We start from the raw sequence: 72,089 nt of genomic DNA, 5'->3' as shown, positions 1-72,089 counted from the left end.
TTCCCTGTTAATCTCAGTGTTTCTAAACTCATTCACCTATGATCCTTAATTTGTAATGAGCCTCAGCCAAAGAACGGACAACAGGCAAATGGATCATCCGGTGACGAACCTCACAAGAAACATGTTTTTCATTTTAGGCGTGTGTCTCTGTAACAGCGCTCCCTGATGTCCCGACAACACTTCATTCATTATTCATTCTCAGAGGCGTCACTCGTCTCTTCTCTCCACCGACGCCACCACTACGACAATGCTGGTGGCGCACTCACACAAGAATGTTCAAACTTGAATTACTTTTCACCATTCATTTTTCACTTCGTAGAAAAAACACTATGTTACATTAGCTGTCATGCACTGGCTATGGGTTTTTGTCTTCCTCTTAATAAGGCGTCTCGCTAATGGAGAGCCGCAATGACTAATGATGTACCACTCTAGGGTGTATTAACTAGCATTTCACGCTTCGTTTGCAGAAAATGCAAGTGCAAACATTTATTGTGTCTCTCTTCAATTAAAACACAAACAGCATAGCCATCAATAGATTGCGTATCCATATATGGGAGGGCACACAAACCAATAAAACGTAGTGTAAGCGCAAAAGCATAATGTTCTTGTTGTCTTGACCTGAGTTTCTATATTTGCCTGCGGCATTATAATCACTTCAGATCTTCCAGACTGGTACCCCATATTGACGCTTAATCTAGAAGGCTGAATACAAATGTGATTGCTCTACTGATTTCCACTGCTTCGGGTTGCGACCCTAAACCCCCCCCCCCCCTCCCCCCCGCTCTGTGACATGATAAATTACTTTCAGCTGCAGCCACGGTGACGCAAACCACGATGATGGCATTTGAGGAAGCACAACTTTGTCTTGGGACAGCCGAGGACGGAATAATAACAGCACAGAGTTTTGTCGCAAATCAAGAGATAGCTTGTAATTTGTTGACATCAATAAGAGCATCTCCAGTTACATATGAATCAGTGTCATCAGTGGTGAGGAGCAACAGAAAGGCTGAAAGGAAACGAATACACACACAAGGTCCAGGTCGAGAATCTACTGATCCACCTAATAGCTGCTCTCAATGTTCTAAAACAGACTGATGAGGAGAGACTGCTGATTTAGAGTTGACATGACAACACTCCACGCCATCCTTAATAAGCTGTCTGAGGAGAACAACAGCAGGTAACAGGAGCAAAGGCTTTCAGACACAACTATCAGGGGAAGAGATGAATGTGAATATTACAGTAGGTTAGGTAACTCTAGAAGCGCAATTGGTATCTCTTATCCAAGACAATTCCGTTTGCCAGGAGTATGTAGGAAGGAAACAATAATGAAAAAAATCTACATCAGGAGGATTTTAGAATATGCTATACAGTGCATTCTGAAGGTATTCAGACCCCTTGACTTATTCAACATTTTTTTTATGTTAGTCTTATTCTAAAATTGATATATTTTTTAAATTACCTCATTAATCTATACACAATACCCCATAATGATGAAGCAAAAACAGTTTTTTTGATATGTTTGCAAATGTACCAAAAAAAATGGAAATATGACATTTTACATAAATATTCAGACCCTTTACTCAGTACTTTGTTGAAGCACCTTTGGCAGCGATTACAGCATTGAGTCTAATTGGGTATGACGCTACAAGCTTGGCACACCTGTATTTGGGGAGTTTCTCCCATTCTCTGCAGATCCTCTCAAGCTCTGTCACAGCACAGCTATTTTCAGGTCTCTCCAGGGATGTTCGATTGGGTTCAAGTCCGGGCTCTGGCTGGGCCACTCAAGGACATTCAAAGACTTGTCCCGAAGCCACTCCTGCATTGTCTAGGCTGTGTGCTTACGCTCTTTGTCCTGTTGGAAGGTGAACCTTTGCCCAAGGCTAAGGTCCTGAGCGCTCTGGAGCAGGTTTTCATCAAGGATCTCTCTGTACTTTGCTCCATTCATCTTTCCCTTGATCCTGACTCCCAGCCCCTGCCGCTGAAAAACATCCCCACAGCATGATGCTGCCACTGCCGTGCTTCACCATAGGGATGGTGCCAGGTTTCCTCCAGATGTGACGCTTCACATTCAGGCCAAAGAGTTAAATCTTGGTTTCATCAGTCCTTTAGGTGCCTTTTGGCAAACACCAAGCGGGCTGTCATGTGCCTTTTACTGAGGAGTGGATTCAGTCTGGCTACTCTGCCATAAAGGCCTGATTGGCGGAGTGCTCCAGAGATGGTTGTCCTTCTGGAAGTTTCTCCCATCTCCACAGAGGAACTCTGGAGCTCTGTCAGGGTGACCATCAGATTCTTGGTCACCTCCCTGACCAAGGACCTTCTCCCCCGATTGCTCAGTTCGGCTGGTGGGCCAGCTCTAGTAAGAGTTTTCGTGGTTCCAAACGTCTTTAATTTAAGAATGATGAATGCCACTGTGTTCTTGGAGACCTTTAATGCTGCAGAAATGTTTTGGTTCCCTTCCCAAGATCTGTGCCTCGACACAATCCTGTCTCGGAGCGCCACGGACAATTCCTTCAACCTCATGGCTTGGTTTTTGCCCTGAAATGCACTGTCAACTGTGGGACAGTACATAGACAGGTGTGTGCCATTCCAAATAAATCATGTCCAATCAATTGAATTTACCACAGGTGGACTCCAATGAAGTTGTAGAAAATCTCAAGGATGATCGATGGAAACAGGATGCACCTGAGCTGAATTTCGAGTCTCATAGCAAAGGGTCTGAATAGTTATGTAAGTAAGGTATTTCTGTTTTTTATTTTTAATACATTAGCAAAAATTCTAAAAACCTGTTTTCGCTTTGTCATTATGGGTTATTGTGTGCAGATTGATGAGGATTTGTAAGAAATGTAATACATTTTAGAATAAGGCTGTAACATTACAAAATGTGGAAAAAGGGAAGGGGTCTGAATACTTTCCTGAATGTACTACTGTATGTATAGGTTTGTCCCTGATTTAATAATGAATGGGAAACATGCCTTTTTTTTAACACTATATGAGAACACAATGAATAATGTAAGTCATATAGCTATAGACACACAGGCTCATCATGCAGACAACTGTTCCTGCTGGCTTTCCTGACAACTAAACCTTATGGTAGACCACTTTAATGTTTACCGTGCAGCTGGGAGACACATGAAAATGGGAGAGTGTTTACCATTACCAAAGGTAATTTCAATGTAAAAGGACCCATAAGCACAAACATGTGAAGTTCAAAGGAGCATGTCAAATTGGCTGTAAAATGAAAGCTAAGAGTCTATATTTTTGTGGAAATGAAGGCATAGATACATTGTTTTAAATACTTTTTTTAAATGAGGCATAAGTAAAGGCTTTGATTTCTAGATAAAGGGATGGAAAACAACTACTAGAAAAAGTATTAAAATGAATTAGAAATACATCAAAACTGTCACACCGTGATCTGTTTCACCTGTCTTTGTGATTGTCTCCACCCGCCTCCACCCGCCTCTATACCTGTGTTCTCTGTTTGTCTGTTGCCAGTTCATTTTGTTCGTCAAGCCTACCAGCGTTTCTTCCCCTGCTCCTGTCTTTGCTGTAGTTCCTGTTTTCTTGTTTCCCGGTTTTGACCATTCCTGCCTGCCCTGACCCTGAGCCTGCCTGCCGTCCTGTACCTTTGCCCCACCTATCTGGATTGCTTACCTTTGCCCCCCCTTGACCTGTCCTTTTGCCTGCCCCTGTTTGAATAATAAACCTTTGTTATTTCGACACTGTCTGCACCTGGGTCTTTCCTCAAATGTGATAAAAACACAATAATGTTGACGTAAAGACCCCTGACAACTAATATCAACATTTATATTTAGTCTTGGAAAAATTGTTTACCCACTGTAAATAAAAATATATTGCCTTGTTCCTTATAATTCCATTACCAAAAATGTTATATATCTTAAAGATATTTTCAAATTTCTCTCCCTCATATGGAGAGAAGGATCATGAAAGTTCACAGAACTAATAAATAATGGTAGACTGACCAATATGTTATAGCGATTTTACTGATATAAATGTTATTTATGATGTATTAATTGATTAAGAATTGTAATTCCGGTACCAAATTCGTAACGGAATTTCCAAATAATCTGTAATGGATTTACTGCAACTGAATTGGCTACAATGGGAAATCATAATAGCCACAAACCATAGCTGGGCCACCTGCTACTGTTCCCCTTCCACTGGCATGCATACTATTATGTTGAACTCATAAATGTTTTCTTTGTCTTTCTGTTGTCTGATGGTCAAACCAAGAGTGTTAAAACAGTCTGAATTTGGACAACCCCTGCCTCTCTCCCTCTCTATTTCTCTCTTTGCCTTTCTCTCTCACACTCGTTATTGTCACCTCTCCCAGCACTTACTGACACCTACCCATAAGCCCCCTCTCTTTCCATTTACTGTAACCAGCATCCTCACCCACTGAGCACCGACTGACACCAGATGTCCATGGACGTTGAAAAGCAGTTGTAATTTGGTCAGTCCACCCTGGCCTTGATGTTAACATCCACAGACGGACCGGTCTGAACCAAATGTGAACCGATCATAGATGTAGGTTTCACAAGTTTGGAGTACAGTACAGTACTGTACAGTGTGTAGAGCACAGTAGAGTACAATACAGTACCGTACAGTACTGAGGGCAGTATAGTACAGTACAGTGAGTTTAAGCACATTATAAACTGGGTGGTTCAAGCCGAGGATTATGAGCTGGAATATTTTCAATAAATAAAATCAATAAAACGCACAAGGAGAGCATGTGTTATGCTGTATTTTAAACTGGGTGGTTCGAGCCCTGAATGCCTTTTGGCTGAAAGCCCTGGTATATCAGACGATATACCACGGGTATTCCAAAACATGTATTTTTACTCTTCTAATTACATTGGTAACCAGTTTATAATAGCAATAAGGCACCTTGGGGGTTTGTGGTATGTGGCCAATATTCCGCAGCTAAGGACTGTATCCAGGCACTCCATGTTCAGGCACTCACAGCCCTTAGCCGTGGTATATTGGCCATATACCACAAACCTTATTGCTATTAGGTGCCTTTATTAGGTGCCTATTAGGTGCCTTGAGGTGCCTTATTGCTATTATAAACTGGTTACCAAGGTAATTAGAGGAGTAAAAATACATGTACCACACCCCCTCGCACCTTATTGCTTAGGTATAGTACAGTCCAATACAATAGTACAGTACAGTAAAGAAAAGTAGAGTAGAGTAAAGTACAGTAGAGTACATTATATTGTACTGTACTGTACTGAACTATACTCTACTTTACTGTACTGTATTCTACTGCACTGTACTGAACTCTACTCAACCCTACTCTGCTCTACTCTGTTCTCATCTGTTGTGCTGTATTGTACTGCAGTGTACTCTACTGTGCTCTGCTATGTTGCACTATGGTGTCTGAACTTGTGAAATATGAGAATGACCTTCATATCCATAATTATGCATTTCTGTGTTGTACAGATCAGAGACACATGATGTAATTCTGCTACTATAATTCTGTTGCCGTGTGTAAATCCATTTCTCTTACTGCAGTTCAATAACAACACAAAAATATTTGTATTCAAACTCAAGATGCCATGTCATAGCTGACACCCCATTCTTTCTGCAAACATCTTTGAATGTTGATTCGGAATAGATATTGAGCAGAGTTTTTGGAAAATGTGGTCGCATAAAAACCTGAGGGAGATTTTAACATAATTCCATTATCAAAGTTGGCATCTGCACAGTTCTTCCACTAAATTCGTTTTTGAAAATGATTCAGTGGAAAAAGTAGTCCTTGTGCATAGAGTTGGTTTGTTAAACTTTGAAATCAGTGGTTTTTGTTAAGCATACTGTACATTTTAAAGTGGGTCAAAGCGGTATTCCGTTACCGTGGACTTGCCCCCAAACAACGGGTCTTCATTTAATTCAAGCAACTCTTATAACTTGTGAAATCACAGTGATTCAGTAAAAAAAAAAAAAAAACAGACATCTGTAATGTATATTCAGTTGGAACCCACTTCAATTTGACAGTTCTCTGTCAGCTACACACTGTGAGTGGGCATGTGTTTGTATCCCATACAGCCAAGAATAACACAGTCATTTTACATGAATTAAATCACTTCTTTGTGTTGATGTTACCCATCCAGCTAGAGATAATAGAAAACTTTCAGATACAACACAAGGCATAATAATTGTCTTTGATATGAACAGTTTATTTTTCCCGACGAGAGCTCCATGACCTTCATTATTTGTGTACGCTCAAATTCCTTTGTTTTCCTCCTCCGCTGTTTCTGTGCAGTATTACACTAATGGATTTAATTGTGTTTCAATCCAGCTCTTTGAAAGTAGGATATTGAACAGTGGTTCCTTGAAATGTGAACACTGATTAAAGAATCTCTCAGAATAATCAAACATTCCCAGACAAATCCATAGACACTGGGGGTCTCACTGAGGTGACAATCAAGGAAGTTCTGAGTAGGAATATAAATGTATTTTTGCAGTGAAGCACTGAATAGATATGAAGATTAATACATAGTTGCCATATCCCATTGGGCACAGATGTCAGTTCAACGTCACAGATGTCAGTTCAACGTCTAGTTTTTATTTACATTTGGTTGAGTTGTCAACTGATGTGAATTCAACGTGAAATCAAAAAAACATTTCACCTTGTCATTGGATTTAGGTAAAAAGTTAGGTGAAAAAAAGACTAACTCACTTTTTTCAAATCTGACCAGCTTTCCACGTTAATTCAACATCATCACATTAACTTTTTTGTTGTTGAAATGGCTTGGAAACAACGTTGATTCAACCAGTTTTTGCCAAGTGGGATGTTATTTACTAAATCAGTGTTCTACATGCAGCCATCATGAACTAACCAGTGCATCTAGCCAGTGTAAAGCGCAGACATAATCACCAAAATGGGTGAAATATTGATGTCCCCCCAGGGTCCAGATTGGCACAGCTGTGTAGCTGGGGCCCCAGGGGAGTGGAGGCTGAGCCCACCACACTAGCTAGCCTCACCATTGGTTACTACGGATAAGGAAACCAGGGCCTTTAGTACTTTACTCTACTGTACACTACTGTGTCTGACTGGAAGGGACTACACTCAATCTTTGCACCCACATCAGCAGTGACAAAAATACAAACAATTGCAGATTAACTGTAACACCAAGATGCTTTCGGTGATGATGTATCATCATGGTATACTGTACTATATGAAGCATCTGGACCCCCAATGCCAAAACACTCAGTGACTAGAATCACAGGGACCTCATATATTTATACAGCCTATAGACGTCCTGTCTCTTCAGCTTATCAGCTTTGTAGGAGATTAAAAACAAGGTTGTAGTAAAGACTGAGGGGCATTCCAATACAGAGGGGGTCAGTGGGATGGATTGTACAGCAGATGCTGAGAGAGAGAGAGAGAGAGAGAGAGAGAGAGAGAGAGAGAGAGTTCCCATCACTGTATAAGCTCCATTTTGGGCTTAAAGGACAGATGCTGAACAAAGAACATTGTCAAGACAATTTTTTCCACTGATAATGTATCCTGGGTGGAGTTCATTGGGGTTAAATGGGTTTCAGTCCGGTTTCTTCCGTTTGGGGCCTAATGAACACAACCCTGACTTGCTGGATGGCTGCTGTATGCAAGCATGACTTGCTTGTGTTCAATGGTCTGAAGCAAGTCATGGATTCACTGGCTGTAACTCAGTCTTGTGTTATTGATGTTGAATGAGAGTTATTTTCTGTACCACAGGACAAGCATAACTGTTATACTTTGCAGGGGCGCAACTTCCACTGGGACGGGGGGGGACGTCCTGTACTGTACATACTGCTTTAGAACCATGCAGGCACCTCGGAACAGGCGGGCAGGGCGTTATAATTCTGCATCCAGCGATTTCTAAAGCAAGTGTAGCTTTCATCTTAAGAATTTGGCTCCCCTCTAAGTCGCACATACAGTTGATTTAGAATGATTTTGCGGGAGATTCGTGGGACAGTGTAACCTAAATGAAGAACTTTTGGGGGCAGCAATTGAATTACTGTTTCCTGAGTAAATTAGAGCCGGTGGTGTTAAACTACTGTATATAGCCTTCCTGTATTTTGTGTGGAAGGACCACCAGGCGGCAGGCTGGTCCCACGGATAGTAGCCCAGCCCTGCATGTGAGTCAAGGTGATCAGAGGCAATTAAGCACTGTTGACAGTACTAATGACCTATTCTCTTCCCAATACGAGAGAGAGGAGGGAACCGGCAGCAGGAGAGACTGGAGAAAAAAAAGAGTGATTGCTTCTCCAAAGGAGAGGACTTACCGGACGGAAGGGAGAAGAAGAGTACAAACAACCTCTGAGGAATGGCAACCACGGACCCACACCACCACCACCGAAAGGAGCTCTCCACGAACAGATAGTTAAGGCGGTGACACGACCATGATTTATGTTATAGTTAAAAGTTACTCACTTTGTGTTCCTTATTCCTGTAAAGAAGATGATTTGTGGTTTCCTTGTGAGACCATCCTTGATTGTATGTGATTGTTTGAGAAGAAAGAAATACCTCAATAGAGAACTTTGTTCAATGTAAGAAAACCTGCTTCCGACTCGTTTATTCCACCGTTCCGCTTTAGAGCAACCTACATTGGTGGAGAATGCGGGAATAAGGATACAAGAAAGGAGAATGAAAATCTACCTTTCAACACAGAGGAACAATACAAGGAAGATGGATAACGCTCTGCTACAACAGTTGATCACAGCACAGCAGAAAACCATACAACTCATGCAACAACAGCTGAGCTGGCGAGAAGAACTTAGAGTGATGCCAAGAGTGTCTGCTCACGCCATTTTACCTCACCTCTCAAAGGAAGATGATATTGAGGCTTTCATCACAACGTTCGAAAGGACGGCCACCTTTTAAGAGTGGTCACCAGAAGAATGGGCGAGCGCCTTATCCCCTCTTTTAACCGGGATAGCCCAGGAAGCCTACTATGACATGGACCCCCGCGAAGCTGATGACTATGGGCAACTAAAAGATTCTGTCACGGTACCTGCTGACCCCCGAAGATAGAGCCGTAAAGTTCCGTCAATGGACCTATACGGCAGACCAACCCGTGCAGGCCCAGATCTTCGCGCTCTTTCAACTCATAAAGCAGTGGCTGGAACCCGGAAAGGGAGTAGGACATGTTGTAGAGACTCTCGTCGCGGACAAGACTCTGAGGGAATTACCCATGGACTTAAAAAGGGTCGTGGGGCTAACAAACCCCTCGTCAGCAGACAATATAGCCCAGGCCATGGAAACGTACCAATCGATGTGGGAGTTGTTAAAAGGGGACAAGGAGGACCGGAAGGACACTACCAAGACCGTTCCCCGAACAACACTGGCAAGTCCGCCACTCGAAATGACCAAACCCTCTCCGGACGGGGGAGAATTCATCACCCACACAACAGGGTCAGTGCTATAAATGCCAGTCTCCAGACCAGAAATGATGTCCCAGAAATTACAAGTCCATGCCCACAGAGTCACCATGGCACGTCAACACATGTCCATATATGAGAGAACAGGATCGCCCCTGTTGGTTAGCAGAAATAGCCCCAGCCCCAGAGATTCCGGTTCATATAGAAAGATGAGATGTGGTAGCCATTCTCGACTCAGGAAGTATAGTTACATTATTGGAGGAGCAGATGGTGACCACAGCAACACTTCTACCAGACAAAGTAGCCGTGTCCTGTATCCATGGAGACACCCACTATCATCCAACTGTGAGTCTGTCCAATCTCACCCCGAAAGGAAGGTGTACAGTAAGGGCGGGGAAAGTACCTCAGCTGAAGGTGCCATTATTTGTCGGGAGAGACTGTCCCCTATATAAGGAGCTTCGCCAGACAACTTTACACACCGACTAAAGGGGACCATGTCCCACTATCACACCCTAAGGTCCGACCTACCACAGGGGGGCAGAAAAGCAGACAAAGAAAAAAAACAAGTCCAAGCCCGAGGTACTAGCTCTACAAGGAAACGTAGCCTCGGCCTCGTCCTCTGGAGCAGAGGAAGAAAAACAGACCCAACGCCTCTGACAGCTATTCCAGAAAACCTCTGATGAAGACACCTGCGAAGGGTTATACATGACGGAAGAAGGAATGAACAAACCAGAGGCTACGGGATATATTTGAGGCCCCATCAGAGGAGGGAACATGGAAGGGATTCTCCTTGGACACCCCCGACGGGGATGGGGAACAACCTCCACACCCCTCTACTGAGGTCGACCTGCCCCAAGAATTAAAGGGACAGTTCGGCACCTCCCAGCATTGAGACCCAGACCTACGGGATGCCATGAGGAAGGTAAAGGTGATCGACGGGAGAAATGTCGATGGATGAGGTGAGCCCTCTCTTCCCTACTATGCAATCAGGCGGGCCCTCTTGTATTGGATCATGCAATGAAGGGGGGAAAAACAGGAATTGCTAATGGTGCCTAGACCATACAGGGATACTGTCCTACAGCTACCCATACCCACGTCCTAGGAGGACGCCTGGCACGGGACAAAACAATCGACAGAATCATGCAGAGATTCCATTGGCCCCGTGTCAACCGAGATGTGGCCAGGTATTGTAGGACGTGTGCTCAATGTCAGCATACGGCCCCAAAGCCACACCTGGGTAATCATTTGATTCCTCTTCCCATTATAGAGATCCCCTTTGAACGCATAGCTATGGATCTCATGGGAGCCCTCCTGAAATATGCCAGAGGACACAAGTACATCCTGGTTGTCGTAGATTACGCTATCAAGTTCCCTGAGGCCATACCCCTTCGCAAACATGTTGTCAAAGGGAATCGCCAAGGAATTGTTCATGATGTTTCCCGGGTGGGTCTTCCCAAGACTATCCTAACCGACAGGGAACCCTGTTCTTGTCCCGGTTGATGAAGGACCTGTGTCGGTCATACCAGGTTCAACAGATACGCACAAGCATATTACACCCACAGACAGATGGTTTGTGCGAATGCCTGAACAAAACGATTGAAAGCATGTTGAGAAGTGTGGTGTCCAGAGACGGGGAAAAACTGGGACAAGCTTCTGCCCCGAGCAGTCGAGCTAGACAAGATTATGCAATTCGGCATGGTATTCTCTCCCTTCCCAGGACAAACAAATGTCCTGTTTCACCATATCCACACCGAACCCGGCAAGAAGGTACATATCTGGCCTTACAGGATTCCTGAGGCACACCGAGTCATCGCTAAGAATGAGGTAAGGGAGATGGTGAGGATGAGGGTGATTTAGCCATCTATGAGTGAGTGGTCCAGTCCCATAGTCTTGGTCCCCAAACCCGACGGTAGTATGAGGCTCTGCAACAACTTTAGGGGCGTAAATGCCATCTCTACATTCGACGCATATCCCATGCCCAGCGTGGATGAACTCTTGGAGCGCTTGGGAAAGGCCAAGTTCATCACCACCCTGGATCTGACTAAGGGATATTGGCAAGTGCCGGTGGCTCCGGAGGACCACCCAAAGACTGCCTTCGCCACGCCAGAGGGGCTTTTTCAGTATGTGAGGATGCCCTTCGGACTGCATGGTGCTGCGGAAACTTTCCAACACCTCATGTATGCCATTCTACGGCCCCATCAAGAGTACGCGGCGGCGTACATAGACAATGAGGTCATCCACAGCGAGGACTGCGATAGCCACCTCCTGCGACTTGTGTGCCTGGAGGCTACAGAGCTGACAGCCAATCCAAAAAAATGCTGCCTAGGTCTGTCCGAAGCGGAATACCTGGGATACACCATGGGGAACGGAAAAATACACCCAAGGCAGAAAAGTCCAGGGCAAATCGAGACTGGCCTCGGCCCCATACGAAGCGGAACGTCCGAGCCTTCTTGTGGATGACGGGATATTATCGTCGTTTCATTCCTGGATATGCAACCATTGCCACCCCCCTCACAAACCTTAACAAGAAAAACCTGCCAAATCGTGTAGCGTGGAAGGAAGAGATGGAAGACGCCTTCCAGTTGTTAAAATATAGCCTGTGCTCTGATCCCGTCCTGCAGGCTCTTGACTTCTCCCAAGAGTTCATTGGGCAGATAGATGCCTCAGATACGGGGCTCGGGGCCGTCCTAGCTCAAGGCGAAGCAGAGAGGCCTATTCTCTTCATAAGTAGGAAGCTCAGTGATCGGGAACAGAGATATGCTATCGTAGAGAAAGAGGCCCTAGTCATTAAGTGGGCCCTCGATTATCTCCGGTACTACCTACTCAGGGGTAGGGTCACCTTCATTACTGACCATGCTCCCCTCACATGGATGGCCGGTAAGAGAAACAATAACAGAATAGCCAGATGGTTTCTTGCATTACAACCATTCTCTTTCCATGCCATCCACAGGTCCGGATCGAGGAACGGGAATGCGGACTCGCTGTCCCGACGTGACCAAGACGGTGGGGCTGGCGCCCGGCCCTCCGGTCCGGTCCTGAGGGGGGAGGTATGTGGAAGGACCACCAGTGGGCAGGCTGGTCCCACAGATAGTAGCCCAGCCCAGCATGTGAGTCAAGGTGATCAGAGGCAATTAAACACAGATGACGATACTAATGACCAATTCTCTTCCCCCTACAAGAGAGAGGAGGGAACCGGTAGTGGGGGACACGTTTTTTTATTGCTTCTCCAAAGGAGAGGACTTACCGGTCGGAAGGGAGAAGAAGAGGACTAACTACCTCTTGGGAATGGCAACCACGGACCCGCACCACCACCCGAAAGGAGCTCTCCACGAATGGATAGTTAAGGCGGTGACACACCCGTGATTTATGTTCCAGTTAAAAGTTACTCACTTTGTGTTCCTTATTCCTGTAAAGAAGATGATTTGTGTTTTCCTTGTGAGATCATCCTTGATTGTATGTGATTGTTTGAGAAGAAAGAAATGCCTCAATAGAGAACTTTGTTCAATGTAAGAAAACCTGCTTCCGACTCGTTTATTCCACCGTTCCGCTTTAGAGCAACCTAAAAATACTTGGTCCCCTCACATTTGTTTCAATCAAAGCACATTCATCATGGTAGCCTACATTAGCCTTTTTTGTTGTTGGATTATTCACCTAACCATCCTAAAATCTTGTAAAAAATGTGGTTGTGTTTTTGGTCTAACAGTGAAGCTGTACTATGCTATTATATTTGGTTCTGTTATGTAGAATGCGTGTGAGTTTCCTAAAATTGTTTTTAGATTTTATCTAACTTTACAGAAACAAGAGACCACGTGTGGCTGATTTATGAAAATCTGGGAATATGTGGCCAATGAAACATTTCTGGTTGGTCTCAGGGAATGTAAAACAGTTAGGAAGGGAGACTTAAAACAGAATTGAGTGAAGTTGAAGTAAATATATTGAATGAGCAACTAATGAGCATGGAGACTGGAGAGCCTCAAAAGTTTGGCAAAATTACCTCATATCTTTCAGTCTGAACATGGCCCTGGAATTTAGTGATTGGTTGACCATAGCCCTATGACATTGGCCTAGCTATGGTCTTGCGCTGCAGAATATCAGATCTCAACAACGATTTGAGGTGTTTAATATCACCAGTACCACATTCTTATGATATATATTTTTTCATAAGTGCAACGTGACTGCAAGAGATAGGTTGGAATGTCCAACTGAAATACTGTACAAATCAACCTTTTTTTCTACATTTGTGTTTTTTGTATTTGTTGATAACGTTCGGCACATGATTTTTTGGTTGTGGGACGTGAGATAAAGGGACAAAATGCGTGACTGTCCCACACAATACGGGACATGTGGTCACCCTAGTTGCACAAGACTCGCTAGCAGGGGCTGTGACAAAACATTACAGAATGACTGCGGGAAATTCATTGAATGCAATTGTGATCTTCTTTCTATGAATTTGGCTCTAGTGTTTGAACAGTTTGGGCTATTGGCAATAATGACTCCATCCCTGAAAGCGAAGACTTTTTAATCAGTTTTTTATTTGTAATAAATAAAAAAAAATGTTGAAAAAATGTTTTTTTTTCTTTGTCATGATGGGGTATTGTGTGTAGATTGATGAGAGAAAAAAACCCGATTTAATCAATTTTAGTATAAGGCTCTGTATATATGTCTTATGTTTCCCTCTACAACACTCACCGGTTGCACATGACTCATTAGAAGGGACTATGACAAAAGAGCACAGAATCACTGGGAGAAATAAATGGATCTTCTGTTCAAAGAAATATCATTTTCATCTTTACTAAACTTTCCAATACTTGTCTGATGCATTTCAGTCACTTCAAAGCATACTTAATTTACACTGAAATGTGGCATAACCTGATTTGACATATATTTGTGTTATATATAAGGCTAGATTCAAAAGTTTAGTGAAATAATTTCTACACCTTTTTTTTCGGATACCCCAAGTGTCCTAATATAGAGAATAATATGTTATTGCTGTCTTAAAACAAATATATGTTAGGGCAGTAATATAATGCAGCAAATGCTTAGTTTAGAGGAATGCACTGTACTTCAGCATTGTAAAGGTCTGCCACATCTGTCTTTCACCATCCATAAATAGTGGTTTTCAATCAGAGCCCTAATAAAGGTGCTTGTCAAACCTGATTAAGGTTTTCACATGTACCAACACAAGGATGTGATCATTCTACAGTGGTCCCTGTAGTGTACGATCAAACCGGTGTGATTAGAAAACATATTTAGAACGTCCAGTTTCGGTATGATGCAACAATCAGCATTTGAGCTGGCCACACTGTTTTTTTTTCAGAAACATTTTGCACAAACGCAGTCCTTACAAAGTTATGTCCAAAATGCGAGAAGTTTATTTTTGGATGCAATGTTCAGACATTCACAGAAGTAGCTACAGCATAACACAATCATACAAACTGGAAAAATGTAGGCTACATTTGTCCTAGTGAAAGATTGACATAACACAAGCGTTCATATTTTTAGAACTCTCGGATGACAGAAACTATAATATGAATTAGCTAATAGCAATTACTATTAATTATTAATCACATCACAGGTGAGCTCACCATTGATCAAAATAATTGAGTAAAACACTTTCTAGAAATCGAAAGTAATCCGACGATGGGTAGTTTCTGTGAGCCGCTATGTTTGTTTTTTCACAGGAACCATAGATAGTAACAGGAGACAAGATGAATTTGGTCTGTTTATAGTATGCATGTTGAAGGGGGTGTGTTGTCTACCATCGTTCACATCCCACCATTCACTTCCAGGAGTTCTCAAAAAACTTTGTGAGCCCTTACTCACCTCATTTTGTTATAACAGCTTTGGTACGACGGACGATTACGTGAAACCCAGAATAGATTGTATGTCAACAAACATGGCTCCACACATAGCTGGAATTAGCTTAGCGCATCATAATCAATACAAACTTCAAAAAAGTATCTTACACACATAATATATGTGTCCATTACAATCTATGCAAGAATCAGAATGCATGTTTTGTCACCAGTACTTGAAAACATTGTCACGCCCTGTCCTTGTGCTTGTCTCCACCCCCTCCAGGTGTCGCCCATCTTCCCCATTATCCCCTGTGTATTTATACCTGTGTTTTCTGTTTGTCTGTTGCCAGTTTGTCTTGCTTGTCAAGCTTACCAGCGTTTGTCCTGTCATCTCCTGGTTTTTCCCAGCCCCTCTTTTTTGCGCCCTCCTGGTTTTTGGCCCTTGCCTGTCCTGACCCTGTACTCGCCCGCCTGACCACTCTGCCTACCCGTTTCTGGATTTCCGACCTCACCCGACCTGACCCTGAGCCTGCTTGCCGTCCTGTACCTTTGCCTCTGTTGCAGTAATAAACATTGTTACTTCGACACGGTCTGCATCTCTGGCTTACCTTATCCTGATAAATATGTGAATAAAACAGTAAATATATTGATACAAGTGGTGCATGCCGGCAGTCAATCACGTAACCTCTCACTCCCACTCTGAGCCATTCAGTGTTGTTCTTTATGTATGTAGCTGGTGAGCTAAGCTGTAGCATTAGATATGTCGTTCAAAAGGGGACAACTCACAAATGCAGAAATTCTGGAGATTTTTACATTTTTTGACAATGAGTCTGAGTATGAAAGTCAGGAATCGGATTCTGACAGTGACAGTGAGGAGCTGCCCCCCAACCTTGTAGCCACTGAGAACCCTGAACCTGAGGACCCCTTGTCCACTGACGAAGTACCAGGTCCCTTTGAAGATGCTGGTGGTGATGGAGGCAGACCAACAGTGGATGAAGTACAGGAGTTCTGTGGTAGCTGGAAGGCCGCCAGCCATTTCACCCCTCCTGGCCCTGCTGTTTGCTTTGATGAATCCCAGTCTGGAGTGCAAAGCCCTTTGCCATTTCCATCTGAGGCAGAGTGCTTCAGGTTTTTTCTGACAGAGGAGCTGGTGGGAGACATAGTAGAGGAGACCAATCGCTATGCCTTGGAGCTACAGGAGAAGAGAGAGTCAGGAGTGAGGGGGAAATTTGCTAAATGGGTGACAACCACAATTAGTGAAGCATATACCTTCCTGGTGACAGATCCTATGTTTGCAACTCCCTTCTTCTCCACCCTCTTTTCCCAGGACAGCTTCCTAGTTCTGCTGTGATGCCTGCATTTCGTCAACAATGCTACTGCCAACCTAAATGACCCGTTATACAAAATAAGAAATGTTCTTACCAGCCTGACATCAGCATTTGGTCGGGTCTTTGCACCATACAATGACCTATGCATTGATGAGTCCCTGATGTTATGGAAAGGTAGGCTGGTGTTCCCTCAATATATTCCCTCCAAAAGGCACAGGTTTGGGGTCAAGTTCTTTGTCATGTGCGACGTGAAGACAGAATCTGTCCAGGACATTATAATTTACACAGGGTCCACCACTGACATCCAACATTATGAGGGGCTTGGGGAATTTTGTCCAGGTCCGAAATTCCTAAAAAATAAATTGTCCGCAAAAGTAAAAAGGCCTACTTTTATGTGAATTAAGGAGGAGGTGGAACACACCTCAATTCAAACTGTTCTTAGAAAATAAAAACTCGTTAGAAAATCATTTGAAATTGACACGTTGAAATCGCCTAGAAATAAAAACATGCAGCGTGCCTTGGTTTGAGGGCAGCGCGGTTTAAATATCTTGTTGCGTAACAATCACATTCTGGAATGGTGAAGGCATTCTAACATCACGTGCATACAAACCGTTCGAGATATTTGGAACTCGCGTATGAAAAGGTTAACCAATGTCATTAAAAATGCCGCATAAATCACTTAAATCAGCCAAGAAATCCTCCTTCAGAAAAAGGACTATGTAACTGCTCTCATGAGCACATCATTTGATCATATCCTGAGGGTGTGAAACTATATGTTGTTCATCTTGAGCTAATTTTAGCAAAAAAACAATGGATAGGGGAACGCTCACCATGTTCAGAATTGCATAACCAGTTCAACTCACGGACTTGGTTTGAAGCTACCTAGAGGTGATTTGAAAATCGTGAGCTTGCACTTATCACTCTCATTGTCTTTTTGTTAGTTTGGATTGTTTGCTCAAGTTGGCTGTTGCTTTATGAAACAAATCTGAACCATGGATGACTGTCTCTCCTGGCCCCATTTATTATATATTCATAGACACTTGAAATATTGTCTGACTATGATTGATGATGTTTTATCAGGGGAATTCTTCATTTAAAAAAAAAACATCAAAAGTCTTTGTACTTTTTCTTAAGAGTTCAAGGTGCAACACAATATTGATTATTGAATGACCTTTTCTCTAGTTCAGTCTTATCAATCAATTAAACACATTTAATAATTATCTCTTACCTAGATTGATGACTGTAGCCCCTTTTGCTTAGTTTTGCTGTTCTAAAAATAACTGGTTAGAAGGACCATGGGTCATGTTAAATTGTGTAGAAATGCAGGAACTTAGCTTTAGGTGGATACAAAAAAGTTGAGCCCTTGATAGTATGAGATGAGCGAAAACTGCAAATAGACAGAGGGAGAACGAGCAAGCATCATTGAGCTGACTTAAGAGAGAGAAAGAGATATATGCAGAGATGGAATTAAGCTAGCCTGAGGCAACTGCTTTTCAGACAGGGCTAATAGAAAATGTACTTGCTCGTTTAGTAGAGTGGGGGGAAATGGAGAGAAAGAACAGGAGAGAAGGAGAGAGAGAGATAGAAAGAGAGGGAGAGATAGATAAAGGAATAGGGAGTATAGCTGGAGAGCAGAGGAAAGAGCAGAAGTGGGCCAGCCAGGCGTCCATTTACAGTATGTAGTAGTGTTATTAATTCATGAGTCCATCAGAGACATAATTGTAATAGACATGATGTGTCTCTCATGGTGGAAGGGATGTGCAGCAGCGTGGCTGGCTGGCTGTGTGCATGCTACTCTGCTCCTATGGACTCGAAACACTAATGACTAGAGCTGGGCTAAAGAGGTCCATTCCCCAGGCTCACTGACTGGCCATTGGGCTCATTAAGAAGCCTTTGTCAATCAAGCATTGAGTGATTAGGCTGAAGCAAATACACTGGCAGCGCTCCTGCAGAGTAGGGAGAAGCTATTGACTACTGTACGTCTTAATTCATTACACAATCAGCCACTTAGAGCAGAAGAGCCAAGATGGGTGGCTCAAATTGCCGGCACTTGACCTTGTGGTTATTATTATCAGGCATTTATGGGGGTTTTCTCCCTCATGTAAGGACACATTTGTCTGTTCTGCATAGTTTTTACTAATGTGACTAATAAAGGGAATTTTGCATGCATTAATAGAAGAGTTTACAGAGAATGGAATTGCACTCATATTTTATTCACATTATTACTGATAAAGATTAGTTCAATCTATGTCTTTAGGATTCTGAATGTTAGTGGGAGGGCTTTTCACATAAACTCATTTTCAATTTAGTAACAGTTTAGATGAAACCGTTACTGCTAAGTTTGACACAACGCAATTACACATTCTCACTACAGTTGAACAGTGAATTGGGAGTGGAAAACAATGCTCAGAATCAAATATCTCTCTCTGTGAGAGACTCTCAGTGTACATGCAGTCACTCTGATTTCTAGTCCCCATGCATTGCTCCCAAGAAGTTACTGCAAGGAGGATCTTTGGGAGTGCCTCTTCCATGCTAACACTCATCAGTCTTTCATCCATTCTCTCTCTCCCCTCCCTAAACAACACTACCTCCCCACTGAGGCAGAATCCTTTAGTCAAAATTATTTATCCACATTACAGCTTTTGAGTTTGCACACTGGGCAGAAGGCACCGCTGTTGTGTTACACAGTTACGAAACCGTGCTATTTTGTATCTTTCCAGCAGTATTGAGGCTACATAGAGGGTAGATATCACACTTCATTGACATCCCACTCTGTGTGGCACTCCACATACTATGATGACAGTACGGCTGCTGACAGAGGAGAGTGGTCACTAGAAACCAGCTCACAGCAGTAGACATTTGTCGGATTTAACCCAATTTACATCAGTTATAATCCCCTCACATTTGGATCCATGCACTCAATAAGCTTCACAGGAACAAAAGTATTATCTGTCTGGTCAAGTTGTACTGGTAATGTACACTACCATTCAAAAGATTGGGGTCATTTTTAGTCCATTAAAATAACATCAAATTGATCAGAAATACAGTGTAGACATTTTTAATGTTGTAAATGACTATTGTAGCTGGAAACAGTATGATTTTATATGGAATATCTACATAGGCGTACAGAGGCCTTTATCAGCAACCATCACTTCTGTGTTCCAATGGCACGTTGTGTTAGCAAAATTCTTCTGAAACTCATCAGTCTATTCTTGTTCTCAGAAATGAGAGTGTCTAGTTTGAGAAACAGACACCTCACAAGTCCTCAACTGACAGCCTCATTAAATAGTACACGCAAAACACCAGTCTCAACGTTAACAGTGAAGAGGCGACACCGGGATGCTGGTCTTCTATGTAGAGTTGCAAAGAAAAAGCCATATCTCAGACTGGCGAATAAAAAGAAAAGATTAAGATGGGCAAAAGAACACAGACAACGGACAGAGGAACTCTGCCTAGATGGCCAGCATCCCGGAGTCGCCTCTTCACTGTTGAAAATGAGACTGGTGTTTTGCGGGTACTATTTAATGAAGCTGCCAGTTGAGGACTTGTGAGGCGTCTGTTTATCAAACTAGACACTCTAATGTACTTGTCCTCTTGCTCAGTTGTGCACCGGGGCATCCCGCTCCTCTTTCTATTCTGATTAGAGACAGTTTGCGCTGTTTTTTTTAAGGGAGTGGTACACGGCGTTGTACGAGATCTTCAGTTTCTTGGCAATTTCTCGAATGGAATAGCCTTCATTTCTGAGAACAAGAATAGACTGACGAGTTTCAGAAGAAAGGTCTTTGTTTCTGGCCATTTTGAGCCAGTAATAGAACCCACAAATGCTGATGCTCCAGATACTCAACTAGTCTGAAGAAGGACAGTTTTATTGCTTCTTTAATTAGCACAACAGTTTTCAGCTCTGCTAACATAATTGCAAAAGGGTTTTCTAATGATCAATTAGCCTTTTAAAATGATAAACTTGGATTAGCTAACACAACGCGCCATTGGAACATAGGAGTGATGGTTGCTGATAATGGGCCTCTGTATGCCTACGTAAATATTCCATACAAAATCAGCTGTTTCCAGCTACAATAGTCATTTACAACATTAATAATGTCTACACTGTATTTCTGATCAATTGGATGTTATTTTAATGGACCAAATTTTTTGCTTTTCTTTCAATAACAAGGACATTTATAAGTGACCCCAAACTTTTGAACGGTAGTTTATATATATATATATATATATATATTTTTTTTTTAACCTTTATTTAACTAGGAAGGTCCATTAAGAACAAATTCTTATTAACAATGATGGACTAGCAAAAGGCAGAGGGTCTCTTGTGGGGACGGGGGATAAAAAAAATGTAGAACAAAACTCAAATCATGACAAAAGAGACACCATAGCACTACACAAATGAGAACAAATGAGTGGAAAACTCAACATCAACCCTTAGGGGTTCAAGCAAGGGAGAGTCAAATATCCTCCTTTTGCTTATTAATAAGAATTTGTATATTCCCTGAAAGTTTGTGCAGAGTTCAAACAACATATAGGAAGAAACCACATGGGGACACACTATGGGAAAATTGGCAGCCTCAGAAAGCAATTCTGTTATAAACACATTTAATAATAATTTGTCTTTACTGATATTGCAGTAATACTTGCTATCCTTAATGCCCTTTGCTGAACTGCATTGGGTTGGACAAATACACTCCATTTTGTCAGATATAGGCGCTTTTCACTGAATGAATTCTACATGGTTTCCACCAAAAAAATGGAATTAACTGCAGCGATCCATATTAATCATACAAATACAGGCTAAAGATATCAATGCAACTTTGTCAGGCAGCCAAATATCTAATATAATGAATATATATGATGCTTATTAATGCATTTATGTGCAAGGTTTTATGGGATAATTAAGTCAGCTAGGCAGTCGGGTACTACTGTCATGCAAAGCTCCTACTTCACATTTTACCACCAATGTTGGCCCACGTCCTTTCAGTGAAATCAAGTTGAACACTAATTGGATGTGTAAACAAGCATGTGTGCTAATACACAAATGTTAGAGTGGATGATAATTATAATTAACATTTTATTAGGTACAACGGATACATGAGTCATTTTTTTGTTATTCTATCCTTCCAGTCTTTTCACTCCAAACACTTTACTTTTGCCAAGCTCGCATAAATCCAAAATATAAACGCAACATGTAAAGTGTTGGTCTCATGTTTCATGAGCTGAAATAAAGGATCCTTGAAATGTTCCATATGCACAAAAAGCTTATTTCTCTAAAATGTTGTGCACAAATTTGTTTACATCCGTGTTAGTGAGCATTTCTCCTTTGCCAAGATAATCCATCCACCGGACAGGTGTGGCATATCAAGAAGCTTATTAAACAGTATGATCATTACACAGGTTCACCTTGTGCTGGGGACAATAAAAAAGCCACTCTAAAATGTGCAGTTTTGTCACACAACCCAAAGCGACAGATGTCTCAAGTTTTGAGGGAGCATGTAATGAGCGTGCTGACTGCAGGAATGTCCATCAAAGCTGTTGCCAGATAATCTAGTGTTAATTTCTCTACTATAAGCCACCTCCAACGTCGTTTTAGAGAATTTGCCAGTACGTCCAACCGGCCTGACAACCACATACCACGTGTAACCACGCCAGCCATGTCTGGCTTTTTCACCTGCGGGATCGTCTGAGACCAGCCACCTAGACAGCTGATGAAACTGAGTATTTCTGTCTGTAATAAAACGTTTTTGTGGAGGGAAAACTCCCAAGTGGGTGGGCCTATACCCACCCATGGCTGCACCCCTTCCCAGTCATGTGAAATCCATAGATTAGGGCCTAATTTATTTATTTCATTTGATTTCCATATATGAACTATAACTCCATTTCAAAATCATTTAAATTGTTGCATGTTGTGTTTATATTTTTGTTCAGTACATACTTTGTACTGAAAGAAGTCACTTTGACTGTTACTTTCTGGTAGAGTCAGTGGACCAAAAATACTCAACTCTTAAGAGAAGTGTAATAACATAGTAATAAAACAAATCATCATGTTATATTATTGTAATTACATAAATACTTTGTATCATTGGTTTTTGTTTGAAAGATGTAACAACAAACCAGAAAAAAAGTTCACAAAATGCTGAAGCTATAAGTTCCTAACACCATCTCAATGAGCTCTGAGATTGAGCCATTCTGCAATGACAGACCCAACTTTTGGCAGAAAACACATGAATGGCTAATTTAATGCATGAGGAATTTGAAGGTAACAAGAAGACATCTTAAAAAGCAATTGCCTACCTTTATAGGATTATAAAAACCTTTTCAATTACTAAAAGCTCCACGGCAGCTGTTTCTGTACTCCTATTTCAAAAAACTTAATGGCCAACAAATACTAATCCTCGATCCCTCTTTATCGAACTGTGTTTGACTATTCAAAATAACTGCCCCAAAAAAGAGAATACTCATAATTTGTTAATTTAGTTTTTACTTTACCTCAACTATTTATGTCAAGGGTATGTTTTGTGTATGTGCCAGTGCTTCCTACTTTCTACCTTACCAAAAAGGCTGCAAGTTAAATCATCAAACCCCACCTGACCTTATATATGCCTATGCTTGGAATTCGAGTTGACTTGAGCTCGCCGTCTGATGATGCAAGGACACAACCCATTTACCGGCTGCCGAGTTCTAAACTGCCTTTTCACCTTGTTTCATCGCAGTTCTCTTTCAACAAAATGAACTTTTAACAGGCCAATCCCAGTGTTCTGTCACCCCCTTCCTTGGCTGAAGATAAAGTGAAAATCACAGCAGGGGTGACAGTGGAGGGCTTCATAAAGCCAGAGAAATGAAGGGTGATAAAATGTAACCTTTCATATCCCTGCCTAAAAAGGGAACACCACAATCTTTTCTCTTTTATTGCTGAATCATCCGGAATTATACATTCTTCTCCCCAAGTGAGAGAGTGTTGCTGTGTTTTGTCTGTTCTTCAAAGCACATGAGATAAATGGATGGTGGCGGCAGCAGAGCAAGTGTCAACCTACTGATGATCTAAGAGATAATCTCTTGGGATGACGTTGATGGTGCTTAAAGGTTGGAGCACATTTATATTTACAACGCCACTTTTCTCATAGCTTCGTTGTTATAACTTACTAGCCATCCATCAATAAATGCAATCGTTGAGGGAAAACTAAAGTGTAGACGAGAGAGAAATATACTCTGAGACGTTACTGTTTTGTTGAATAGTTTATGCCTTTGTAACAGTTCTCTTCTTCCATTGTGTTGTGAAAAATCACTGCCACAACTTCAGCATGTAGCACCAGTCACAGATTTTTTATCTGATAGGATAAAAAAGAAACAATAAATACATGAACCCCCCCCCCCAGATACAGTGAATAGCCAGCTAGAATTAGCTAGCTGAAATCATTTTAGACAAAATGCACCACAAATATCCACAAAGGGAACACCACATCTCAAGTATAATATTGCGGCAATGTTTCCAAGCAAATTGTACATTCCGATTTGCACTTAGGAGTATAAAAATCATTTTGGATGTACAGTGCTTTGCAACCATTAACTTATATCTGGTTTCGTGCTTGTCAACTGGGACGATTCTAACTCAAACACCACCCCACATAAGCAAGCCACGCAAACTAACCGGTAAGTGTCCATGTTGAGTATGTGAAGGCAAGACAAAACAAAAACAAAAAAACCCATTGGCATACATTAGTGGCAAGGTGAACCAGCAATAATAACTCAGTTACACATATGCTATTCCAAGTACTATCCCCCTTTGCGATACCATTAAGATGTTTCCAAAACTGTCCCAAGGCATAAGAAACTGAAAATGTCAACAGTACATACATTTTTAGAACATTTATCAAAAACAATGTTTCAATGCTGCCAAAAGGTTTCACACCTACATAAAGGAGAATGTGTCTGACACAAAGATAATCACTAGCCGTATATAACATGGATCTGAACCTGAGCCTGAAAATGTTCTCCATCTATTTACCTATTATTTGTCAGGTCAAGCTGAGCACTGTTCATTGTTGAGACAGATGTTGTTTTCATTCTGGCTCTATTGAAAACAAAAATAAACAGAATGGGAAACAAAGAATGGCTTGTAACATATTCAACAACAGCATCCAATTTGCAGATTGGTTAGACATGGTTCCAACCACTCATATTAAAACCAATTAGCATTTTAATACCTAAACACACCTATTACATTTCTCGTCTCACTGAAATTGTATATACTATCTAAACTTACATAGCAGTGTCTTCCAATACAGAATAATATGCTAGGATTACAATAAATAACGTGTTATAGTCTATAGGTTATCTCTTCTAAGCTAAGCTATAGCAAGCGAACCTGCCCCTCCATTTTCATTACATTCAGTCAAGGGTACATGGGTCTTCTCATCTAGACGGCTAGAGGGATCAATTGAGTGCTGTCGATTCTCTCTTTATGCTCCCACCTCCATTGGAGCGCAGGTGGTGCACCAGCCCCCTCGCTGCCCACCCCGGCATCTCTGTTTATTGATTCAGATCTAGTATGTCAACTCTGAGCGAGCAGATAAGGCTTGGTCCAGCTAATAAACACTACTTGGCAGGTTCACCAGGTGAACAGATAAGGCCAAGGGCAGCAGTAACTAACCCAGGGTTTTTGTTCAGCCCCGCATGACTGCCCAACTTCATATGAACCGATAAGGCTGCTGCAACTACAATACACCGGCACTGAGCCATCTGATTGTTGGAGAAACGTTGTTATGAGGTTTTAACGGATTTCTGATTTCTCATGTCATCTTGAAAATAACCTCTAATAATTTGGGGATGTTATATATGCTGTGTGTGTATGTATATATATACAGTTAAAGTCAAAAGTTTACATACTGTCACGTCCTGGCCAGTCTAAGGGTTAATTGGTATTGTAGTTTGGTCAGGACGTGGCAGAGGGTATTTGTTTTGTGTGGTTAGGGGTGGTGAGTTTGTTGTAGGGCAGTTAATTTAGGTATTCCAGGGTTTTTGGGCACTGTTTGATTTTCATGTATTCTATGTTGAGTCTAGTGTGTCTGTTTCTATGTTTGGGTTCATTGGGGTTGGGACTCTCAATTGAAGGCAGGTGTTGTCTATTTGCCTTTGATTGAGAGTCCCATATATGAGGGTGTGTTTGTGTTTGTCTTTTGTGGGAGATTGATTTTGCACTGCGTTTTATATAGCCTGCAAAATTGTCATTCGTCGTTCTTGTTGTTTTCTTGTTTTCTCGTGTTCAACGTCATTTAATAAATGAACATGAGTGTCCACAATACCGCTGCATTTTGGTCCTCCTTTCCTCAACACAACGAAAACCGTGACAGAATCTCCCACCAACAAAGGACCAAGCAGCAGAGAAAAAGGGATGTCGAGTTGGACTGGCGGGAGAGATGGACCTGGGAGGAAGTTCTGGACGGGGCTGGACCTTGGCATCAGGCTGGGGAATACCGTCGCCCACGGGAAGAGATCGAGGAGGCGAAGGCTGAGAGGCGGCGGTTTGAAGCCATGGCGAGGAAGCCGGAGAGGCACCCCCAAGATTTTTTTTGGGGGGGGCACACGGGTAGTTTGGCTAGGTCTAGGAGGAACCATAAGCCAGCTACCCGTGAGTACATGGTGGAGCGTAGGAGGTGGAGAGCGCCGTGTTTCGCGGAGGTGCGCAATATCTCGCCTATACGCACGCACAGCCCAGTCCGCCCTGCACCAGCACCCCACTCGTGCAGGGCTACTAGTCTCATCCAGCCAGGACGGGCTGTGCAGGCGGTGCGATCATGGCCATCTGGGCGCCTCCATGGCCCAGTCTTTCCGGTTCCTGCCTCTCGTGCGGACCCAGAGGTGCGTCAGTCCAGTAAGACTCGTCCTGTTCCCGCTCCCCGCACTAGCCTGGAGGTGCGTGTTCTCAGGCTGATGACCCCAGTACCAGCACCACGCACCAGGCTGACAGTGCGTCGGCCCGTCAGTCAAGAGGCGCCAGAGCTGCCCGCCAGTCAACAGTCACCAGAGCTGCCCGCCAGTCAACAGTCACCAGAGCTGCCTGCCAGTCAACAGTCACCAGAGCTGCCCGCCAGTCAACAGTCACCAGAGCTGCCCGCCAGTCAACAGTCACCAGAACTGCCAGAGTGGCCAGACTGCCCGGAACTGCCAGAGTGGCCAGACTGCCCGGAACTGCCAGAGTGGCCAGACTGCCCGGAACTGCCAGAGTGGCCAGACTGCCCCCCGGGCCTGCCAGAGTGGCCCGACTGCCCCCCGGGCCTGGCAGAGTGGCCCGACTGCCCCCCGGGCCTGCCAGAGTGGCCCGACTGCCCCCCGGGCCTGCCAGAGTGGCCCGACTGCACCCCGGGCCTGCCAGAGTGGCCCGACTGCCCCCCGGGCCTGCCAGAGTGGCCCGACTGCCCCCCGGGCCTGCCAGAGTGGACCGACTGCCCCCCGGGCCTGCCAGAGTGGACCGTTTACCTGGAACGGCCAGAACCGGAGCCACCTCCAGATATAGGTGGGTTGGGTAGGGGAGGTGTAGCACAGTGCCGTCGTTGACGGCAGCCACCCTCCCTTCCCTCCCTTTAGTAGGGGGATTTTTTGTTGTTGTTGTTTGGGGTTGTTGTTTTTCTTAAGGTGCTTCCGGGGTTAGCACCTTTAGGGAGGGGGTACTGTCACGTCCTGGCCAGTCTAAGGGTTAATTGGTATTGTAGTTTGGTCAGGACGTGGCAGAGGGTATTTGTTTTGTGGTTAGGGGTGGTGTGTTTGTTGTAGGGCAGTTGATTTAGGTATTCCGGGGTTTTTGGGCACTGTTTGATTTTCATGTATTCTATGTTGAGTCTAGTGTGTCTGTTTCTATGTTTGGGTTCATTGGGGTTGGGACTCTCAATTGAAGGCAGGTGTTGTCTATTTGCCTTTGATTGAGAGTCCCATATATGAGGGTGTGTTTGTTTGTCTTTTGTGGGAGATTGATTTTGCACTGCGTTTTATATAGCCTGCAAAACTGTCATTCGTCGTTCTTGTTGTTTTCTTGTTTTCTCGTGTTCAACGTCATTTAATAAAATTAAGATGATGAGCACCAACTCTACTGCGTATTGGTCCACGTTCTCAGACGACGATTTCTCTATATCATCGGAAGATGAAGAAAGCTGTGACACATACACCTTAGCCAAATACATTTAAACTCAGTTTTTCACAATTCCTGACATTTAATCCTAGTAAAAAGTCCCTGTCTTAGGCCAATTAGGATCACCACTTTATTTTAAGAATGTGAAATGTCAGAATAATAGTAGAGAGAATGATTTATTTCATATTTTATTTCTTTCATCACATTCCCAGTGGGTCAGAAGTTTACATACACTCAATTAGTATTTGGTAACATTGCCTTTAAATTGTTTAACTTGGGTCAAACGCTTCGGGTAGCCTTCCACAAGCTTCCCACAATAAGTTGGGTGAATTTTGGCTCATTCCTCCTGACAGAGCTGATGTAACTGAATCAGGTTTGTAGGCCTTCTTGCTCGCACACGCTTTTTCAGTTCTGCCCACACATTTTCTATAGGATTGAGGTCAGGGCTTTGTGATGGCCACTCCAATACCTTGACTTTGTTGTCCATATGCCATTTTGCCACAACTTTGGAAGTATGCTTGGGGTCATTGTCCATTTGGAAGACGCATTTTTGACAAAGCTTTAACTTCCTGACTGATGTCTTGAGATGTTGCTTCAATATATCCACATAATTTTACTTCCTCATGATGCCATCTATTTTGTGAAGTGCACCAGTCCCTCCTGCAGCAAACGTGCTTCACCGTAGGGATGGCGTTCTTCGGCTTGCAAGCCGCCCCTTGTTCCTCCAAACATAACGTTGGTCATTATGGCCAAACAGTTCACTTTTTGCTTCATCAGACCAGAGGACATTTCTCCAAAAAGTACGATCTTTGTCCCTGTGTGCAGTTGCAAACCGTAGTCTTGCTTTTCTATGGTGGTTTTGGAGCAGTGATTTCTTCCTTGCTGAGCAGCCTTTCAGGTTATGTTGATATAGGACTCGTTTTACTGTGGATATAGATACTTTTGTACCTCTTTACAAGGTCCTTTGCTGTTGTTCTGGGATTGATTTGCACTTTTCACACCAAAGTACATTCATCTCTAGGAGACAGAAAGCGTCTCCTTACTGAGTGGTATGACGACTGCGTGGTCCCATGTTGTTTTTATTTGCATATTATTTTTTGTACAGATGAACGTGGTACATTCAGGTGTTTGGAAATTGCTCCCAAGGATGAACCAGACTTGTGGAAGTCTACAGTTTTTTTCTGAGGTCTTGGCTGATTTGTTTAGATTTTCCCATGATGTTAAGTAAAGAGTTTGAAGGTAGGCCTTGAAATACATCCACAGGTACACGTCCAATTGACTCAAATTATGTCAATTAGCCTATCAGAAGCTTTTAATGTCGTGACATCATTTTCTGGAATGTTCCTACCTGTTTAAAGGCACAGTTAAGTAAGTGTATGTAAACTTCTGACCCACTGGAATTGTGTGAATTATAAGTGAAAAAATCTGTCTGTAAACAATTGTTGGAAAAATTACTTGTGTCCTGCACAAAGTATATGTCCTAACCGACTTGCCAAAACTATAGTTTGTTAACCTCTTACATCTAGACGTTCCGCTAGCGGAACACCTGCTCCAATATCCAATGATAGGCGTGGCGCGAATTACAAATTCCTCAAAAATACGACTATTTCACAGCATTTTAAAGACAAGACTCTCCTTTATCTAACCACACTGTCCGATTTCAAAAAGGCTTTACAGCGAAAGCAAAACATTAGATTATGTCAGCAGAGTACCCAGCCAGAAATAATCAGACACCCATTTTTCAAGCTAGCATATAATGTCACAAAAACCCAGAAGACAGCTAAATGCAGCACTAACCTTTGATGATCTTCATCAGATGACACACCTAGGACATTATGTTATACAATACATGCATGTTTTGTTCAATCAAGTTCATATTTATATAAAAAAACAGCTTTTTACATTAGCATGTGACGTTCAGAACTAGCATACCCCCCGCAAACTTCCGGGGAATTTACTAACAATTTACTAAATTACTCACGATAAACGTTCACAAAAAGCATAACAATTATTTTAAGAATTATAGATACAGAACTCCTCTATGCACTCGATATGTCCGATTTTAAAATAGCTTTTTGGTGAAAGCACATTTTGCAATATTCTAAGTACATAGCCCAGCCATCACGGGCTAGCTATTTAGACACCCGGCAAGTTTAGCCTTCACCAAAATCAGATTTACTATTACAAAAGTTTGATTACCTTTTGTTGTCTTCGTCAGAATGCACTCCCAGGACTTCTACTTCAATAACAAATGTTGGTTTGGTCCAAAATAATCCATCGTTATATCCTAATAGCGGCGTTTTGTTCGTGCGTCCCAGACACTATCCGAAATGGTAAATCAGGGTCGCGCGCATGGCGCAATTCGTGACAAAAAAATTCTAAATATTCCAATACCGTACCTCGAAGCATGTCAACCGCTGTTTAAAATCAATTTTTATGCAATTTATCTCGTAAAAAAGCGATAATATTCCGACCGGGAATCTCCTTTTCGGCAAACAGAGGAAAAAACACAAAGTGCACGCGCCTAATGCCCATTGTCCCTTGATCGGCCACTTGAGAAAGGCGATAATGTGTTTCAGCCTGGGGCTGGGATGACGACATTCAGGTTTTTCCCGGGCTTTGAGAGCCTATTGGAGCCGTGGGAAGTGTCACTTTACCGCAGAGATCCTTTGTAATTGAATGAGATGTCAAAGAAAGACAATAAATGGTCAGACAGGCCACTTCCTGTAAAGGAATCTCACAGGTTTTGACCTGCTATTTGAGTTCTGTTATACTCACAGACACCATTCAAACAGTTTTAGAAACTTGAGTGTTTTCTATCCAAAGCCAATAATTATATGCATATTCTAGTTACTGGGCAGGAGTAGTAACCAGATTAAGTCGGGTACGTTTTTTATCCAGCCGTGAAAATACTGCCCCCTAGCCATAACAGGTTAACCTCTATGGGCTAGGTGGGACGCTAGCGTGCCACCCGTGGTGCACTCCATCAACAGCAGGTGCATTTCAAGAGCGGCAAATTTGAATCCAAATAAATGTCAAAATTCAAATTTTTCAAAAATACAACTATTTTACACCATTTGAAAGATAAACATCTCCTTAATCTAACCACGTTTTACGATTTCAAAAAGGTTTTACGGCGAAAGCATAAATTTAGAGTATGTTAGGACAGTACATTTACAAGAGTTGTGTGTAATGTTTTGTCAAGTCAAAGACAGGGTCACCAAAACCATAAAACCAGCTAAAATGATGCACTAACCTTTTACAATCTCCATCAGATGACACTCCTAGGACATTATGTTAGACAATGCATGCATTTTTAGTTCTATCAAGTTCATATTTATATCCAAAAACAGCGTTTTACTATGGCATTGATGTTGAGGAAATCGTTTCCCTCCAATAACCGGCAGTCAAGTCAGCGTCACAAATTAAATAATTAAAATTAGAAAACATTGGTAAAATATTATATTGTCATTTAAAGAATTATAGATTTACATCTCTTGAACGCAATCAACTTGCCAGATTTAAAAATAACCTTACTGGGAAATCACACTTTGCAATAATCTGAGCACTGCGCCCAGAAAAATACGCGTTGCGATACAGACTAGACGTCATGTTGGGGAGATCTAAAATCGAAAATACTATGTAAATAATCCATTACCTTTGATTCTCTTCATCAGATGTCACTTCCAGGTATCACAGGTCCATAACGAATGTAGTTTTGTTCAAAAAAGCTCATCATTTATGTCCAAAAATCTCCGTCTTGTTAGCACATGATCTAAGCCAGCCGGACTTCTCGTCATGAACGAGGGGAAAAAATATATTTCCGTTCGTTCAAACATGTCAAACGTTGTATAGCATAAATCATTAGGGCCTTTTTTAACCAGAACATGAATAATATTCAAGGTGGACGAATGCATACTCTTTTATAACGTATTGGAACGAGGGTACCCAACATGAACTCGCGCGCCAGGTGTCTAATGGGACATCATCGTTCCATGGCTCTTGTTCGGTCAGATCTCCCTCCAGAAGACTCAAAACACTTTGTAAAGGCTGGTGACATCTAGTGGAAGCAATAGGAAGTGCCAAAATATTCCTCAGCCCCTGTGTTTTTCAATGGGATAGGTTTAAAGTCAATACAACACATCAGGTATCCACTTCCTGTCAGAAAATGTCTCAGGGTTTTGCCTGCCAAATGAGTTCTGTTATACTCACAGACACCATTCAAACAGTTTTAGAAACTTTAGAGTGTTTTCTATCCATATGTAATAAGTATATGCATATTCTAGTTACTGGGTAGGATTAGTAACCAGATTAAATCGGGTAAATTTTTTTTATCCAGACGTGCAAATGCTGCCCCCTAGCCATAACAGGTTAACAATACATTTTTGGAGTGGTTGAAAAACGAGGTTTAATGACTCCAACCTAAGTGTATGTAAACTTCCGACTTCAACTGTATATATATATTGTGGCAAAGAAGGGGGTCGAGTGATAAATGGCAGATATGTGAGGGCAGAACTAATAAACGGGCTCTGCCCGATCACTAAAATGGCCACCCCGATCAGAACTACAGATCACAAAATGGCCGACTGCCAAAACTACAATTCCCAGAAGCAAGGGGAACCTCAGAAGGTGGAGCCGACCCACAGATAAAAGGTCAAGAAAAACCAGGAAGAGAGAGAGAGGGCGGGAAGGATCTATGAACCATAGAGAAAGAGACAATCTATATTGGCTGGATTTACCGTGTACGAGCTGGACTGTTTTGGACTTACCTGTTGGCGTTTAGACCTGGACCTACCGAGAACCAGATTTGTGTATCGAACCCTGCTATCCTTGACCTTACCTGCGGCCTGGGTGGACCAGGACAGCGAAACAAACACACAGGTACTGTCATGTTCGAAAGAACTTTCATTCTGGGCTGACTTTGGTGACAGTTTCCCACTTAATTTGTGACAAACACTCCTAACTTTGAAGAGGTTTGCCACACGCGGTGGAGAATGTGGCACTGGATTAACCATACCACTGGTTAGGTAGAAGAAAAAAAAAATATATATATATAAAAAAAGTTTAGTTAGCACTCCAAAGGGGAGTCAGGTTTTTTTTGGTTTTTTTGTGGCTTTGTTTGGTTAGGACAGTTTTTTTCAGGAAAATGAGTATGGAGGGAGCCATACAGGCCCTGTTACAAGCTGCGGCCGCCCAACAAGATGCAAGTAGAGCTCAACAAATAGCTCATCAGGATGCAATGCGAATGTATCAGGACACGTTACAGGTCCAGCACCGCACCAACCAGCTGCTCAGAGAAGAGCAAGAGAGAAACACCCGGGAGTTAAGAGAAGGCCTAAAGGGGCTAGCGGACCAAATTGGGGCTCAGTTACCAGCTGCAAATACCCAAAGGTGGGCCAATCATTTTCTTCAAAAAATGACAACGCAGGATGATGTGGAAGCATTTCTTACCACCTTTGAAAGGACGGCAGAGAGGGAGAAGTGGCCGAAAGAAGAATGGGCAGGGCTTCTGGCACCATACCTGGCAGGGGACGCTCAAAAAGCATATTTCGACCTGGAGTTGAAGGATGCACAGGATTACGATAAACTCAAGGGAGAGATTCTGACTAGACTGGGAGTGACCGATACCGTGAGGGCACACCGCTTCCACCAGTGGTCCTACAGACCGGGACAACCCCCCCGAACACAGATGTTCGACTTGATTCACCTGGCACGGAAATGGTTGCGACCGGAGACCCGTTCGTCCGCCGAGGTCGTTGAGACCACCGTACTCAACCAGTTTCAGCGAGGTCTACCCCAAGAGGTGCGACGATGGGTTGGCCAGAACGAGGTACTTTCCGCCGACCATCTCGTGGGCCTGGTTGAACAGTATTGTACGGCAGGAACAGCTGAGCAGGCGCAGGAGGAAAGATTCCCATTCCCCAGGCCTGGGCGAACCAGCGGACAGGGTAAGACTGTCTCAACAGGTGGAGGGGGAGGAGAGCAGCGTGGGGCCATGAGGAAAGAATCAGAATCGGGCCGAGACACTAAGGGAAAAACCGGAAACCGGGACTGGGGGTCGAGGAGGTCTCCCCCCAGAACCCTATTATCTGTTACAATTGTAATCGACCGGGACATATTGCAGCCTACTGCCCTATTAAAGAAGAGCCAATGCAATGTAACCTCTGTGAAAAAGAAGATGAGATATGGTATGCATGTCCCGTGGTAACCACTGTACTTGAAAGATCAAGAAACAAACATATGTGCAGGGTGAAGGTTGAAGGGAGGGAGGTTGAAGCACTACTGGATTCCGGCAGTATGCTAACCCTGGTCATTGCAAACCTAGTGCCGACGCATAAACTGGATACAAGTCAGGATATCAGTGTTACGTGCATTCATGGGGATACCCGTCTGTACCCCACAGCATTAGTGAGCATACAAACAGAGGACGGTCTGCTGGATTATGAGGTCGGCGTGGTCCCAAAGATGCCATATGATGTAATATCGGGTAGATACTTTCCTAACTTTGCGAAGTTAGGTCAAAAGAACGGCATATTTGAGAAGCCAACAACCCTGACCAAGCAGGAAGAAGCATGGGGCCTTCAACCAAGGCCAAGAAAAGAGGTCTCCCAGGGGCCAACCTCACAGGTACTAGTAGGGGAGGATGAGGATGAAGTGGCAAACCTCGTTGATAATGAACAGCCCAGTACTAGTGGGGCTGGGGTCGATCTGAATCCAGAGGACGACTATCTAGAACCAGCAGACCTGGCAGGGTCCATGACTAATTTCGGGACGGCCCAACACCAGGATCCAACCCTGCAGCAAGCCAGAGCAGATGTGCAGGTCGTAGATGGTACTCCCATAAATGATAGGATGATGCCTAATAGTTTTCCCCACTTCATCATGAAAAATGGTTTGGTGTACAGAGTCTCAAAAATAGGGGTTGATGTGGTGGAACAGTTGTTGGTCCCCACCCGGTACAGGAAGACAGTACTGGATCTAGCTCATGGGCACATTCTGGGTGGACACCTTGGTATCGATAAAACCCGAGACCGGATTGTAAGGAGGTTTTACTGGCCAGGAATTCAGGCTGAAGTGGCTCCTGGCATTGTGGAGAGTGCCAGGTAACAGCTCCCCGACCAGCGTTTAGAAGCCCGTTAGTGCCACTCCCCATAATCGAAACGCCACTTGAGAGGATAGCGATGGACATAGTGGGCCCACTACCCAAATCTGCCAGAGGGCACCAATGCATTCTGGTCATTCTAGATTATGCCACTCGCTACCCAGAAGCCATTTCTCTTCGGACAATGGCTTCCAAAAATATCGCCAAGGAACTAGTGCTATTGTTCACCAGGGTTGGGGTCCCAAAGGAGATCCATACTGACCAGGGGACCCCCTTTATGTCCCGCCTTATGGCGGACCTTTGTAAATTGTGGCAGGTGAAACAGTTGAGGACATCGGTTTACCATCCACAGACGGACGGGCTGGTTGAGAGATTCAACCGGACCCTGAAGTCAATGCTCAGGAAGGTAATCGACAAGGATGGGAAAAACTGGGATTGCATGTTGCCATATCTGATGTTTGCCATTAGAGAGGTTCCTCAAGCCTCGCTGGGGTTTTCTCCCTTCGAGCTGGTATATGGGAGGCACCGCCGGGGAATCTTAGACATCGCCCGGGAAACCTGGGAACACCAATCCACCCCGTATACTAGTGTCATAGAGCACGTCACGGCAATGCAAAACAGGATAGCCACAGTCATGCCCATCGTCAGAGAGCACATGAGACAAGCACAAGAGCACCAGCGGCACACTTATAACCGGCAGGCTACCCTGAGGGAATTTCAACCGGGAGATAAGGTGTTAGTGCTGATCCCCACGGTAGAGTGCAAACTACTAGCCACATGGAAAGGACCATATGAAGTACTGGAGAGAATAGGAGAAGTTAATTATCGGATCCGACAGCCAGGTCGACGGCCCCAGGAACAGATCTATCACATAAACCTGTTAACCTGTTGGGGCTAGGGGGCAGTATTTTCACGGCTGGATAAAAAACGTACCCGATTTAATCTGGTTACTAATCCTACCCAGTAACTAGAATATGCATATACTTATTATATATGGATAGAAAACACCCTACAGTTTCTAAAACTGTTTGAATGGTGTCTGTGAGTATAACAGAACTCAAAGGGCAGGTCAAAACCTGAGAGATTCCTTTACAGGAAGTGGCCTGTCTGACCATTTCTGGAACTTCTTTGCCATCTCTATCTTTTACAAAGGATCTCTGCTCTAACGTGACACTTCCTACGTCATCCCCAGCCACCTTTCAACAGAATGACGTCATCCCAGCCCCAGGCTGAAACATATTATCGCCTTTCTCAAGTGGCCGATCAAGGGACTGTGGGCTTAGGCGCGTGACCTGTCCGCCCCCGTCTTTGTGATTTTTTCCTCTGTTTGCCGAAAAGGAGATTCCCGGTCGGAATATTATTGCTTTTCTACGAGAAAAATGGCATAAAAATTGATTTTAAACAGCGGTTGACATGCTTCGAAGTACGGTAAAGGAATATTTAGATTTTTTTTGTCACGAAATGCGCCATGCGTGCGACCGTTATTTACCATTTCGGATAGTTTCTGGAACGCACGGACAAAACGACGCTATTCGTATATAACGATGGATTATTTGGGACCAAACCAACATTTGTTATTGAAGTAGAAGTCCTGGGAGTGCATTCTGACGAAGAACAGGAAAGGTAAGACCATTTTTCTTATAGTAAATCTGATTATGGTGAATGCTAAACTTGCTGGGTGTCTAAATAGCTAGCCCTGTGATGCCGGGCTATGTACTTAGAATATTGCAAAATGTGCTTCATCCGAAAAGCTATTTTAAAATCGGACATATCGAGTGCATAGAGGAGTTCTGTATCTATAATTCTTAAAATAATTGTTATGCTTTTTGTGAATGTTTATCGTGAGTAATTTAGTAAATTCACCGGAGGTTTGCGGGGGGTATGCTAGTTCTGAACGTCACATGCTAATGTAAAAAAGCTGGTTTTTGATATAAATATGAACTTGATTGAACAAAACATGCATGTATTGTATAACATAATGTCCTAGGGTTGTCATCTGATGAAGATCATCAAAGGTTAGTGCTGCATTTAGCTGTCTTCTGGGTTTTTGTGACATTATATGCTAGCTTGAAAAATGGGTGTCTGATTATTTCTGTCTGAGTAGTCTGCTGACATAATCTAATGTTTTGCTTTCGTTGTAAAGCCTTTTTGAAATCGGACAGTGTGGTTAGATTAACGAGAGTCTTGTCTTTAAATAGCTGTAAAATAGTCATATGTTTGAGAAATTGAAGTAATAGCATTTCAAACGTTTTGAAAATCGCGCCACAGGATTCAAATGGCTGTTACGTAGGTGGGACGATTTCGTCCCACCTAGCCCAGAGAGGTTAAAAGCATGGAGAGAGAGAGAAACACTAATGGTCATGTACCCCACACACACTCAGGAGACAGCTGAAGTAAATATTTGAGTGGTCTAGCCCAATTGTGATGGTCTCCAAGCCCGATGGGTCTTTGTGGTTCTGTAACGACTTTCGGAAGGTAAATGAAATCTCCAAGTTTGATGCCTACCGCATGCCCAGAGTAGACGAACTACTGGAGAAAATTGGTAAAGCTCGGTACATTACGACCCTGGACCTGACAAAAGGGTACTGGCAAATTCCTCTGACCCCCAGGGACAAAGAAAAGACAGCCTTTGCAACCCCTGACGGTTTGTTTCAATACACCGTCATGCCATTCGGCCTACACGGGGCCCCAGCCACCTTTCAACGGCTCATGGACAAGGTCCTAAAACCGCACCAAACATACGCCGCAGCTTATTTAGATGACGTGGGGATCTACAGCCCAGATTGGGAATCCCACTTACCCCGGGTACAGGCGGTGTTAGACGCCCTTAGAAAGGCAGGGCTCACGGCGAACCCTGCCAAGTGTTATGTGGGGTTAGAGGAAACGGAGTATCTGGGATACACAGTGGGAAGAGGATTAATCAAACCCCAACGTAAGAAGGTGGAGGCAATTAGAGAATGGCTGAAACCAGTAAATAAGAAGCAGGTTCGAGCCTTCCTAGGGCTGACCGGGTACTACCGGAAGTTCATCCCAAGTTATGCCACAGTGGCTGCCCCACTCACCGACATGACTAGAGCCAGAGGGCCAAACATGGTCAAGTGGGATGAAAGAGCCACCAAAGCATTTAGGACATTACAGGAGGCCCTCTGCTGTAATCCAGTGCTGGTGGTACCAGACTTTGAGAGAGAGTTTGTGGTTCAGACGGATGCTTCAGAGGTCGGCTTGGGAGCAGTGCTGTCCCAAGAGGTAGAAGGGGTGGAACACCCCATCCTGTTTTTAAGCAGGAAGCTGGAACCACGGGAAACCAACTACTCAGTTGTTGAGAAAGAGGCACTGGCAGTAAAGTGGGCTCTGGAAAGCCTGAAATACTACCTGCTGGGGCGCCACTTCACCCTCATCAGTGACCATGCACCACTCACCTGGATGCGTAGGGCTAAAGAGAAGAACGCTCGGGTGATGCGGTGGTTTTTGAGTCTCCAACCGTTTCACTTTGACTTGAAACACAGAGCAGGAAAGGAAATGGGAAATGTGGATGGGTTATCCCGCATGCACGCATATTTTGCTGCGGTAGCCCGACCTAGGGGGTCGGATCTAGGGGGGGAGATGTGTGGCAAAGAAGGGGGTCGAGTGATAAATGGCAGATATGTGAGGGCAGAACTAATAAACGGGCTCTGCCCGATCACTAAAATGGCCACCCTGATCAGAACTACAGATCACAACTACAATTCCCAGAAGCAAGGGGAACCCTCAGAAGGTGGAGCCAACCCACAGATAAAAGGTCAAGAAAAACCAGGAAGAGAGAGAGAGGGCGGGAAGGATCTATGAACCATAGAGAAAGAGACAATCTACATTGGCTGGATTTACTGTGTACGAGCTGGACTGTTTTGGACTTACCTGTTGGCGTTTAGACCTGGACCTACCGAGAACCAGATTTGTGTACCGAACCCTGCTATCCTTGACCTTACCTGCGGCCTGGGTGGACCAGGACAGCGAAACAAACACACAGGTACTGTCATGTTCGAAAGAACTTTCATTCTGGGCTGACTTTGGTGACAGTTTCCCACTTAATTTGTGACAAACGCTCCTAACTTTGAAGAGGTTTGCCACAATATATATATACATATACACTTTCTACTCTTAAACTCGGACAAAACAGAGATGCTTGTTCTAGGTCCCAAGAAACAAAGAGATCTTCTGTTGAATCTGACAATTAATCGGGATGGTTGTACAGTCGTCTCCAATAAAACTGTGAAGGACCTCGGCGTTACTCTGGACCCTGATCTCTCTTTTGAAGAACATATCAAGACTGTTTCAAGGACAGCTTTTTTCCATCTACGTAACATTGCAAAAATCAGAAACTTTCTGTCCAAAAATGACGCAGAAAAATGAATCCATGCCTTTGTTACTTCTAGGTTGGACTACTGCAATGCTCTACTTTCCGGCTACCCGGATAAAGCACAAAATAATCTTCAGTTAGTGCTAAATACGGCTGCTAGAATCCTGACTAGAACCAACATTTTTTATCATATTACTCCAGTGCTAGCCTCCCTACACTGGCTTCCTGGTAAGGCAAGGACTGATTTCAAGGTTTTACTGCTATCCTACAAAGCATTACATGGGCTTGCTCCTACCTATCTTTCCGATTTGGTCCTGCCGTACGTACGCTACGGTCACAAGACGCGGGCCTCCTAATTGTTCCTAGAATTTCTAAGCAAACAGCTGGAGGCAGGGCTTTCTCCTATAGAGCTCTATTTTTATGGAATAGTCTGCCTACCCATGTGAGAGACGCAGACTCAGTCTCAACCTTTAAGTCTTTACTGAAGACATATCTCTTCAGTAGGTCCTATGATTAAGTGTAGTCTGGCCCAGGAGTGTGAAGGTGAACGGAAAGGCTGGAGCAATGAACCGCCCTTGCTGTCTCTGCCTGGCCAGTTTCCCCTCTTTCCACTGGGATTCTCTGCCTCTACCCCTATTACGGGGGCTGAGTCACTGGCTTACTGGTGTTCTTCCATGCCGTCCCTGGGAGGGGTGCGTCACTTGAGTGGGTTGAGTCACTGACGTGGTCTTCCTGTCTGGGTTGGCACCCCCCTTGGGCTGTGCCGTGGCGGAGATCTTTGTGGGCTATACTCGGCCTTGTCCCGGGATGGTATGTTGGTGGTTGGAGATATCCCTCCAGTGGTGTGGAGGCTGTGCTTTGGCAAAGTGGGTGGGGTTATATCCTACCTGTTTGGCCCTGTCTGGGTGTTTCATCAGATGGGGCCACAGTGTCTCCTGACCCCTCCTGTCTCAGCCTCCAGTATTTATGCTGCAGTAGTTTATGTGTCGGGGGGCTAGGGTCAGTCTGTCACATCTGGAGTATTTCCCTTGTCTTTTCCGGTGTCCTGTGTGAATTTAAATATGCTCTCTCTAATTCTCTCTTTCTCTTTCTTTCTCTCTCTCGGAGGACCTGAGCCCTAGGACCATGCCTCAGGACTACCTGGCTTGATGACTCCTTGCTGTCCCCAGTTCACCTGGCCGTGCTGCTGCTCCAGTTCCAACTGTTCTGCCTGCAGCTATGGAACCCTGACCTGTTCACCGGGCGTGCTACCTGTCCCAGACCTGTTGTCCCAGACCTGCTGGAACCCTGACCTATTCACCGGAGGTGCTACCTGTCGCAGACCTGCTGTTTTCAACTCTCTAGAGACAGCAGGAGCGGTAGAGATACTCTCAAAGATCGGCTATGAAAAAGCCAACCGACACTTACTCTTGTGTTACTGACTTGTTGCACCCCCGACAACTACTATGATTATTATTATTTGACAATGGTGGTCATTTATGAACATTTGAACATCTAGGCCATGTGCTGTTATAATCTCCACCCGGCACAGCCAGAAGAGGACTGGCCACCCCTCATAGCCTGGTTCCTATCTAGGTTTCTTCCTAGGTTTTGGCCTTTCTAGGGAGTTTTTCCTAGCCACCGTGCTTCTACACCTGCATTGCTTGCTGTTTGGGGGTTTAGGCTGGGTTTCTGTATAGCACTTTGTGATATCAGCTGATGTAAGAAGGGCTATATAAATACATTTGATTTGATATATATATATGTATGTGTGTGTATATATATATATATGTGTATGTATATATGTGTGAATGGTATGAACATTGGATTGCACAGAGTGTATGTTGACAGCAATACCAACTTTCAGTCCGTTTCTGTCCAAATTCAGATGACGACAGTGGCACTATTTAGTAAACGACAGCAATGTGTATTTCTTCTATATCACAAGCCTTTTCTACCGGAGCCCTTCTGAACTCTGATCATTGGAACACTAATTATTTCCTAGATTAAAACCCAGAGCTCCATGGACATTTACTGAGCCAGGTTTATAGCAGCCATTCACAACAGGTTCTTCATTATAACCTCACAGGGTCATTTCACCTCAAGAGAATGGAGGACGAATGAGAGTGCACACACACACACACACACACACACACACACACACACACACACACACACACACACACACACACACACACACGCACGCGCACACATACACACATTCACACCTTTGATTGCTTTCACCTCGAGAGAATTGAGGAAGAATGAGAGTGCAGGCACACACACACACACACACACACACACACGGACACTTTCACACCTTTGATTGCTTGAATTATGAATTTAGCCGTTGAGTTCTAATCTTTCTAGTTGTATGAATAATTTTCTTTCAGATTGCTTATGCATTCTGTTTTTCATAGAAATTATAGGTGAAGAGCTGTGTTATTTGTGCTAAAGTCATGGAAGCTACAGAGTGAGAAGTTGTTTTGTCTCGCCATAACTTTTCTTTGCTACATCTGTCACAATATATGACCTTCAACCCATTCTGTGACGGAAATAGCATGCCAATGTAACACTTCAGCAATGCAAAAAGTGGCAGACATTTGGATATTCTGTCGATTGATGCTCTCGGCCCACCAAACTCATACGCCAGATTACTAGATCTGAGAGAACATGCACGTCTCAAGAGGGACATTTTGATCTAACAAATCACCCTCGAAGACATTGAAATAGCTCCATGTTTTCACACCCGTATTTGGATCACGTCGTGGTTTTGATTCAAGGTCAATGATAATGAGATTTTTAAAGTCTCCTTTATAACGATCTTGATTTTAAGATAAATTGCAATTATCTGATCATTCCATTTGTCAAAGTAAAGTGCGTGAGGCAAAGAGTCCATGCTTTTAAGTTAAATAACCCTGGATAAATAGAGATATTAACTGCAATGTTAGAACTGATTTCATTTAATGAGAGGCATTGATGGCCTTTGTAATAGTTTGTGGCCAGTTTTCTTTCGGAACGGGCCGTTTCTTTCCTCTTACCTTCCTTGTCTCTTGTGGTTTTTCTTTGACCAACACTGTGGATGTACATCTTGAATATTTCATGGGCATAATTTGATAGTAAACTCAAGTAAAATGTATATATAAAAAAAATCTTCCCCCGTTTCTGTCACTATACTGAGTATAAAAACGATGCTCGCTCAGGCCACGCTCAATCATGACCAGTGTTGGGGAAGTAACAGATTATGTAATCAGATTACTTTTATGACTAACAGAGTAAAATAATGCATTACTTTTCAAATTGGGTAATATTATTACAGATACTTTGTCAAACAATGTGTGCGTTACTTTCAAATAATTTCTCTACCGGGCGTGTGTTTCCATGATCTGATCTTGACTTGTTTCCTCATTTAGCTCTCTAGCGAGCAGAGAAAGGCTGTTTGGAGAAATGTCATGACAGCTGCTGTCCATAGAAATGTATAGAGGGTGCACCTCTGATCTTTGCCATTGATCACTTCTGTGATAGCAAAGCCTATTGAGTGCTTTCCCGTCTAGCGGCAAGTGTGCCCTCTATTCATCACTTTGGGCTCGTCTATAACTAGAACTGGCGACTCGAGAGAAAGATTTTGATTGAAAAGATAGGAAATCTGTACAGATGTTTGATTTACAGTATTTTGGTCTAATTAAGCATCCCATATATAGCCCAGCGCTTGTAGACTAGCACAGGAAAGCAGCGTCACAGATGAAAGGACAAGCTAGAGATCAAACCTGAGTTAGTAAGTAGCCTGTCTTTGGTAGAGCGAGCGCGGCTCGCCTTGCTCCCTTCTATAGTCAAACAAATGGTGAGATTAAGAGATTTCTTTTACATGAAAGTACTCATATGTAATATATTGCTTTTTCAAGTAACTAATCCCAGCACTGCTTGTGACTCTTGATATGCATGTGCAGGTAATCCTTGTAGGAAGCCATGAACTTACCATGAACCCACTATTGCATCGATTGGATCGGACATACGTACATTAAACATAAGGTATGTTGTCTTCTCTCCTGCTATATGGATCCAGGTACTAGTCAATCACAGTTCCTTCTCAGCCAGTATGCATATGAGGACATTACTGGACATGTTTTGTGTTGATTATCAATATGAAGCACTCAAGCTTGGACAGACTACAGTGTCTTGTGAAAGTATTCATCCCCCTTCGCATTTTTCATATTTTGTTGCCTTACATCCTGGAATTAAAATACATTTTTGGGAGGTTTGTATCATTTGATTTAAACAACATGCCTACCACTTTGAATATGCAAAATAATTTTTCTTGTGAAACAAACAAGAAATAACACAAAAAAACGGAAAACTTGAGCGTCCATAACTATTCAGCCCCCCCAAAGTCAATACTTTGTAGAACCCCCTTTTGCAGCAATTACAGCTGCAAGTCTCTTGGGGTATGTCTCTATAAGCTTGGCACATCTAGCCACTGGAATTGTTGCCCATTCTTCAAGGCAAAACTGCTCCAGCTCCTTCAAGTTGGATGGGTTCTGCTGGTGTACAGCAATCTTTAAGTCATACCACAGATTCTCAATTGGATTGAGGTCTGGGCTTTGAATAGGCCATTCCAAGACATTTTAACATTACCCCTTAAACCACTTGAGTGTTGCTTTAGCAGTATGCTTAGGGTCATTGTCCTGCTGGAAGGTGAACCTTCGTCCCAGTCTCAAATCTCTGGAAGACTGAAACAGGTTTCCCTCAAGAATTTCCCTGTATTTAGCACCATCCATCATTCCTTAAATTCTGACCAGTTTCCCAGTCCCTGCCAATGAAAACATCCCCACAGCATGATGCGGCCACCACCATGCTTCACTCTGGGGATAGTGTTCTCGGGGTGATGAGAGGTGTTGGGTTTGCGCCAGACATAGTGTTTTCCTTAATGGCAAAAAGGCCCAATTTCAGTCTCATCTGACCAGAGTACCTTCTTCCATATGTTTGGGGAGTCTCCTACATGCCATTTGGCGAACACCAAACGTGTTTGCTTATGTTTTCTTTAAGCAATGTCATTTTTCTGGCCACTCTTCCGTAAAGCCCAGCTCTGTGGAGTGTACGGCTTAAAGTCGTCCTATGGACAGATACTCCAATCTCTGCTGTGGAGCTTTGCAGCTCCTTCAGGGTTATCTTTGGTCTCTTTGTTGCCTTTCTGATTAATGCCCTCCTTGCCTGGTCCATAGTTTTGGTGGGCGGCCCTCTCTTGGCAGGTTTGTTGTGGTGCCATATTCTTTCCATTTTTTAGTAACGAATTTAATGGGGCTCCATGTGATGTTCAAAGTTTCAGATATGTTTTTATAACCCAACCCTGATCTGTACTTCTCCAAAACTTTAACCCTGCCCTGTTTTGGAGAGCTCCTTGGTCTTCATGGTGCCGCTTACTTAGTGATGCCTCTTGCTTAGGGGTGTTGCAGACTCTGGGGCCTTTCAGAACAGGTTTATATATACTGAGATCATGTGACATATCATGTGACACTTAGATTGCACACAGGTGGACTTTATTTAACTAATTATGTGACTTCTGAAAGTAATTGGTTGCACCAGATCTTATTTAGGGGATTCATTGCAAAGGGGGTGAATACATCTGCATGCACCACTTTTCCATTTTCTTTAGAATGTTTATAAAGAAGTAATTTTTTTCATTTCACTTCACCAATTTGGAGTATTTTGTGTATGTCCATTACATTAAATCCAAATAAAAATCTATTTAAATTACAGGTTGTAATGCAATAAAACAGGAAAAAATACCAAGGGGGATGAATACTTTTGTAAGGCACTGTATTTGGTACATTATAGATATGGTGAAGTTACAAATTCCAAACTTGGACATTCATTGCAAATGACTGAACTTGAAAGTTAACGGGCCTTATTAAATGAAACCGATTCATTTTGTCACAGTGTGTCTCTCTCAAGTAATAATTGCACACACACACTGTATTTTATATTATTATTCAATATGTTCCACATGGGAAAAGGTTGATGTCAAGATACTGATACTCAGTGAGTATTAAACGTGTGGGAAGTGGGTGGGAGGGAGATGTATGTTGACACTGCTAGAGATTAACTTGACTGAGCTTTGTAGAAAAACAAAAAAACAACTGTCAAAAAACAACAGTATGTGGACCAGTAAAAGCACAATTACCAGTCTGTATTCAGCCCCTATTGAGGTGTCCTGGGCAGGTCAGCAGTGTGAGTGCTTCAACCAGACTTACAGCCCTAATTCCTGGAACAGCGATTGACATTCAGTACAGCACCTAAGGGCCTGATCGCAGTGATTGTTAAACGGGCATTTCCATGGGAAAGGAATTATGCTGATAATCAGATGTATCACATTAAAATGTATACATTTACATTTTAGTCATGCTGGCGTTGCAAACACCATGCTCTACCAACTGAGCCACAGGGAAGACCTACCAAACACAAACAATTGATATCAAAGTTTAACAAACCATGTAACTCTATGCACAAGGACTACGTTTAACATGTTCCACAGAACATTTCACAATTTTTTTTTACAGGAACAACTGTGCAAATACAAAGTTTAGTAACAGAATAAATTGCCCAGATCCACTAATGTGAGTGGCCAGAGGAGCAGTGAACTCAATCAACATGAACCTCAGCTCAGTCTGAGATCTAACACAGCTGTCAGTCTGTCTATCTAATAAAACAATATATAGTAATATACTTCAAATACGAGATGTATTTTAGTAGTATATCAGTATACTACAAATATAATATAATTACACTTCAATACACTTATGAAAAGTGTACTTTAAATTAATTTTCTTTGTATTTTGGTATATTATATATGTACTATCATCAACCTTCAATACATTTATTAAAAGTGTACTTTAAATTCATTGTCTTTAATTAAGTATACTATATGTTCACAATCATTTAGGGCTAGACCACTTTTTTTCTCAATTTCCACATGAATGACATGCCCAAAGTAAACTGCCTGTTGCTCAGGCCCTGAAGGCAGAATATGCATATAATTGGTACCATTGGAAAGAAAACATTTTGAAGTTTGTAGAAATGTTAAAATAATGTAGGAATATAACACAATAGAAATGGTAGGAGAAAATCCAAAGAAAAACCAAACATTATCCTAGCAGTTGCCCATGCCCAGGACATCGCCTCAACATTCGACATGTTCATCACACCAGCCAGCCTCCTGGCGATGACAAATTTAAAGGGTTTCTGTAAATATGGAGAAAACTGGAAAAGGATGGATGACCTGCGTGCCTACATAGGGCTGCTAATCTTAGCGGGTGTGTAATAGGTCCTGATGCGAGGCTACATGTAGTCTCTGGGATGCAGACAGTGGAAGGGCGATTTTTGTGATATGGAACAAGATCAACCCTACCTGGATTCCTGATAAGTGGAACAAGAGGAGGGTGTTCCTGGAGCAGCTGGGAAAAGCACTTGTAACCCCACACATTCCAAGAAGGGAGCACCCCACCGCACAGCAGCCTCTGCAGCACTGATGAAAGCTGTTCAGGGGGATGAATCTTGTCCTGATCCACCTGGGGCTGCAGCTGGGGCAGGCAAGAGGAGAAGATGCCAATTCTGCCCCCCAAAGAAGGACTGTAAAACAAATACTATGTGCTGCACATGTGAGAAATACATCTGAAAAGTCCATCCTTGCATATTGTCCTACGTGTGCTAATTAGAGTTGATTGATTTATGTTCTTCACCTTTTGTTTTGTATATATTATCTTATTTTATTCTTAGTTTTACATTTGCATTTTACATTTTACAGCTGTTGTTTATACACCTTGTGAGTGGGGGCAATGGTTAAAAAAATGGGAGAAGACAAGTATTTTGTAGTTGAACTCCTCATTGTATTGTATATTAGAATATATCACTATGTTGCCAAAAAAGTTATTGTTTCCCTTCAATAAAATGCATTCAAAACGACTTTCTGCACATGTCTGCAATTTTTTTAGTCTACAACTTTTTTAGTCTTTTTTAGTCTACACAAGTGATATATCTTGCTCAAAAATTTGTTGACACCTATGCAGTACCTTTAACAATACTAATAATACTAATAATAAACCTCTACTTTAGTAAAGAAAACAATTATCACAGGTGTGATGTAATAAAAACAAGTGGTGTCCACTGATTAAATGCAATCTTTCTGCATTGAGTAGAGGGAAAACCCAGATGTTCACAAAGTGTGTGATGAATGACATGTTGTTTCTTCATGCAAAATAGATTTAGGGTTTAAAATTCAATTAAGCTGTTTTATTTTAGGGGTTTAGTGAAGGCGGGTAATTTTTTACCCTTAGGACAAGGGGAGTGTACAGAATGTTAAGACTACACAAGGGTTAACTGTAATTTGTTTTCAACAATGAACTCAAAATACTATGTAATGTAAAGGGGAAGAAAAAGCGAATAATAGTATTAATACAAATTTGATACTCATAGAATAAGTATTCAGCCTCTTTGTTTAGGCAAGCCTAAATTAGCTCGAGTCAAATTTGGCTTAACAAATCACTGAATATGTTACGCGGACTGTGTGAAATAATAGGGGTTGACATTCTTTTTTTAACACTTCCTCTGTCCCACACACAACATCTGTAAGGTCCCTCAGTCAAGTATTGAATTTCAAGCACAGACTCAACTACAAAGACCAAGGAGACTTTCAAAAGACTCATAAAAGGGCAGTGATAGGTAGATGGGTAACAATATCAAATCAGACATCGAATATCTCTTTAAGCATGGTCAAGTTAATAATTACACTGTGGATTATATACAGTGCATTTGGAAAGTACCCATTGACTTTTCAGACCCATTGACTTTTTCCACATTTTGTTACTTTACAGCCTTGTTCCAAAATGTATACAATTATATTTTTTCCTCATCAAGCTACACACAATACCCCATAATGACAAAGCGAAAACAGGTTTTATACATTTTTGAAAATGTATCAAAAATAACCAAAATAAATATCTTATTTACATAGAGCCTTTTCTATGACTCGAAAATAAGCTCAGGTGCATCCTGTTTCCGTTGATCATGCTTGAGATGTTTCTACAACGTGATTGGAGTCCACCTATGGTAAATTCAATTCATTGGACATGATTTGGAAAGGCACACACCGGTCTATATAAGGTCCTAAAGTTGACAGTGCATGTCAGATAAAAAAACAAGCCATGAGGTCGAAGGAATTGTCCGCAAAGTTCCAAGATAGGATTGTGTCGAGGCAAAGATCTGGAGCGTAACAAAAAATGTCTGTAGCATTGAAGGTCGCCAAGAGCACAGTGGCCTCCATCATTCTTAAATGGAAGAAGTTTGGAACCACCAAGGCTCTTCCTATAGCTGGCCTCCTGGCCAAACTGAGCAATCAGGGGAGAAGGGCCGTGGTCAGGTAGGTGACCAAGAACCCGATGGTCACTTTGACAGAGCTCCAGAGGTTTTCTGTGGAGATAGGAAGGATAACCATCTCTGCAGCACTCCACCAATCAGGCCTTTATGGTAGAGTGGCCAGACGGAAGCCACTCCTCAGTAAAAGGCACTTAAAGACTCTCAGACCATGAGAAACAAGATTCTCTGGTCTGATGAAACAAAGATTGAAATCTTTGGCATGAATGCCAAGCGTCACATCTGGAGGAAATCTGGCACCATCCCTACAGTGAAGCATGGTGGTGGCAGCACCATGCTGTGGGTATGTGTTTCAGCGGCAGGGACTGTGAGACTAGTCAGGACCTAGGGAAAGATTAATGGAGCAAAATACAGAGAGATCCTTGATGAAAATATGCTCCAGAGCGCAGTTCACCTTCCAACAGGACAATGACCCTAAGCACACTGCCAAGACAATGCAGGATTGGCTTTGGGACAAGTCTCCAAATGTCCTTGAATTGCCCAGCCATAGCCCAAACATCTCTGGAGAGACCTGAAAATAGCTGTGCAGCGATACTCCCCATCCAACCTGATCGAGCTTGAGAAGATCTGCAGAGAAGAATGGGAGAAACTCCCCAAATACAGGTGTGCCAAGCTTGTAGAATCATACCCAAGCAGACTCAAGGCTGTAATCTCTGCCAAAGGTGCTTCAACAATGTACTGAGTAAATGTGATATTTCAGTTTTTTATTTTTTAATACATTTGCAAAAATGTCAAAAAATCTGTTTTTGCTTTGTCATTATGGGGTATTGTGTGTAGATTGTTTAGGGGAAAAAATATTAATCCATTTTAGCAATGTGGAAAAAGTCAAGGGGTCTGAATACTTTCAGAATGCACTGTATTAAACCACCCAGACACATCAGATATTGTGTCATCCTTCTGAACTGAGCTGCAGGATGTTACCATTTGGCCATTGGGGATCGTAAAACAGTTACAGAGTTCAATGTCTGTGATGGGAGAAAACATTGTATTGACTCTAGAATAATGATTTAAATGACTGAGTGAAAATATTAATACATATATACAGAATATATTCCAAAACAGACATCTTAGGCATCAAGGCACTAAAGTAATACTGCAAAAGACTTACATTTGGAGCAAATCCAACACAACACATCACTGAGTAACTGCGGCCTAATTTTCAAGCATGGTGTTGGATGCATCATGGTATGGATATGCTTGATATGCAAATACTAGATGAAAACCTGCTTCAATCTGTTTTACACCAGACACTGGGAGAGGAATTAACCTTGCAACAGGACAAATCAACACAAGAGTTGCTTACCAAGAAGACAATGAATGTTCTTGAGTGGCCATTTTTTTACTTAAATCTGCTTGAAAATCTGTGGAAAGATTAGAACATTGCTGTGTAGCCATGAACACCAACATCTTGACAGAGCTTGAAGAATTATGAAAAGAATAAAGGGCTAATATTGCACAATCCAGGTGTGTAAAGCTCTTAGACACTTATCCACGAAGACTCACCTCTGTAATCGCTGCCAACATTGTTTCTAGCATGTATTGACTCAGGGAGCTAGATACTTATGCAATTACAATATTCTAGTTATTTAATTTCTATAAATCTAATATATAATATAAATCTTCCACTTTGACTTTCAAGTATTTTGTGTAGATTGTTGCCTAAAAAATTACAATTAAATAAATGTTAATCCCACTTTGTAACAACAAAATGTAAATAAATCCTAGGGGTATGGATACTTTTGCAAGGCACTGTAGTTTCAGTGCCAGTAATGAGTTTTGAAGTATTTTCTGAATTCCTGTTCAGAAGAGTGCAGAGAAAGTTGACAATGAAAAGTATTGTTTACTGCACAGCTGAGGAACATGTTTCCTGAGAGTATACTTTTCATATCTCAGGAAAAATTATTCTTAAAAAAATATATGTTCAACTTACATATCCACAAAATATATTTAAAGTATACTTTCAAAAACACATTACTTTCTGCAGCTGAAATGTTTATTTATAATATAATATTTTCCCCCATGTTTAGCTTATTCAAATGTTTTGATGTTCATTTTCAAACTGAATAATGTTGTAATTTTAATTACACATTACAATTTCTTTTTCAAATGTTAATTTATTACCGTAATGTGAACAACTAAAGTGTGAAATGCCAACGGTGTGCATTTCTCAAAAGTGTTAGTTGTAAATTTCTGCTCCAGCCACAACTGCTTTGTAAATAATGTCACATGTTAACACTGGCTGAGAAAATGCCTCAAGGTAACCTTTACAGTGAGGGAAAAAATTAAAATTATAGACTGATAATTTCTTTGTCAGTGGGCAAACGTACAAAATCAGCAGGGGATCAAATACTTTTTTCCCTCACTGTACATGACTAATTACAATAACTAATGTGGTTAGAAGAGTATTTGTAGAAGTATGCTTGAAATACATTATAAATACTATTTTTTTGTAAAGAAAATACAGGAATTCTAATAACTCCATTTTAGTATATTTCACATTGATGAGAAATATACATGTATTTAAAGTATATTTATTTTGCTCTCTATCTAATATACTAAGAATATACTTAAGTACAAATAGTGTCCCAATTTAGATCATTTTAAATGTATTTAATATACTTAAATGTTAATAAAATACAAATGAAATTGACATTAAAAGCACTTAATGTAATTCATTTTTTTCCAATTAATGTAATTTTAAAACATACTTCAAATATGTTAATTAAGTATGATTTAAGTATACTTAAATAAAATAATTCCACTTTGGTATAATTTTTTTAATGGTTTTCACCCGTTGCCCATCGTTGTCCCGACAGTTGAAAGTGCAGTGCCCGATAATCACCCTGGTAATTGCTTCGAAACTGAACCTAAACTATACCAAAACTAATTTTACACACATAACAACATATTAAATAAATTAAGTAAAGTATGATGGGGATAAAGGGGGAGAATGGGTGAGTTGATGAGTGAGCGGAAGCAAACAATGCATAATTATGTAATCACCAATTGTGAAGGAAAAACAGTGCATTTCATTATTTTATATTGATCCATTCTAATTCTAATCACAAAATGGTATGGTACCCTAAATCAGTCTACCAAATCCAAGCAGTCATATCAGTCTTCTCTGGCAGATGCGGTCTGGGACAATAATTCAACCCATTTTATCCACATTCAACCCCCCACCAACCCTTGCCAAATCATCATGAACATTGATGAAATGTAAATGATGTGTTTTACATCATATGACAAATGTTGGACCATCATAATGATGTGGAAAGTTACATTATGCTTTTTGAAAGTTCTGTGATAGACAGAGAAAGCAACTATATTACAGAAACACTACAGACAAGACAGAACTGTCCAATCTGAACAGCCATTCAGTGGTCCTGGTAGTCTGGGTAGAATAAGAGCAGAAGAGAACATGAGCAAAATTGAAAAAACAGAGACAATGCATCCTCATTGATGTTCACATTGGGGTATTTTTCCTGCAGTGTGGCTGCTGCCTTCTGGATCTCTTCACTCTGAGGTTGCCTTTTAAAAAGGAGACAATGCAAATCTTTTAGATGATCTGTGTGCTTTCCCCATGCTTGCAAGTAGTTCACAGCCATAGTGAAAAATGATTGGGATGTTTTGAGAAAGCTCTCTTTAGACATGGCTCCATTTTCCTCCAGCTCTCTCAGAAGTCCTCTGACCAAAACTGGAATGAAGTTTTCATCAGGTCTTGCAGTCAATTTTGCCTCAATGTTTCTCAGAATTGCAGCTGACTCCACAGTACAGCGGTCCTGGCCTTCAAGCATCTTGATTGTGTCACTGAATATGGTCAGGTTTCCATGGACAAAGGCCAGCCAAAGTTCAGTCAGTGGCTCTTCGAACATTGTTCGCAGGACAACAGGGCATTTGTCTTCAGAAAGAAAAAAGGATTTCAATGGCACATACATATTCAGCACTCTTTCTAGAGCAGGGAGCATGAACAGCCAACGAACATTGCTTTGTGCTCCTGGCCAACAAACTAACAAAAGCTCTTCAGTCGTTCTACTCTGAACAACCTATCCCTCAACATAACCAAGACTAAGGAGATGATTGTGGACTACAGGAAAAGGAGGACCGAGCATGCCCCCATTCTCATCGACGGGGCTGTAGTGGAGCAGGTTGAGAGCTTCAAGTTCCTTGGTGTCACATCACCAACAAACTAGAGTGGTCCAAACACACCTAGACAGTCGTGAAGAGGGCACGACAAAGCCTATTCCCCCTCAGGAAACTAAAAAGATTTGGCATGGGTCCTCAGATCCTCAAAAGGTTCTACAGCTGCACCATCGAGAGCATCCTGACTGGTTGCATCACTGCCTGGTATGGCTACTGCTCGGCCTCCGACCGCAAGGCACTACAGAGGATAGTGCGTACGGCCCAGTACATCACTGGGGCTAAGCTGCCTGCCATCCAGGACCTCTACACCAGGCAGTGTCAGAGAAAGGCCCTAAAAATTGTCAAAGACCCCAGCCACCCCAGTCATAGACTGTTCTCTCTACTACTGCATGGCAAGTGGTACCCGAGTGCCAAGTCTAGGACAAAAGGGCTTCTCAAGAGTTTTTACCCCGAAGCCATAAGACTCCTGAACAGGTAATCAAATGGCTACCCAGACTATTTGCATTGTGTGCCCCCCCACCCCTCTTTTACACTGCTGCTACTCTCTGTTTATCATATATGCATAGTCACTTTAACTATACATTCATGTACATACTACCTCAATTGGCCCAACCAACCAGTGCCCACGCACATTGGCTAACCGGGCTATCTGCACTGTGTCCCACCACCCACCACCCGCCAACCCCTCTTTTACGCTACTGCTACTCTCTGTTTATCATATATGCATAGTCACTAACCATATCTACATGTACATACTACCTCAATCAGCCCGATTAACCTGTGCCCGTATATAGCCTCGCTACTATTATAGCCTCGCTACTGTATATAGCCTCACTACTGTTATTTTTCACTGTCTTTTTTTACTGCTGATTTTATTTCTTTACTTAACTATTGTTCATCTAATACCTTTTTTGCACTGTTGGTTAGAGCCTGTAAGTAAGCATTTCACTGTAAGGTCTACACCGGTTGTATTCGGTGCATGTGACAAATAAACGTTGATTTGATTTGATGGTGAAAATATGAAAATATCCAAATATCTTTGTGAGCAGGTACTCAACATCAAGGGAAATCATTTCCAAAGCTGTTCTTGCCGTGTTATGAATGATGTGGGCAGGACAACCTAAGCCTACCGCTGCAGAGCATTTATAACTTTGGTATGGACATTGACCCTCCCCAGCCTATTCAGTCCTCCAAAGTTGGTATTTGTGTTGTCGGCAGAGAATGCCACAACTTTGTTTTCCAGGTACAATTTTGGGATGACCACCAGGACCTCAGCTGCAATTTCCTCTGCTGTTTCTCCTTTCAATTCAACAAAATCAAGCAGTTTTGTTTCCACAGATGTGCTGCCATTATATACAGTTGAAGTCGAAAGTTTACATAAACTTAGGTTGGAGTCATTAAAACGAGTTTTTCAACCACTCCACAAATGTCTTGTTAAAAAACTATAGTTTGGGCAAGTCGGTTAGGACATATACTTTGCGCATGACACAAGTCATTTTTCCAACAATTGTTTACAGACAGATTATTTCACTTTATCACAATTCCAGTGGGTCAGAAGTGTACGTACACTAAGTTGACTGTGCCTTTAAACAGCTTGGAAAGTTGCAGAAAATGATGTCATGGCATTAGAAGCTTCTGATAGGCTAATTGACATCATTTGAGTCAATTGGAGGTGTACCTGTGGATGTATTTCAAGGCCTACCTTAAAACTCAGTGCCTCTTTGATTGACACTGCTAGTAGCCATATATTCATCCAACAGTAAATATAATGTCCTAAAAAAAAAAACATTTCAGTTGTAGGCCCTCGCAATTGCAGGTGCGCATTTTGCTCTCACGCCACTCCACATGTTGTAAAAAAAAGTAGCTATTGAGGTGAATATTGACAGCTGAGAAATAACAATTATACAGAAAGCTGAGACCCCACTCTCTTTGGGGGATGAAGCTTCAAAATCTGTGTTTTCCCCACAATTGCATTTTGAAATGTTATACAATCAGAACAACTTTTTCTCTCAAGCTCATTCATCACAGCAGCACACTCCAGTGAAATAGGCATACGGGCAGACACTCTCAGTACAGTAATTATGAGGATAATACACTTTACTGTTAGACTAAATCATGATTTTAATCACTTGCTGAATTGAGTGAGGTGACAATATAGAATGTGCTCTTTTCTAAGTTTATTGGCACCAACTTTCCTTTTTTTATGATCCATAGCATTGGCTATCTAACTGATGACAGAGTCGAACCAGGTATCTTTTCTGATGCCTCATTTGACTTTTAATGTGAGTTTGCATGACCTCTGCTCAGCTTATCAGAAAACCGGGCCGGCCAATCTTGGTAGGGGGGACCGGCCATTGCCCACTGATCAGCCAAAGGCTTATTACAGATAAATTTAACACAGAAATTACAGAAAAATGTCTCCTTTTTCAATTATTACATTTTTGGGATATATATTTTGTGGTCTGTCAATTTCAACAATTTGTACATGCTGAATGGTTTTCAATATCTGTGAAAAGATCTACATCAGGTAGCAGGTGAGTAAATGTCGGAGAATGTGGTGATGAGGCTTGTGTGTGTGTGTGTGTGTGTGTGTGTGTGTGTGTGTGTGTGTGTGTGTGTGTGTGTGTGTGTGTGTGTGTGTGTGTCTGTCTGTGTGTGTGTGTGCTCGCGTGCATGTGCATTGCCTATGACCTTTACACTGGGAGAATCTCAATTGCATACTCCTAGCTCCTCTCTTCTCCTTTGAGAAGGAGGCGAGAAGAGAGGAGGGGACGTGAGGACGATGCAATTGAGATTCTCCCAATATCTCTGAACTCCTCTCAGCCCAGAGACACACCCTGCTGCACCACAGATGTACCACTGAGTTCTTAAGGCTTAATTTCGTAACTGTTCTAATGTGTAATTCAAGCATAATATTTGCAGTATGTTAATAGTTTGTCATGCAGGGTATTGATCAAGCCTGTTTTAACAACAAGCCAGGGCTATATAGCTAGTACAGTAACTCTATATAACTCTGTAGCCTACAGTTTCCCCAGTAGACGTTAATGTGGGCATCAGATGACTTGACTTCAAGGAAATGCTTTCAGGTCATTTGAGAGTACTGGTACACTTTGTCTTTGAACATGACAGAACAGAGAGAAGGTATGAGACGCAGCGATGCAGCGAACTGAGTCACAGCACACTGCAAATTAATTAGCCTTCCAGAAGTATGTATTTATCTGCTTCCCTTGAATGGAGCACAATGGCTGCACACTTAATTGATCTCCCAGCGCATTCATATTAAAACAATCCTGTTCTCTTCTCTTTCAGTCAATGAAGCCGAACTACTGTTACAGGTGTTCCTTAGTCAGTCACGTTTTCAGTCTAGAGACTTCGAACGTAAAAAATAAAAAAATAAAATGGCTCAGGGATGAGTAACATGGCTAAATCTAGACGTTTTTTATCCGATGTGAAATCAGAAGTGGGCCTGCGGGCCGGGGTAAGAAAAGACGGAGTGCGGGTAAACGGGGAGCCACAGGGAGAGCCAAGCAGCATCATCACCACCTAACCGCCGTGACTCATCGCGACAGCCAAGAGGCCAGTGAGCATTTATCCTCTTTAGCGCTTGTCAGGCTCCATCTCCCCCTGGCCCTGCAATGGACAACGTCAAGACAGGAGCTAGGGCCTCTCCGGCTCCACACTAGGTGCCAGCAAGAGGTCAGAGCCCAGGACGCTCCAGGCTAACACCACGCCACACTGACCACCGCTGCCAACCGCGTGGGCGGCCGTTTCCGAGCACGGTGCGAAACTCGCTTAATGGCTGCGGGTGACCTGTGGCCCGTGCTGACATCTCTCACCAGATTTAAATTCACCCACCGTGGGTGGCTGGCAGTGTATCAACATGGAGAGGGCTAGCTCTCTGCCTGATAGCTTTTTCACATCAAGAATAAAGAGGGTATTGTCACAGTGTCCATGGAGGTACTGCAGGGTTAGGTCAGACTTATTTTCTGCATGACTGGAGCCTGATATGTAACTGCATCTTACTGTATCTGTTAATGTGTCTGAATTAGTTAGGTCATGAAACGTTGCCTTGCATTTCTGAACTGCAGGCAGCTCTAATGGAGCGGTGAAAAGTGGAATGCCAGATTGAGCACCCTGTAATATATTGTATACTGTAAGCTTAGAGAATGCGAAGAATAGACTGCATTCTGCACTATTCTTCTACCTGAGTCTCGAAAAGTACGCATTTATGGATATACAGTCAATGTATGTACATATTTATATCCCAACCTGAGAAGAGGACATAAAATGGACGGTGGAGGAGAGGGTTCACGTTTAATATATTTTGCTCCACGCCTCACCACTATTTGGCTAACCCCAAGCATTGAATGCTGGGTAACGACGCTGCATGGCGCTGCATACATTCAATGCTAAACAAGCAGAGACACTTCATCCAGAGAGAGAGACATCACACTGACCTCTTATCAGAAGCCTCATGGAAATTCAACATAAATAGACCCACTTTGGTGCCTCTTTATTAACTCGCCCAGTCAGAGGAGTGTTATTTTCGCCCTGAATCATACACCACTCACCATTACTCCCTGAAACAAACACGGCCTGAGACAACTCACACGGAATACAGAATACAATTCACGTCCTGGTATTACAAGAGGTCCCTATCCTGTTCATTGTTGTTGGTTGTTGTTGCTTTTCTGTTCATTGTTGTCGAAAGTGTGGTGGTGGTGCACTGGAAATGTGTAATATTGCCCGTCCTTGACCCTGAGAGAGCTTTCAGTGTGTAGTGAATAGACTGACTAAAGGTTAAATTAGAACATGGGATGTGTAAAACCACACCATTCACTTTCCATTCCATTCTTCCTTTTGTCCTCTAAATTGTTTGCAGTTCTATTTCATTATAGTCTACTATTTTCCTGTTATCCACTATCGTCAGTATAGTACATCTCTTCCTTTCACTCTTGATGTAGCTCTTCTTCCTGCCAACATTAAATATGTAAATCAAATCAAATTTTATTCATCACATGCTTTGTGAAAAACAGGTTTAGACTAACAGTGAAATTCTAACTTATGGTCCCTTCACAACAAGGCAGAGAGAAAGACAATAGAGAAACAATAGAAAAGTTAAACACGTCATAATAAAAGTGATAATAAATACACAATGACTAATGATAACTTGGCAGGTACCAGTACTGACTCGATGTGCAGGGCTACGAGGTAATTTAGGTAGATATGTACATATAACTAGGAATAAAGTGACATATAATAAACAATAGCAGCAGAGTATGTGATGAGACAAAAAGGTTAGTTCAAAAAGGGTCAACGCAGATGGTCGGGGTAGCTACTGTACTTGGTTAACTACACTGAACAAAAATATAAATGCAACATGTAAAGTGTTGGTCCCATGTTTCATGAGCTGAAATAAAAGATCTGTACACAAAAAGCTTATTTCTCAATTTATTTTACATCCCTGTCAGTGAGCATTTCTCCTTTGCCAAGATAATCCATCTACATGACAGGTGTGGCACATCAAATAGCTGATTATACGGCATGATCATTACACAGGTGCACTTTGTGCTGTGGACAATAAAAGGCCACTCTAAAATGTGCAGTTTTTTCACACAACACAATGCCACAGATCTCTCAAGTTTTGAGGGAGCATGCAATTGGCATGCTGACTTCAAGAAGGTCCACCAGAGCTGTTGCCAGAGAATTTAATGTTAATTTCTCTCTCATAACCGCCTCCAATGTTATTTTAGAGAATTTGGCAGTACGTCCATTGTGCGTCAAAACCACAGACTACGTGTATGACATTGTGTGGGTGAGTGGTTTGCTGAACAGAGTGCTCAATGGTGGTGGTGGAGTTATGATATGGGCAGGCATAAGGTACGGACAACGAACAGAATTTAATTTTATCAATGGAAATTTGAATGAGATACCGTGACGAGATCCTGAGGCTCATTGTTGTGCCATTTATCCGCACCACCACCTCATGTTTCAGCATGATAATGCACGGCCCCATGTCGCAAGGATCTGTACACAATTATTCAAAGCTGATGTCCCAGTTCTTCCATGGCCTGCATACTCACCAGACATGTCACCCATTGAGCATGTTTGGGATGTTCTGGATTGACATGTTCAACAGCATGTTCCAGTTCCTGCCAACATCCAGAAACTTCGCACAGCCATTGAAGAGGAGTGGGGCAACATTCCAGAGGCCACAATCAACAGCCTGATCAACACTATGTGAATGAGATGCGTCATGCTGCGTGAGGCAAATGGTGGTCACACCAAATACTGACTGATTTTCAGGTCCACTCCCTTACTTTTCCTTTTTAAAGGTACTGTATCTGTATCCCAGTACGAGGGGATTTCTGTATCTATATATTTCCAGATATCTGGCATTTCATTAGACATAAAGAGTACACATGCTCCAGATACGCATGTCTTTCATTTCATATACAGAGCTGGGATATTCTCCGTAATGGGACAGTTTTTACATGAGATATGTTCAAGAGACACACTTGATGCGCATGCATCCACTTACATATTTGTAGAATATTCTAACTCTGGAAAAGGTATGTGTCAATATTGTTTTTATATAACCTGGTTCAAGTATTCATGACAATACCCTGAGGAAGGCACAGTGATGCCGAAACGTTGGTAAATACCCATTAAATTGACTGGGAGATTATACATGGAGTGTGCGACTTTCTTTATTTTGATAGTCAATATTTTGACATATTTAAGCCTTTATACTTAGGCGGGAACGAATCCACATTTTCAGAAATGTATCATATCAGTAGTCATTACCTGATCATTTATGTATCCCTATTTATAAAAATAAATCATAATTTCAATAGATATCCTTACATGATAAGTAAGATAATATTACCAGGGTGCGTGCTCAGCCCCTTCCTGTACTCCCTGTTCACCCATAATTGCGTGACCATGCACGCCTCCAACTCAATCATCAAGTTTGCAGACAATAGTAGTAGTAGTAGGCCTGATTACAAACAATGACGAGACAGCCTACAGGGAGGAGGTGAGGGCCCTGGCAGAGTGCTGCCAGGAAAATAACTTGTCATTCAATGTCAACAAAACGAAGGAGCTGATCGTGGACTTCAGGAGACAGCTGAGGGAGCATGCACCCATCCACATTGACGGGACTGCAGTAGAGAACGTGAAAAGCTTCAAGTTCCTCGGCGTACACATCGCAGACAATCTGAAATGGTTCACCTACACAGACATTGCCTTGGGAGGCTGAATAAATTCTACTTGGCCTCTAAGACCCTCATAATCTCTTGCAGATGCACCATTGAGAGCATCCTGTCAAAATGTATCACCGCCTGGTACGGCAACTGCACCACCCGCAACTCCAGAGGGGGCACACTGCCTGCCCTCCAGGACCTCTACAACACCAGATGTCACAGGACAGCCATAAAGATCATCAAGGACATTAACCACCAGAGCCACGGCCTGTTCATCTTGCTATCATTCAGAAGGCGAGGTCAGTACAGATGCATCAAAGCTGGGACCGAGAGACTAAAAAACAGCTTCTGTCTCAAGGCCATCAGACTTTTAAATAGCCATCTCTAGCCGGCCTCCACTAAACACCCTGCCCTGAACTTAGTCACTGTCTCTAGCCGGATACCACTCGGTTACTCAGCCCTGCACCTTAGAGGCTGCTGCCCTATGTACAGTGCCTTCGGAAAGTATTCAGACCCCTTGACTTTTTCCTCATTTTGTTACGTCCATTCTAAATTGGGTTAAATGTTTTAAAAAATCCTCAGCAATCTACACACAATAGCCCATAATATTAAAGTGAAAATGTTTTTTTTTTTCTCAATTTTTGCAAATGTATTAAAAATTAAAAAACAGTAATTAATCAGACGCTTTGCTATGAGACTCAAAATTGTTTCCATAGATCATCCTTGTACATTAAGATTCGGGAAGCAAGTACAGGGATTGAGTGTCTAGTAAATAAATGGTACATAAAACAAGAAACACAAGCAACGCACTGACATGAAACAGAGTCAATAACACCTGAGATAGAACCAAGGGGAGTGACAAATATAGGGAAGGTAATCAAGGAGATGATGGAGTTCAGGTGAGTGTCATGAGGTGCTGGTGCGCGTGACGATGGTGACAGGTGTGCGCAATAATCAGAAGCCTGGTGACCTAGAGGCCGGAGAGGGAGCACACGTGACAGTTTGGACCTGAGGTAAATTCAATTGATTGGACATGATTTGGAAAGGCACAAACCTGTCTACATAAGGTCCCACAGATGACAGTGCAAGTCAGAGCAAAAACAAAGCCATGAGGTAGAAGGAATTCTCCGTAGAGCTCCGAGACAGGATTGTGTTGATGCACAGATCTGGGGTAGGGTACCAAAACATTTCTGCATCATTGAAGGTCTCCAAAATCACAGTGGCCTCCATCATTCTTAAATGGAAGAAGTTTGGAACCACCAAGACTCTTCCTGGAGCTGTCCTCCCGGCCAAACTGAGCAATCAGGGGAGAAGGGCCTTGGTCAGGGAGTTGACCAAGAACCCGATGGTCACTCTGACAGAGGTCTCTAGAAGTCCTCTGTGGAGATGGGAGAACCTTCCAGAAGGACAACCATCTCTGCAGCACTCCACCAATCAGGCCTTTATGGTAGAGTGGCCAGACGGAAGCCACTCCTCAGTAAAAGGCACATGACAGCAAGCTTGGAGTTTGCCAAAACGCACCTAAAGACTCTTAGACCAAAATTGAACTCTTTGGCATAATGCCAAGCGTCACATCTGGAGGAAACCTGGCACCATCCGGTGACACATTTACTGAATACTTATGCAAATGTGATATTTTATTTTTTTATTTTTAATACATTTGCAAAAATATCTAAAAACCTGTTTTTGCTTAATCATTATGGGGTATTGTGTGTAGATTGATGAGGGGATTGTTTTTTAATACATTTTAGAATAAGGGGTCGGAATACTTTATGAAGGCACTGTGCGTAGACATGGAATCACTGGTCAGTTTAATAATGGAACACTGGTCACTCTAATAATGTTTACAAACTGTTATACTGTATGTACAAAAGCTGAAGAACGCACATCCAGGTACTTTCCGCAGGTGCTGGAGTTTTAGACAAACTAATGGAAAACAGAAAGGAAAACCCTGCACACTGTTGCTCATGCTCCCAGGTGAAATGTATTTATAACGTTTTGACCCTTAGGTCTTCATCAGGCATCAATATCCCAGGTGGGGATGGGAGGTCCTATATACAGTAGAAGAGCAGTACTCAGTGACATTACTTCCTGAAACAGGAGGTAAAAAATGTATAACGTAGGTTCACAATATTAACATTCAATGTATCAAAATATATGATCACACAGAAGGAATGTGATCAATATTTACAGTAATATATATACAATATTCAATTAGGATTTTGAAACTATTAAAACGGTTTCAAGTCAAACTCCTCATTAAGGCCAAGAGGAAACAATGTGTTGAGCCTGTGGCTCCAGAAAGATTCCCTTTGAAGAAGTATTATCCTCTCAATGTCCCCTCCCGTGTGACATCTTGACCATTTCTATTCCAATGTATCTCTGAGAACTATTAGGATGTCCAGCTTGTACAAAATGAACAGCAACCTGAGTTTTTGTTTCACCTGTCCGTATATTGCTGCTGTGCTCACTGATCCGTGTCTGAAGAATTCTACGGGGTTTCCATATGTAAGACACCCCACAAGGACATTTTAACATGTAAATAACATTGGTGGACATGCAGGTAATCAGGCCTTTGATCTTAAATCTTTGTCCTGTGAGGGGCTGGGTAAATGAGTTGCATTTGTATGTGAAGCTGCATTGAGCACATTGGCCAACTTTGTAATTTCCCTCCGCAACCTTGTCCAAGAAAGTTTCCCTTTTCTCTGGTGGGTAATCAGATTTAACCACAATATCTCTCACGTTTGGGGGTCTTAGACCATATGTGGTAGAAATTTAAAAATGGGTTTCAATTGTGGGTCAGTATCTATAATGTACCAGTGCTTCCTGATAATGTCCTTAAATGCCTTCCCCAATGGTGAGTTTTGGGTGAAGCATGAGGGGACATATTCTGCCTTTTCTTTAACTTTTGGTTGAAGGCTTTCCAAACTGTGTTAGTCCTTCAAAACGATCATTGGCATATTTTACCCAATTGTCTTTGTACCACCTTCCCTTAAACCTTTGTTTGAGGTCTGTGTTCTGTCCCTGATAAGAAGCATCAGAGCTGCATATTCTTCTGATACGACTGAATTGACTTATAGGGAGACTTTTAATAAGTGGACGTGGATGAAAGCTGCCACCTCCAAGGAGGGTATTCCTGTCCAGAGTTTCCTATAGAGATATGTAGAGATGGAGATTTTGTCCTTAGTAACCATCACATTAAGAGAACTGATTTGTGATAGGTCATAGTTAATGGTGATAGGGAGAGATTGAATATATCCGTAAACACACCAGCCAGCTGGTCTGCGCATGCTCTGAGGACGCAGCTTGGGATGCCATCTGGGCCGGCAGCCTTGCAAGGGTTAACTCATTTAGATGTCTTACTCACGTCGGCCACGGAGAAGGAGAGCCCACAGTCCTTGGTAGCGGTGGCACTGTATTATCCTCAAAGTGGGCAAAGAAGGTGTTTACCATCCTGTTCTTTTTGTAGTCCATGATTGTCTGTAGACCCTGCCACATACATCTCGTGTCTAAGCCGTTGAATTGTGATTCCACTCTGTCTCTGTACTCACATTTCACTTGTTTGATTGCCTTTGCCGGGTGAATAACTTAAATCTTTGTGTTCGGCCATATTCCCAGTCACCTTCCCATGGTTAAATGCTGTGATTCACACTTTTAGTTTTGTGCGAATGCCGCCATCTATCCACGTTTTTTGGTTCGGGTAGGTTTTAATAGTCACAGTGGGTACAACATCTCCTATGCACTTCCTTATAAACTCACTCCCCAGATCAGCGTATAAATTGATATTATTCTCTGAGGCTACCCGGAACATGCCCCAGTCCGCGTGATCAAAACAATCTTGAAGCGTGGATTCCGATTGGTCAGACCAGCATTGAATATTCCTTATCATGGGTACATCCTGTTTCAGTTTCTGCTTATAGCAAGGGAGGAGCAAAATGGAGTCGTGGTCAGATTTGCCAAGAGGATGGTGGTGGAGGGCCTCGTATGCATTGCGGAAGTGTTTTGCCAGTGCGAGTGCTACAATCAATATGCTGATAGAATTTAGGTAGCCTTGTTCTCAAATTTTCTTTGTTGAAATCCCCAGCTACAATAAATGCAGCCTGTGGCGGATGAATCAGAATTAGTTGGGTAACATAGATAATTAAGGTGTTTTATTTGAATAATATGCTTATGGGAGATACTTGTCATTAGGATGGCGTGCCCTTTGGACTCTGGTGTTGACAGTTGTACTTTTCCCTTAGCTAGGGCTCAGTCACTTGGAGCAGAGAGAGGGGAGAAGTCAGAATGAAACATTGTCTTCATATGTGAATGTGTCTTTACCTATTCTTAAACCATGTGAATGGATAGCGTGATTAATGGGGAACCAATTACTTGTCTCCACAATGTCTGTGCGCAACTGTGACTCAGTTGGTAGAGCATGGTGTGTGCAATGCCAGGGTTGTGGGTTTGATTCCCAAGGGGGGCCAGTACAAAAACGCATGAAATGAAATGTATGCATTCACTACTGTAAGTCACTCTGGATAAGAGCATCTGCTAAATTACAAAAATATAATGTAAATGTAAGTCACTCCCTCCTTTTCTATGTTGTGGGGAGGTGTATGGCAGTGTCTGGGACCATTGCATGTCCTCTCTCTAAATCTTGCACTTATCCTGGGATAGTGTATGACCTGGAGGCTCACTCCCCTCAGTGAGCTTGTCCAGGAGTGGGGTCAAGAGGGGGTTTGCTTGAGATGGGAGGATTTAGAGTTGACAATTGATATATGCCATTGGATGAGTTGGTGTTTTTGTACTATGAAGTACCAGCAACGAGATTAGAAAGCTCGTCAAGGGGACCAAACTGAACGATCATTTATAGCGAATGCTATCTGGCTGTGGATACTCCTCTCTCAAGTAACAGTCTTTCTTTGTGAACCGTTCCTAACTATCTGTGTGGTTTGTCATGTCAAAAGGGGGTGGATCTTGCTATAAAGATCTCAGAAGACATTGTGTTGACACTCTCAACGGTTCATTAGAAATGGTGAATCGTTGAAAGTCAAGTGCTAATGCAAAGCTCTTATAATTAAAGATGTAGTTTAAGTATAACTCTGACTGGTGTGTGTTAAGTTTGTCTCTCCTCATTTGGTAATACAGAAATTAGCAACCACAAGCCTCAGGATATATGGTTTCCAGCTTGCATAAAGTCCAGTGAAGTTCCTTGAGGGCCATCGTGGTACCAGCTTGAAGGGGATATACACGGCTTTGACAATAACCGACAAGAATTCTCTTGGGAGATAATACGGTCGGCATTTGATTGTGAGGAATTCTAGGTCAGGTGAACAAAAGGACTTGGCCATATGTTACAATTACACCATGAGTCGTTAATCATGAAACATACACCCCCATATAATGTGTTAACTTAAATGTAAAATATTTCTACAGAGAAGATTAGGGGTTGGCCATATGTTGATGAGAAGAGGGAATAAAAGAAAACAGAACAAAGGCTTATTATAGCATAGGGTCTGCACGGGGGAGCCGAGCAGATGTGCACTTTTTCAAACTTTGAGCCTGTGAGAGTGAATAAGTGAGTCTAGGTGAGTAGCTGACTTCTTAAGGACAAAACCAACTGTACATCAACTAGTAAATCAGGAGTCACTCCCCCCAGAGGCTTAATAGTGTCTGGGAAGTTTGGACGAATGGGGCAAATGACACTTCGTATTATTACGGTGGGCCACTGCCGCTCCACCGATCCTATGCCTTGATTAAATTGTTAGATTACCAGTGTATAGGCTGCCTTTAGGAGCTCCTCAATGTCTGCATTTACTCTCTGAATGAACAAATAATGGTAGATTGATGCCCCTGGGGTGATAGACTTCATTTTACATTTAATGACATAAATATTCAAGATTATTGACGGAGGACTTAAAATGCCTGTGTAGGGGTCCTACTCAGTGATGATCAATATGGTCCCACTTACTCTAAGCACTTGATAAAAAAATGGCTTTTATATGGCTGATCTCATATCCATATAGACCCGATCCCAGTCCAAAAGTATGTTTGTGAATAGCTTGTATTACTGACACGTGCTGTACAATTTTAATCTAATGGATAATACAACACTATTAAAACATTGATTTTTCAATATACACTGAACAAAAATATAAACGCAACATGTAAAGTGTTGCTCCCATGTTTTATGAGCGGAAATAAAAGATCCCAGAAATGTTACACATGCACAAAAAGCTTATTTCTCTCAAATTCTGTGCACAAATGTGTTTACATTCCTGTTAGTGAGCATTTCTCCTTGGCCAAGATAATTAATCCACCTGACAGGTGTGGCAAATCAAGAAACTGATTAAACAGCATGGTCATCACACAGGTGCACCTGGGACAATAAAAGTCTCAAGTTTTGAGGGAGCTTGCAATTGGCATGCTGACTGCAGGAATACCCACCAGAGCTGTTTCCAGAGAATTTGATGTTCATTTCTCTATCATAACCTCCAACATCGTTTTAGAGAATTTTTCAGTACTTCCAACCGGCCTCACAACCGCAGATCACATGTATGGTGTTGTGTGGGCGAGCGTTTTACTGATGTCAACATTGTGAACAGAATGCACCATGGGGGCGGTGGGGTTATGGTGTGGACGGACTTAAGCTACGGACAACGAACACAATTGCATTTTATTTCAATGCACAGAGATACCGTGACGAGATCCTGATGCCCACTGTTGTACCATTCATCCGCTACCATCGTCTCATGTTTCAGCATGATAATGCACAGCCCTTTGTCGCAAGGATCTGTACACAATTCCCAGTTTTTCCATGGCCTGCATACTCACCACACATGTCACCCATTGAGCATGTATGGGAATCTCTGGATTGACGTGTTTGACAGCATGTCCCAGTTCCTGACAGTATCCAGCAACTTTGCACAGCCGTAGAAGAGTACTGGGACAACATTCCACAAGCCACAATCAACAGCCTGATCAACTTTATGCGAAGGAGATGTATCACACTGCATGAGGCAAATGGTGGTCACAGCAGATACTGACTGGTTTTCTGATCCATGCCCCTACCTTATTTTCAAGGTATCTATAACCAACAGATGCATATCTGTAGTACCAGTCATATTACATCCATCGATTAGGGCCTAATGAATTAATTTCAATTGACTGATTTCCTTATATGAACTATAACTCAGTAAAATCTTAGAAATTGTTGCATGTTGCGTTTATATTTTTGTTCAGTATATTAAGGAAAAATGTAATAACCTTGTTATCTAAGTAAGGGAGATTATGTTATGCTGAAACACCTAGCGTCGCTGAATTGCTAATGATCTCTCTCAACAAGGAGATTAATGCCATCGCTCGATTAAGCATTTATTTATTAGCTTCATTGATGTTCTCCAAAACTGAACTCATCCTGATGGGCTGCAGAAGACGAGCTCCCCAACATTTCCATATCAGAGGAGATGTCTATGAATTGCAGTCAAGGGGTTTTCCTATCAAACCATAGTGCGGAATCTTCCCTAAAGAAAATTGCAAATGGAATTTTAAAGGTCCAATGCTGACATTTTATCTCAATATTAAAGCATTTCTGGGTAACAGTTAAGTACCTTACTGTGATTGTTTTCAATTAAAATGGTCAAAAATAAACAAAAATATATTCTTAGCAAAGAGCAATTTCTCAAGCATGATTTTTTCTAGGACTGTCTGGGAATGGTCTGAGTGGGAAGGGGAAAACTGAAAACTAGCTGTTATTGGAAGAGAGGTTTGGAACTGTCTTTCTTAGTGGTCTATTGACACATTTACCTCCTGGTGATGTCAACAGGCAGGCCAAAACTCCATCCTACCAAAACAGGCTGAAGTTTCAAGCTCTCACACTAAAATGGCATTATCATAATTTTTACAATTTCACAGTACTATTCCAACCTCATATTTTCAGCAAAATGTGTAAATATTTGTATATTCAACAAGATTCAACAACTGAGACATAAACTGAACAAGTTCCACAGACATGTGACTAACAAAAATGGAATAATGTGTCCCTGAACCAAAGGGGGGGTCAAAATTAAGATTTCCCTTCACTGGAACTAAGGGGCCTAGCCCGAACCATGAAAAACAGCCCAAGACCATTACTCCTCTTCCACCAAATTTTACAATTGAATCTATGCATTGGGGCAGGTAGCATTGTCCTGGCATCCTCCAAACCCAGATTTGTCTGTCAGACTGCCAGATGGTGAAGCGTGATTCCAGAGAACACGTTTCCACTGCTCCAGAGTCCAATGGCGGCGACCTTTACACCACTCCAGCCGACGTTTGGCATTGCACATGGTGAACTTAGGCTTGTGTGCGGCTGCTCGGCCATGGAAACCCACTTCATGAAGCTCCCGACGAACAGTTGTTGTACTGACGTTGCTTCCGGAAGCAGTTTGGAACTCGGGAGTGAATGTTGCAACCGAGGACAGACGATTTTTATACGCTTCGTGCTTCAGCACTCGGCAATCCCGTTCTGTGAGCTTGTGTGGCCTACCACTTTGCGGCTCAGCCGTTGTTGTTCCTGGACGTTTCCACTTCACAATAACAGCACTTACAGTAGACCGGGGCAGCTCTAGCATGGCGGAAATTTGATGAACTGACTTGTTGGAAAGGTGGCATCCTATGATGGTGCTATGTTAAAAGTCACCGAGCTCTTCAGTAAGGCCGTTCTATTGCCAATGTTTGTCTATGGAGATTGCATGGCTGTGTGCTAGATTTTACATACCTGTCAGCATTGGGTGTGGCTGAAACAGCTGATTCCACTAATTTGAAGGGATGTCCACATACTTTTGTATACATAGTGTATTTTAGAATGTTTAACAGCAAATTGTAGCTTAACTACTTTTGAGCTATCCCATTACCCTTTGCGAGATTCGAGACTAATCAGCGCAGGCGGAATCGACACGCTATCTGACTTAAGACAATGGAGGAGGGGAGGCATTGGAGTGTGAAGGCCTCTGACTAGTTTGTCGGTTAGCCATCGACACTCAGGACAGCAGCTCGCTAGCATGCACACCGACAGGCTGTATTCATCCAATGGCCTGTGACTACACAAAAAAAATGTCAAGGTTCCCAAACAGATCTCTTTAAATTGATAAAGTGTATTAGATAAGCTTGATGGTTTGTCTTGAAAGCATATTACATTTCCATTAACCAATTCTGTAGTGGTATTAGAAACAGACAGTGGCTTAGTAAAGAACACACACACACACACACAGACATCCTCCCCTGTCTCTGTATTGAAAGGCTGAAACACACACACCATAATGCACAAACTCAATGCTGTGTAAAGCAGCATGCATGCCTGTAAATGGAGGAGCTTGATCAATTTCATGGTTGTAAAAAGAGGATCCCGGCACTCATTTAATCTCTTTACTTTCCAGTGGGCCTACTCTATTGTTTGAGTGAAGTCTCAATTCTTCCCCCAGACAACCAAGAGTTTCTATCATTTAAAATGGCATTCGAAAAACAACCACATTCAAAAACACAAACCTAACATAAATGTAGAAATACTCCATTTCACTTCTCTGAGGAACCAGATGACTAAATGCAGAAATTCACTATATTTTTTCATTGAAGCAGTTAAAGAACAGTAACCTCCATTACTATCAACATTAGTTGATAAGTGTGCTGTACATGCCTAGAGAAATCGCTGTCCTTCTGCCAGTGATGGAGTGATATGTCTCCATGCAGGGCCAACAGAGGGACAGCGGTGATCAAGCCATTGTGATTACCATAAAACAGTTTTAATATTACATTGGTGTAGCGTAGCTCCCTTATACCCTGGAGGAAATGGAATAGATTAACCCTGCTCGCTTGTCAAACTGTTTTCTGGTTAAACAGCATACTACTGAGTCGAGCTATTCTTCCACAGGGACCACCTGCTGGTTTTAGCTACTGCTTATGTAACTATTACTGGAACTTTCTCCTCAGCTGTTTAAAAAAAACTCAGTTGTCCTCCCAAGAGGGAAAATCAAAGATATAGAAAATAAAGACTTCCTAATAACTAACAATAAATATAATATTTTCAATCAGTTTATATGAAGGGGAAGAGACAGGTAAAATAAGGATTTCTTGAGACAATTGAGACATGGATTGTGTATGTGTGCCATTTCGGAGGGTGAATGAGCAAGACAAAATATTGAAGTGCCTTTGAACTGGCTATGATAGTAGGTGTCAGGCACACCGGTTTGATTGTGTCAAGAACTGCAACACTGCTGGGTTTATAATGCTCAACAGTTTCTCGTGTGTATCAAGAATGGTCCACCACCCAAAGGACATCCAGCCAACTTGACACAACTGTGAGAAGCATTGGAGTCAACATGGACCAGCATCCCTGTGGAACGCTTTCGACACCTTGTAGAATCCATGCCCCAACGAATTTAGGCTGTTCTGATGGAAAAAAGGGGGGGTTCTTTATGCTTTGTACACTCAGTGTATGATGATGATGATGAAGACAATAATATGGTTAGTGATAATACTACCACTACTGCTAATTATTATACATTTTGGTATCAACACTGTAATTATTAGTATTAGTAGAATAAGTAGAATTAGTAGTAGCCTATTATTCATAGTAGTCGTAATAGTCATAGTAGTAGTAATTGTAGTGGTATCATTATCTTCATTGTGACATCATTACCAACATTATATTCATTATTGCTAGGAAGTCTTTCTTTTCTGGGGCTTCAGAAGAGAGTCAAGCCACTGGGCACACTACATCATTTAATGTAATAGCAGAACCAAATGACCTGGATTGCAGTTGAGATTATATTAGAAGTACATGGTGCAAGGGCCATTTGACCAGGGTTGGGTAGGTTACTTTATCAATGTAATCCGTTACAGTTACTAGTTACCTGTCCAAAATTGTAATCAGAAATGTAATTTTTGGATTACCCAAACTCATAAACGGAATCTGATTACATTCCGTTACTTTTAGATTACTTTCCCCTTAACCCTCCTGCTGTGTTCCCGTCGAATTGGACTGATTTACAAGTTTTCTCTCAGAAAAATGTAGTTCATTTACTCTGATTGTCATAAGGTTACATGACTGTGTCCACACAGGGCACCTGAACACTCAAAATACATTTTGATGATTTTCATTACATTTTGGGTGTTTTATTTAACTTTTGTACACCTGTGGTGTTCCCGATAAAAAATGACAAACTTTAGATGGACACGCTTCCTCTCCCAAACCCCCACATGCATGTGTGTTTGAGCACACAAACACACACACACACGCACACGCACACACACACACCTCACTCCCCTTCTTGGCTTCCATGACAACCCCCATGGGAACCTTTCCCCAATAGAATCTTTCCCCCACGGGAATCACACCTGTTGGCATTCTCACAAACAATTGCAGCATTGTTTCAATAATATATAGAACCTTTCCATGCAGGTCTGGTATATGAAGCTTTTTTGAGGCCTTGCTCACAATTCATTTTGTGGCAGCACAATGACCAAACAATACTGTATGTGAGGCTCATGATCATATCTATGATCATGACACATAGTAGTCTGTGATAAATAGCACAATATATTTAATCTGAGTATTTCTTATAGTCAAAACAATCCAAACATTGCTTTTTTTACTCAAAAACGAGTTGTATGAACTCAGGTCAATGAGGCCTATGGGCCATGAATAGTAAATAGAAGTTCAAAACTTGTAATGTTCACAAGAACTTAAGTTGATAAAAAGATCTAACACAACATTAGGTGATAATATATGTATTATTGTGGATTTATAATCAGCTATAATGGGGCGGTCATTTTGGACCCGGAACACAGAATTAATTAACTTGAAACGAACACAACAGGAGGGTTAAGAGACATTAGAAGAAGTCAAACATGTATGTTTCTGTACCAATTGAACAACATCTATTGCAGGTTAAATCAATGTTAAAGTTTACATAGCTGGCCATTAATTTATGTTAAATTTGACTTTATGGGTTGGTTATGTAGGCTTCTTCTAACCCATTGCTTTCTATTACATATAATAGGATACAATTATGTATTGACATTAAAAACCAAAGTCTTTCCAGTCATTCTAATAAATGTTATGCCCCTTGATCTTCAAGAATAGGACATGGAAATATGGAAGTATAGATTAGCCAAATTGTTTTACCTGAGCATAATTCCTAAACTAAGGACTTATTAGCCAGCCCTACTCTGTTATGGTTTTGTTGTCATGGAGGACTGATTGGGCTTTTTTTTAACCTTTATTTAACTAGGAAAGTCAGATAATAACA

The sequence above is a fragment of the Salmo salar genome, chromosome ssa15 (assembly GCF_905237065.1).
Source record: "Salmo salar chromosome ssa15, Ssal_v3.1, whole genome shotgun sequence".
NCBI lineage: Eukaryota > Metazoa > Chordata > Actinopteri > Salmoniformes > Salmonidae > Salmo > Salmo salar.
Note: the sequence above shows the minus strand (reverse complement) of the source record.